The sequence below is a fragment of the Dendropsophus ebraccatus genome, chromosome 7, assembly GCF_027789765.1.
Source record: "Dendropsophus ebraccatus isolate aDenEbr1 chromosome 7, aDenEbr1.pat, whole genome shotgun sequence".
In the NCBI taxonomy this organism is placed as follows: Eukaryota; Metazoa; Chordata; class Amphibia; order Anura; family Hylidae; genus Dendropsophus; species Dendropsophus ebraccatus.
In genome coordinates, this window is record NC_091460.1 from 36,266,499 (window position 1) to 36,338,587 (window position 72,089).

Consider the following 72,089-nt stretch of genomic DNA (forward strand, 5'->3'; position numbering starts at 1 on the left):
AGAGCGGACTGACTACTATATGGGAGTGCACAGGGAGGGTCTATCTTCTATATGGAGGAACAAGGGGGGATAATCTACTATGTTAGGGTATAGATGGTGGCTTTTTTACTATATGAGAGCATAGAGGGACCCTTAGAAGATAGAAGAATGGATGGATGCCTAATTAGAAAACACAAACAGCGCCACGGCTTCCTCTATGTTGTTTGTGGTATTACAACTTGGTTCCATTCTCTTTTAGTCTTTTCCACTGTTCTCAGTCCCTGTTCACTGTGAATAATGTAGTAGAAAATACCCTTTAGGGGTACGTTCACACTGCGGATCTGCAGCAAATTTCATTTAAATAACTGAACACAGCATCATATCTGCTGCGGATCTGCTGCAGATCCTGTAGGTGTGAACGTACCCTTAGGCTGGGTTCACACTACGTATATTTCAGTCAGTTTTGCAACCAAAACCAGGAGTGGATTAAAAACACAGAAAGGATCTGTTCACACAATGTTGAAATTGAGTGGATGGCCGCCATTTAATGGCAAATATTTGCTGTTATTTTAAAACAACGGCTGTTGTTATTGAAATAATGGCCGTTATTTACCGTTATATGGCGGCCATCCACTCAATTTCAACATTGTGTGAACAGATCCTTTCTGTGTTTTTAATCCACTCCTGGTTTTGGTTGCAATATGAGGACCACAATACTGACTGAAATATACGTAATGTGAACCCAGCCTTAGGGTACAAACACACACACACACCGTATATGCAGAAAATCTGCAGCAGATTTGATGCTGTGTTCAGTTATTTAGATCTAATCTGCTGCGTATCACAGCAGAAAATACACTGCGATACAGTGTGTGAAGCTACACTTAATTTTCGGAAAGCATGGTCATCTACTGAGGTTCCCTATGGGTAACATAATCGGTTGGGAGCCCACTGAGACTCACTCGCCCCCCCAGACTGAACCCCTATCTTCGCCACTGGTATCACCACTTAGGGGCCATTCACACGTCCGCAGAATACTGTCCGTGCACGGGCAGTATCCAGCGGACCGGACCTTGAAGCTCCTGGCATCAGCATTCATCATGAGGTCCAGTCAGCGGAATACTGTCCGATAGTTACCCGGCTTTTCCTAGAAAGTTATAATGATACAGTGTGCGATAGCGTTGTAAATGCAGGTCATGAATATTGAAATGAAGAGGTAGTTGTGGGCACACAATGGTTTGGGGAGGGGTCCAGTCCTGGTGCTGGAGCTTGTTAGGAGCTGTGGGCAGAGCACATGATCTCAGTCAGGTGATGACTCACATCCAGAACAGGAGAAGTTGCAGGGAGAGAAGGAGGAAGTTTTACTAGTTTCTGGTAGCTGAGAAACTCCTGGAGATCCACAACGTCTGGTGTCCTGAGGACATGAGGACTACACCGCTCTGCTGGAGGCTCCCTGCTCTCTGCCTGCTACTGGGTGAGTGCTGCTCCTTCCAGGGGTATATATATATATCTATCTATCTATCTATCTCAGGATAAGTCTTTATAGAACACACTGTGATATCACTGTAGCAAGGAACAATCTCCGCTCTGCTACACTGGACTGCCTTGTGGTGCTGTGTGTTGGGGTACACAGTAAATTTTGTGCTTTATTATGGCGACACGCTGGTTGAGGTCAATGCTTGTAAAGTCCAGTGCGACTTGTGACCTAAAATCTGTCAAAGTTTGGTATTGTGCGACTTACATCATGTTACAGCATGACCACCATTACATGCAGCCTGGTAATGTGCCATTAAATTGTTCATGTCTGGCAACCAAAGATGCCGTGATGTAAGTGCTGATCAGCCATAGCATTGCAACCACCTGACAATGGATCCTTCTTTTTTAACATACAAGTCAATGGAAAGATGGATGAAAAAAACGGATTGCAAAAACAGTGTGAACCTAGCCTAACCTTTTTAGGCTATGTTCACACCGAAAAGTAAAACAAAAATACGGCTGTAATTTTAGGTAAGAGAAAAAAACTGTATGTAAACAAATGGGGGGGGGGGGAGACTTCAATAGAGCGCATTATATATATATATATATATATATATATATATATATATATATATATATATATATATAGGCTGTGTTTTTACTTTCAATTTACTGCTGCATTTTACCTTTTTTATGGTGTGTAAACATAACCTCAGTGTTCCGGCTGATCAGTATAGACCACTATGGCCATGCCTTTGAATGTAAGTCACTTGATTCAGATTAACAACCAAGGGCAGCATCATCTTCCTGCACTGACTGCCATGTCCTCATGATGTCCCACAGCTGCTGCGGTTGTCTGTCAGCTCTCTACAACCATCAACCCTTTAACGTCTACGCCTGACGCCAACTGCACGTCCGTAAACACCAGTGACTGTGGAGCCTGCGCCCCCGGCACACACTCCAACAATGGTGAGTAAGGACATAACATTATATAATACACACATTATAAACACATGGCGATATTAATAGGTTTATCCAGGATTTAAAAAAGCACATCTACTTGCAAAAGCAGTGCCACCCCAGAATAGAAGGTATCTGCTTAATATTAGACCTGGTTGTCAGACTGAAAACTGCCAGAACCTTCGGCCCTCCAGCAGTTGCGCAGCTACAGTTCTCATCATGACTGGACAGCTAAAGCTTTGTCTGTCATGGCATGATGGGGACTGTAGTCTTGCAATAGCTGAAGACAGGAGCGCAACTGGAGCATGCTTGAGTCCAATCGTGCAGCATTTGATAACTGGTGGCTGGAAAGTTGAATGCGGCCCTAGGGAGTCTGGGAAAACATGGATGCCGTCATAGGCCACAGGTAGTCCTCGGGCTGCATCCACCTTCAGGCGTGCAGGATTCAAATACCGATTGTTCGGGTTCTGCGAACTGAAAATTTTGGCAAGTTTGCTTATTTCTAATAGCGATGTTTCAGAAATGGGTAAACGTGTGGATTTTCATTCCGGTGGTTCTCTGTGTGTGTAGGAGAGGTTGTTTGGTTTTAAGGTATTTCCCTTTTTAATCACCTGACTCTGGATTATGAAAGGGATTCGATCAGATGCAGAAACCTCCCCCACAGTGACATTACAGAGAATAACCAGGGGAATTCTACTAATAACAACACATGAAGTGCCTCTGACCCTTTTCCCATGACTGCTCTTCCTGGCCTTTTCCATACTTGTCAGACAAGGTAAATTTCCAAACCTAGGGGAAGAGCTGCCTTTAGTCACCGTTCACATTGCTTCTTTGTAACCTTATTGCATATCACTAGCATCCGCCATAACGCTATGATGGGTAAGGTTTCATTTTTGGAATGAGAGCTGTGGCCCCTTCTTGCTAAGGACTCCTGAGATCTAGGACGCACTAACTGCAACAGTCACCACAAAGGGTTAACCATTGAAACTGCAGGGGCTCACACCTATATATGGGACTTATGCTAAGTTTACACGGAGCGATAATTGGCCCGATCGCACGACTAACGACTTCGAAGTAACGATTTTTTTTTTTTAATAACTATCATCATTTAGACGGTACAATATATCGTACGGAAAAATCCCCCGCTCATCCGCAGCCCGGCCCCACGGTCAACCGCAGCCCCCGCCGCCGCTCCGATCGCCCCTGCCCCGGCCACAAGCATACGTTACCTGCTCCGCGTCACAGGTCTTCGACATCCCCGTCCTGCAACGGGCCGGGCTGCGGGCGCACGATCGCAAAACGATTTTTCTGTATGATATATCGTACCGCTGATCGTTATAAAAAAAAACAATTGTTACTTCGAAATCGTTGATCGGGCCAATTATCGCTCCGTGTAAACTAAGCATAAGGGTCCATTTACACAGAAAGATTATCTGCCAAAGATTTGAAGCCAAAGCCAGGAACGGACTATAAACAGAGATCAGGTTATAAAGGAAAGCCTGAGATTCCTCCTCTTTTCAAATCCATTCCTGGCTTTGGCTTCAAATCTTTGGCAGATAATCTTTTTGTGTAAATGGACCCTTAGAGGAAAACATTAAACTTAAAGACCATATGGAAGATGTTGAAAACTGTTCCCACGGGAGAAGGTTGAGCATTGTAGGTCTGGGAACCATTAGACAGCTGCAATTGCAAGAGATACATGGAGTGGAAGCCTATAGAAATCCTGAAGAGGAGAATGGGTACCCCATACCATCTATAAGTTGAGGAAAAGGAAGGGATGCCAAAAAGTCCAGAACAAGACATCATGTATTACCTGCACATCAATGATAAAGAGGAGATGCCGTGCACCTTTTAAATAACCATTTGTCATTTCAACAAACTTTGCATCGAGCAATAGTACAAGTCAATATAAGAAACTTTGTTATATATCTTACCAGACAAAAATGCTTCCTGCTCCTGTTATCAAGCCTATTCCTTCCTGCTAACAGGTCATTCAGTCAAAATCTTAGCAACGAATTAGCTTTCCTGGTAACAACTTGTCAAGTCAGGGATCAAATTATAAGCAATACAAGTCTATGGAGGAGGGAGGTGTGTCTGGGAATACACACACACTGCAGAGAGTGACAACATATAGTGCTGCTCCTCATGTACACACAGGACAAGTCACCTAAAATCACAGCAACACTTAAAAGCCTGTAATATTCCATTGCAAATTCTGTGTTTTATGTAGTTTTGTTTAATCCAACAGTATATGCAATTTCCCGTACCTGAGGTAAGTTATGTTCCAGTTGCAATATCCTGCCGAGTTACAGATAACATAACAATCAAAAGAGGCAACATCATTCCTGGTCACCACAATAAAAAGGATGAGTCTATGGAAACACCAGTAAGAAGGCGACTACTCCAGTCACCACCACAGAAAAAGGAAAGGATGAACAGGAGCAACTCCCAACACCATGCTTGTCTGTCTCCGATGCCTTACTGCCTCTCACATGAGGGGTTATAGAAACTTTAAAGGACTTATCCAACAATTTACATATTTTTCTTGTTCCTCAACATTTTTAATTCTGGTTTTGGTCAGGGTCACATTTGCCATGAAGCAAGCTGAGCATCTTGCCTCAAGCGGCAGGTTGTGGATTCCCTAAGGTAGTGCTTCCACAACGCTCCAGAAGTAGGAGCTGCTGCCTCCTGAATCCCATTCTCTGCTTTTCCTGAATTACTCTGTGCAATTCAGAAATAGAGGACAGGACTTTAAGGGGTTATCCAGCGTTAGAACAACATGGCCACCACTCTTTAAGGTCCATTCGCTTCAATGAAACGAAGTTGCGAAACCTACCCCCAAACTGGAGACCAGAGCTGTGCTGTCTCTGGAAGAAAGTGCTTATGATTTTCTAACGCTGGATAATCCCTTTAAGAGACGGACACTAGTGCTAATTCTGCTTATACAAATTGTGAACATGGCCTTACTAATATAACATCGGCCGTTCTGTCACCCAGCCGGGTCACAGAAAGGTCGATGTTTCCGAGGATCATCCCAGCCAGTACTGCAGACTTCACTTCTGGTGAATTCAGATGTGGGAGCATGTCAGTTTTCCGTGTGGCTGGATGCAATCACGGCCGGAGCCCATACTATGTGTATACGCTCCAGCTGGGATTCTGTTCGTTCACAATACAACGTATGTTTTAGGTAAATCACGGCCGTTGTTGCAAATTGCAACAACGTCCGAGATTTAAACAAAAAAACATTGTGTGAACATGGCCCAACTATGTATTGGTCTGCAGTGGTTGTGTTGCCACCTTCATTGCAGTCACTTGTGGGTGGACTACACAGTCCAGATATAAAGCTGTGATTAGGTGACCAGTGAACCTGAGACATGGTGGTACACGTGACTGATGTCTTACAACAGCAGATGAAATCTTTGCCCAGGATATGTGTAGGGAAGTGTGATGAGCGGGAAGGGAACTGTTATGGCGTTCATGCCGGCCTATAGCTCTTCTGGACATTGGGGCACCACTATCTGTACTGTTCCCTGTAAGATTTTTGCATTTCTTTTGTAGCTGAGGATGTCGCTGGATTCTTGTACGGCTTTCTCTTTCTACAGTAATCTGACTCTGATGTGTGGGATTTCCCCCTCCCTCTGCACAGTTTACATGAGTGCCCCCTTTACTCTGTATACAGACTGTGTGATCTGCTCTCTGTAAAGACACAGAAGTTATTCCATCTAAAACATGTGTACAGCCTCCTCCTCCCTTCTGTTGTGTCTGTGGTAGAGTCTGTGTAACTCCTTTATGTTGCTGACTGTCCTGCTGCTTGTGACATATATCCACCTGGCTGTGTTTTAAAAACCTTTGACATGGGTCTGGGTCTGAGTGTCTAGACCCGCACTGAGTTGGGCTCTATAGATACTATATGGATATATACTTATAGAAGAGCCTATTGTGTGTATTTATATAACAGTTACTCCTTTTTCCCCAGATACCGAGTCATGTTTCTGCTGTTCCAATGGCTTCTGTGTGAATTCATCAGATTGCGTGCCTTGTATGCCTGGTTTTTACCAGTCACAGGACGGACAGGTCACGTGTCTGCCATGTCCTCATGGACTTTATAGCAAGTAAGAAACTTTTTATATTTATGCAACTGTCCAAAACTTTTAAGAAATATTTCCTAATATGCTCATTTAGCAGGATTACTTTGCCTTTTTATAAAGTACAGCTGTGTGAAGCCGGCCTAATACTTTAACCTCTTTCTTAAAGGCGTTATCGAGGACTAGATAAGGCACAGCTACTTTCTTGGAAAACAGCACCACAGGGGTGTGTGTGGTATTTCAATTCAGCTCTATTCATTTTAATGAAACTGAGCTGCATAACCACAACCAAACTGGGGACAGAGAAGATGCTGCTTTTGGAACAAAGCGGCCATGTTTATAAAGAGGACCCATTAGCCTTCCTGAAATGCACCACTTTTTTTTTTTTAACTTAAAAATTAGCATTGTGAAGTTCCTCTTATTCCTCCTGGAAACTCATCGCCCTTCCTCCTGTAAATATGGTTTATCCTTATACAGTCTCACTCTATCAGCACTGGGTCACTTGAGACACTGTCAGGATACATCCTATTATCAATGGTAATGCCCAGTTGTCAATGTATTTATACATTTCCAGGAGGAATAACCAGGGAATGATACAGTGCAGAGTTCTAAGAATATACTGCTAAACAGGTGATAGGTTCTCTTTCTAGAGGCTCTATCACAAAGATGGCGGTAAGCTGACTGGTGCAGCCCCAACGATCAGCTATGATCACCAGAGGAAGTTATGCTACCCATATATTGTCCCTACAGTGACCTCTACAGGACAGATGTAGTATTACATGGCAGCCCCTCTGAATAAGGCAGTATACCACTACAGATGCATTACAATTTTTGCAATAAAAATTGGTGCAGCATTTTTTTTTTTTTTTTTTTTTCTGGATGTGCCATGACTTCTATCTTCTAGGTGTCTCTTATTCAGCAGAGGATATCTTTGAGCAGTATTCTTCTATTTTTCATCATACAGTGCATCAGGAAGTATACTATGCCAGTCATGCCAGCCTGGGTATTTTACAAATGAGACTGCATCTGTGACTTGTATGCCATGTGAGAAAGGTAAGATCATCCATGAACATTTACTATAGTGATGCCCAGCACCAATTTATATACATTCATTTCCATGTTCACCACTGGATACACAGAGGTGATGCGGCAACATGCCCACCAGTCCCCCAACACAAGAACAAGACACTCTATGTACTAAAGAGATAATCACCAGTTCTATTATGGATCCTATTATGGATCCTTGTTTGGGCCTTGGCTCTATAATGTGCCCTGAGATCTAGTAGGAGACAAACCTACTAGACTCTGGAGATCGTCACTTTCTATTCACTTACGGCCAATTGATGTTATCAAAGATTTTCTAGGAATTAAAGTGACTCTGTACCCACAATCTGACCCCCCCCCCCCCCCCCCCCCCCGAAACCACTTGTACCTTCGGATAGCTGCTTTTAATCCAACATCTGTCCTGGGGTCCGTATGGCAGGTGATGCAGTTATTGTCCTAAAAAACAACTTTTAAACTGGCAGCCTCGTGCCAAATGGCCATGGCCTAGAGAAGGGGTACTCAACAACTTTTAGTGAAGGTCCATTTACCGGGGTCTTTTGTCAGGTGAAGGTCCGAGCAGAACATCAATAGGAAACGTGTTTTGTTACTTTTCACAAATGTTGTTGAACTATTTACATACAGAATTGCTGCTTATTAGTGGGAAAAATGTCATTTTCTCTTCCACCAGCCCTTTAAAATTAGGTACACAGGGGGTGACTGCCTTAGTAGTATATAGCTCTCCCTGTAGTATATAGCCCCCCTGTGCGCTCGCCCCCTGTGCGCTCTCCCCCAGTAGTATAAAGCCCCCCTGTGCACTCTCCTCCTGTATTATATAGCCCCTCCTGTGCACTCTCCTCCTGTAATATATAGCTCCCCTGTGATCTCCCAGTATATAGCCCCCCTGTGCTCTCCCAGTATATAGCCCCCCCTGTGCTCTCCCAGTATATAGCCCCCTGTGCTCTCTCTCCCAGTATATAGCCCCCCTGTGCTCTCTCCGCCTGTATATAGCCCCACCTGTGCTTTCTCCCCCTGTGCTCTCTCCCCCTGTAGTATATAGCCCCCTGTGCTCTCTCCCCCTGTAGTATATAGCCCCCCTGTGCTCTCTCCCCCTGTATATAGCCCCACCTGTGCTCTCTCCTCCTGTAGTATATAGCCCCACCTGTGCTCTCTCCTCCTGTAGTATATAGCCCCACCTGTGCTCTCTCCTCCTGTAGTATATAGCCCCACCTGTGCTCTCTCCTCCTGTAGTATATAGCCCCACCTGTGCTCTCTCCTCCTGTAGTATATAGCCCCACCTGTGCTCTCTCCTCCTGTAGTATATAGCCCCACCTGTGCTCTCTCCTCCTGTAGTATATAGCCCCACCTGTGCTCTCTCCCCTGTAGTATATAGCTCCCCTGTGCTCACTCCTCCTGTAGTATATACTCCCCCTGTGCTCTCTCCCTCTGTAGTATATAGCTCCCCTGTGCTCTCTCCCCCTGTATATAGCTCCCCTGTGCTCTCTCCCAGTAGTTAGCCCCCCTGTGCTCTCTCCCAGTAGTTAGCCCCCCGTGCTCTCTACCCCTTTATATAGCCCCCCACCTGTGCTTTCTCCCCCTGTGCTCTCTCCCCCTGTAGTGTATATAGCCCTCCTGTGCTCTCTCCCGCTGTATATAGCCCCCCTGTGCGCTCCCCCCCCCCCATATATAGCATAAAAGAAAAGAAACCACTTAGGTGAATATAAGTCCTGCGCGTCCTCTTCTCTTCCTCCTGTGGCCGCACTGCAGCGGTCACTAGAGGCCGCACGCCCTGCTGGTGCAGGAACGTCACTCGGCGCCGACACCAGAGGGGGAGTGCGGCCTCTTGTGACCGCTGCGGCCAGTGAGAGGTGACTGACAGGGAGGGAGCCAATGGCTTCCCCTCTCAGTGCTGCTGCCGCTCGGTATCTACTTGCTGTGCAGGGAGCAGCGCTGCCGCGGTCCTCCAGTTGAGGACCCCTGGCCTAGATTGTGTATGCATTAGGCTGACACAACCTCTCTGTCCCTCCTCCCCGCCCTCCTCATCATTCGGAAGGCTCCAGGCAGATTGCCTCCTATTCATCACCTGTGTAAGCATGGCACATGGGCTGGATTGTTAAGGCACCTGTGCAGTGTTCAGACAGGGATGTTCCAGTGGCATTCCTAACGATGAAGAGGGTGGGGAGGAGGGACGGAGGGGTGGTGAAAAGTTAGGGCACAGATTTTCTAAGCCCCGGCTGTTGGGCACAGGGCTGCAAGTTTAAAAGTTGCTTTTTAGGACAATAACTGCATCACCTGCCGAATGGACTCCAGGACAGATCTTGGATTAAAAGCAGCTATCCGAAGGTACAAGTGGTTTGGGGGGTCAGATTGTGGGTACAGAGTCACTTTAAACCTGAATGTGTAGAGGTTCTTTATGGAGAATAGGATTCAGAACATGCTATACAGACACATTTGAAGTACATAAAGCTCACTGTCAATGAGCAGTGCAGAAAGTCACAGGATAATACATTAACCTTACTCTTAAATATGGGGCCAGACATGGAGATGAATAGATCCTATGACTCATGTTTGTCTTCTAGGAGTCAGATGTCTTGGTGGTAGTATGAATTTATATCAGTCTTGGGGCAATTTTCAAGTCAAAAAGAGGAATGTGTTACCGAGGGAGACTCACTAAGGGCACCATACAGGACAGATGCTTGTTTATATGTAGCTATCAATGGGGCGATTTATTTTTTTATTTTTTTTAAACATAGAAACTTTCCTATGGCTAAAAGTCAAGCTATTTCTAATGTAGCTAAGCTGAAAAGGGCGCTGTCACAAAACGTATGATATGTCAAAAGTTTTCATCGGTCTGGGTGTGAGTGTTCAGACCGTGACTGATCATGAGAACGACCTGAGAGCAGCCTGGCTCAATGCACTCCTCCCCCGACTCTGTGTCACGTGAGAAGACAGGCTCATAATGAAAGTGTATGGGGCAAGTCTCTTCTCACTTAGTGTATGTTCACACTAGGGATTGAAGATGAAAGTCTTTTGCTTTTGAAATTTCAGCTCTGGTGGAATTAGTGTGGAATTTAAGCTGAAATTAAAAGCCCCAACGACTTCCATGGGATTTCTCTAGCGGAATCCGCCCAAAGAATTGACATGTTAATTCTTTGGGCGGAAAGCAGATCCGCGGCAGAACATTCCGTGCATAAATTCCACCGCGTGAACAAGAGTGGAAATCCCATTGAACACAATGGGACATTGCTCTATACATATTTTATGGGCGGAACTTCAAGAGGAATAAGCATAAAATTAACCACGGATTCAGCTTGAAATTCCTTGCCTATTCCTCATTGTGGACATGCCTTTACACAGAGCGGGGAGCATGTTGTCTCCCCACTCATTCTATTGATCCATTATCTATAGATACAAACTTTTGACTACTTCTTCTGACTTGTCAAGTTTTTTTTTTTTTTTTGTGACAGCTTTTTTTTTTCCCCCACAATTGCAGACTGCCTGTTGTCTAGGTTACGACCGCCTCTGTGCTCTAAAAGCAGTTTCTCTCCAAGTATGGGTCAGCTGGGGGCAGGTCCAATGGAAATAAGGATATTTACCGTAAGGTAAAAATAAATAACCACATTTATTATTATTCAGACACAACGCGTTTCGAGACCGGTCTGGTCTCTTTATCAAGTGACACTTGATAAAAGACCAGACCGGTCTTGAAATGCGTTGTCTGAATAATAATGTGGTTATTTATTTTTACCTTATGGTAAATATCCTTATTTCCATTGGACCTGCCCCCAGCTGACCCATACTTGGAGAGGAGGTGTATGGTCGTATGCTTATTCCTATGAGGATCATATGGGAGTGGCAGCGGTTCTGTTTGCATGCTTACTCAAGAGTTGTGCCTTGCAGTTAGCACAGCTCCACTAGGTGAGAACCTCCATTACTGACTCACCATTGTTACCTGTCAGAATTATGCTATGGAGCGCTGTCTTTTATTCTGTTTGTAGTATCCTAAAAGCAGTTTGTCTGATTTATATATTTTTTATATATGTGTATATATTTATATGCTATACAATAGATATAAAGTATATCTCTATCCTATGCAGTAGATATTTAATATATCTCTATCAGGGGCGGATTAACTTTACCATAGGCGCCGGGCTGTTCACCAAGCCTGCGCCCCCCCCACCTCACTGTAACTATGGCAGCACTAGCCTGGCGTTCATAGTACAGGACAGATAACGTCATGATGTCCTGATTTGTGCAAAATTGCCATAAAAAAACTGTTTTTTTGGCAAATCATGGCGGAAGTGTAGCCAGGAGACAGTACACCACTGAAAGTATAAGTCTTTTTGGGTGGTCACACCCCTATTGTAATCCACTACTGATCTCTCTAGCTTTATATGTGTATGTCTATGTGCAGCAGTCTGACCACTGCTTTTAGAGCGGAGTGGTGGATTATTTGATGAATGGGAAAACTGCTCTGATGGTCTCTGTCTTTCCTTTTTAGGTCACTTTGCATCTGAACAGAGTGCATCGCAGTGTGAGCCTTGTCCGAGGGGAACATATTGCAAGTAATTTCTTTTTCTGTCCTTTGTAACAGTAATATGACACAAAGCATTCCATACTATAGCTAAGGCTATGGTTAGGGTTAATAAATATAATTGCATTATACTATATTAGGATATCCTACAGCTCCTACTTTGGCGCTATTTTAGAGGTAATCTGTCATCTGTATATCATGCTCAGAGCTGCAGACATGGGCAGATAACTGAGGGGGGATAAAATAAATGATACCTGTCGTTTGCAAAGTTATAAAATGTATATTTTCCTTCTAAGCTCGAGTCGTGGAGGTGAGCTGCAGCATGCACGCCTGCTCCCTCCCTCCCCCACCCACCCCTCTTTATTGACTTTCATCACTGAGTCATGCATATCATTTGTGTAGAGGAGGAAGGAAAACTTGATTTTATAATTTTTTTTACTTGTTTTTCCCTATTAGCTATCTGCCGATGAGTGCAACATATTTATTTTATATCTATTCTGCAGCACAACCTCCTGTCCGCTCTGCACAGTGTGTCCTGACGGTCAGGAATCTCTGGAGGTTGGCTCTGTAGAGTGCTCCATCTGTCACCCAGGTAAATATATAATTTATTTTATATTTATCAATAATAATTTTTAATAATTCATGATTTGCTTTATAGCCAGCCATATACAATACAAGCCTGCATTATAAATTTATCTGGCTCCAGATGACTTTTCAGACAGATAGCGTTTGCATAGTTGCCAACATTTGAATTTTTTTTTTTCATGGACACTTTAGCGTTAAAAGGGGTGTGACTTACTGTGGGTGTGGTCTCAGTGGGGTGTGGCCTATCATGGGTGTGGGTTCAAAATTTTCCAGTTAGAATTTACAGTCAGAACAATACAAAAGGAGCATTATGCACCCCAGTATTAGGTCCCCAGTATATTACACACCCCATTTTCAGGTTCCCAGTATATTACACCCCCCACTTTCAGGTCCCCATTCATCATCGTACTACTACCCTCTTCATCCTCCTGCCCCTCCATCATCAAATTACTACCGCTTTATCATTATCCTGCCCTTCCATAATCTTACTACTTCCCCCTTCATCCTTTTGCCTCTCCATCATCATAGTACTACCCCTCTAATCCTCCTTCCCCCTCAATCATCATACTCCTACCTCCTTCATCCTTCTGCCCTTCCATCATCATACTACTTCCCCCATCATCCCCCTCCTGTCCCTTCATCATCATACCAGTACCCCCTTCAGCATTCTCTTTTCCCTTCATCTGTATTTAAAACAAAAAAAAAGCTATACTTACCTCACCAGTGTGGTCCCCCAGGAACTCCTCTTCCTGCTCTGCTTGAAGGGCGGGGCTTCCCACAGCAAGGGTGAAGCTTTCCGAGACCTATCCGGGACATAGTTTTGCCAGGGCTGTCTCCTCAGAATCGGGACAGTCCCGGCAAAACTGGGACTGTTGGCAACTATGCATTTGGGTAGAGAAGGATCAGCAACTGATCTTCAAAATGTCCCCTAGACATTAGCACCACCATAGTTGTCTGGCTGCAGACACCTTCTTAAAGATACATGCACACTTATCTTAGCCCCTATGTGAATGAGGATGGGAGGAATAGGTGTTGGACCGATGGGTTGCTATCTCTGTGATAGCGTCTCTGTGGAGTCTGTTGTTCTTGCTGTACTATAAATCTGTATTACTCCCCTACGTAGGCATGTATAAAGGACATGGAGATGACCGGTGCAAGTATTGCCGTGATGGTGAATACCAGATCAACTGGGGAGGGGAACGCTGTGAAGTGTGTCCTATAGGTCACTACTGTCCTGTAAGTATCCGAGGGCAATGGTTGTATATAGAAGGAATAGTAAATCCATGTATGTGGCCTACATCAACTTTCCTGAACTTCTAAAAATGTTTTCTCTCCTTCTCAGAGCCCGGACATTAATCCCATCAGTTGTCCTGAAGATGCCTTCTGCCCTGCTGGGAGCACGGAGCCAAGTTATTGTATGGAGACCTTCTTGCGTAAGGAAGGAGACTCCTGCACGCTGGCACCATTTACTATCATCATGCTTATAGTTTGTGCAGTGGGTAAGTTGAGAAGTTTGTGTTCACGATGTTCTTAAGGAGGACTAACCTTCTTTTGTCTGACAGATATCAGTCTCGATCTCTTTATACATGTGAATGTCCAGCTCTGCCCAATGTTCATGGAAAGAGAAGGGGTAAGCTGCAGGCAGACGGCTCTGGTGACAGCATAGGGTCACAGCCCACCCTTCTCTCACTATCATCTGTCAGGAGAGTCGAGAGGCTCCCTACACATTAGTCAGTCGGTTGCACCAAAGCGGTTTTGTCTGACTTTTCACGAACGTATATGGACAGCCTAAAGACAAATGATGGTGAACTCCTCAATCACCATTCCAGACATCTGCTTCTTATCTAGACTTGAATCTGTCACTAGGTTTGTGTTGCCTTACATGAGGGCAGCATAAACTAGTGACAGAAATGCTGAACAGATTAGTATATTAATTACATCATCTTGTTCAGCCGTTCTTCTAATATGCAGGAGAATAGGATTCTTGCCACACCCCTCCCCCCGCCCTCCAGCTGCTGATTGACAGTTGACTGCTTATACACAGCAAGGATAGATAACTGCCAATCAGCAGCTGGTGGGCGGAGTTTTCTACTTCTCATGAATGAGGACTACTGAGCTGATGCACATAATAAAGAGTTCTAAATATTGTCCATGTTATTCAGGAGGATATCTCAGAATCAGCTGCACAGAACAATGTAAGTGATACATCATTCTGTTCAGCTTCTCTGTCACTAGTTTGTTACCCTGAGATAGGACACCATAAACCTAGTGACAGAGTCTCTTTAAGATGCCCATACATATCCAAAAGATGTTGGCCTGGACAACCCCTTTAAATAAAAAAATACTTGAAATACTTGCTAATCTGTATATTGGCCACATAACCCAAGATATTATTTGATCTAGGTACAGTATAAGGCCATGAAAGAGGCACTGTCACAAATCAACAGGGGTTGAGATCAAAAGCAGTTTTGCAATATACACACTTTGTTTAAATCAATGTTATACATATGGCCACTAGGTGTCTCTCTTCACTGTGCAGCTACTGCATGCCCACATTTAGTAGCCGAGAATACTGGGGGTGCTTGCATTGTATGGTCAGCTCTCCTGTCACACAGCACCAAAATCTATGTAACCACACAGTAAAATTATACAGATTGAATTGTTACATAAACAGCATTGTCTCCTGGTAAGCATGCAGAGTTGTTAATATTACTAATAAGTTAAATGCCCTTAGATGATATACCACCTGCATGATGTACAGGTTTCTTTCCTTGCATGAGTTCACAAAGGACTTGGACGTCCTGTGTTGTCTTTTTTTTTTTTTTTTAACAGAGAAAAGACCAAATATTGTCATGGAGGGAGCATGGTTCAGTTTGGTAAAACATTGGTTTAAACACAAAAAGCCTAATAAATAAAGCGAATATATTTCAAAACTGCTTGTGATCACAACCCCTGTTGAATTCTTTAAAAAAAACTAAAAAAAAGCTAGGGGTACACTTTAAATATGTAATGTGTTCTATTTGGGTTTTTCTCTCCAGTAATAATTCTTGGTGTGATCTACATTATTCGAAAGCAGAAACAGATGTCGGAGAGAAGGGTCATAGGTTTCAGTTCCAAGTCTCCTCTTCTAACCTCGAGCAGACCTTCCAGTACCATCTATGGAATTACTTACGATGCAGAACCTGTGTATGCTGGATGGTAACACATGCTGGTCCTCCCTACAGGATGGACTCTGTACTCTGGATGGTGGCACGTGACTGAGTTATATACACTGGATGGTGAGCGGTGGGTAGTTCTACGGAAACCACACTTCTCCTATGTTCATTTATGTTGTACAGCCTGTGAATAGTCTTTATTTAAGGGTTTCTCTCGTTCTGTAGACCTGGGGTATTATTTATAGTTGTCTGTAAAGACATTTTCTACTTTATACGTTTGACAGAGGGCATGTTTTATGGACACATTTTTCATCTTTTTTGGTTAAGTACCTATAGGAACCTGTGTTATAGATATGGCCCTATAAACAAGCCTTGGTATTGAGATGTTTTTGTAGTTGGTCTTTCTTGAAATGCATTACATTTACACCGGAGAATGTATTTTTGAGTGAAATGTAAAAAAAAGAAGAAAAAACAACCTTGAAATGAATAAGCTCTTTATTTGTATTTTATCATAAAAGAGCAAAGAGATATATTGGCAACTAATACACAAAAGGTGAAGAAACTAGAAGAAGAGGAGGCACCAACTCCATTAAATATGTGGAGTGCAGCTCGGTACATACAAATCTACAATATTACAATATATACAATATTAACCAGAAGGAAAAAAATCTGTATGCTATAAGAACACAACTCCAAATAATATTAACCATGAAGATCGATTGGAAAACAGAAAATCACGAAATCTCCAGACAGGACTCCATGGTCTCAAAAATACCAACTAACCATATGGCCTAATCCTGCGTCCAGGAATAGAGCCGGAGTGACCTGATAACCTCTATGTACCTGTAAGATCTAAGGAACTGTAAGAGTTCCCACCCACAGAGACCTTTGTACCTGGACTTTGCATTTAAATCTTTTTGTACTTACCGTTCTTAAGGTCTTACAGGTACAGAGAAGGTATCAGGTCAGTGGCGTCTTTATTTTGTCTGTCTCACAGCGATTGTTTTTTGAGACTATGGTGTCCTGTTTGGATATCTTCTGTTATCCAATAAAGTTGTCTATCCTCACGATTAATATAGTTTGGAGGTGCGTTCATACAGGCATACAGCTCTCTTCTGGTTAATAAAATATGCAAAAAATGGTCACGTCATGTTACGGGGTTGTTAACTTAGGCTGCATTCCCATGTTGCATAGGCAGACTGGCATGGACAGAACTGTCGGAATTCCCTGCATCATAATTCAATATGATGTAATAAGCGCCAACACAGTTAGGTTAGCTTCACATGTACTGGATCCGCAGCGGATTTCATGCTGCAGGTTTGCAGTGGAATCCGCTGCGGAGCCATGTAGGGTGAAGGTCTATGGGTTACATATCCGAAGCTGAATTTTCATTCCACTGCGGATATGTAAGCCAGCCCCTTTAACCACCCCCAGCATACATTACCTGCTCAGCGCTGCGGCTGTGTGTGAGGCTTACGGCTCCCCTTGCTCCCTATCAGCCAATCAGTGCTGCGGCGCCGAGAAGGTAAAGTATGCTCCTGGGGCTGCGGGCAACGGGGGGATAAAGGGGCCGGCTTACATATACACAGTGGAATGAAAATTCTGCTGCACATATGTAACCCATAGACCTTCACACCAGGGGCGTTGCTAGTGTCCAAAAACATCCGGGGCACGGTCCCTTGAGTGCCGTCGTAAATGGTTAGCGAAGGAGCCCAGTGCAGAACCTAGTGACCGCTCTATTAGCCCAGATCTATTGTCGCCACTCATAATAACTGCAGCTAAGCAGACACAGGCAGCCACCGCCTCTGGGCTCCTGTCAGGGTCACTGTCATTAGTAGTGCTGCACACCACTGCCCAGTCAGCTCCTTCACAGCTCCCCCTGTGCACACAGTCTCTGGGGCAGACATACTGCCCCATATAGAGATAATGCCCCCTCTGCTGTGCCCCTATATAGTAATAATGCCCCTGCTGTACCCACCATAGTAATTAAGTTCCCCTCCAGCCTGAAATCAACCTGACACCCACACACACTACCCCACCTGACCCCCCCCCCCACATACACACACACACACACACACACACACACACACACACACACACACACACACACACACACACACACACACACCCTCACCAGACCCCCTCCATACAAGCATACTACACCACCTGACCCCCCCCCCCTCCCACACACACACCATACCTACCCCACCTGGGCCCCATCAGGCCCAGGCTGAAGCAATGGAGGCAGGCCGACCCACCCCCAGTGGGAAGAAACCCCAGCCCCTCAATGACGTGACTCCATTAGAATCAATGGAACCCTATCATAGAGGGGCGGGGGTTTCCTCCCACTAAGGGTGGGTCGGCCTGCCTCCAGTGCTTCAGCCTGGGCCTGGTGGTACAGTCACTATAACTCCCCCAACACACACACACACACACACACACACACACACACACACTACTTCACCTGATCCCCTCCATACAGACATACTACCCCACCTGGGCCGCATCTTGGCTTCTCTCCCCCCCCCCCCCCCCCCCCCCAACACTCACACACTCACACACTCACACACTCACACACTCACACACTCACACACTCACACACACACACACACACACACACACACACACACACTCTACCTCTTCTGACCCCCTCCATACACGCATACTACACCACTTGACCCCCCCCCCCCCCCCACATACATATTACCCCACCTGGGCCCCATCTTAGCTTCCCCCAACACACATGTGTTACCTTACTTGGGCAGTGATTGCACTGAGGTAAAGAAGCTCTTGCCAGGTGATGGAGTTGAAGAAGGAGCTGGCCGGGTCATTGCCTGGAGAGAGGCTGGGCAGGAGCGTGCCCTCACGCATTCAAAGCACGAGTGACGTCACTGAAGCTGCGCCCTCTTCAGGTACCGCTCGCTGAGGGCAGCCAATCTGACGTGTGGGTCAGGCCAGAGGCCGCTGCTAATCCTGGCAACACCAAATAACTTTCGGGGCTAGGCAGAATTAATTCGGTGCCTATGCCTAGTGATGCCACTGCTTCACACAACATGGCTCCGCAGGGAATTTTGCTGCAAACCCACAGCGTGAAATCCGCTGTGGATCCGCTATGTGTGAAGCTACCCTAAAGTTCTCTGACTGATACGGGACTGATATGGCTATTACATAGCTTTTACAGAGCTTTAACTGTTTTGGAGCTCACTGCATCATTTATGATGAGATTTGACAGTTTAGTCTGTTCTGTTCATTCCGTGGGAATGTGGTTGACGGAGAGGTTCAAGAACATGGACCTCAGCCCATGGCAATGTACAGTACCAGCAAACATACAAACAACCCAGAACTGAACTAGGAAATGTTTTCTTACTCTTTCTTTCCCTGAAGACTATACCAAGCAATGCTTTAGAAACCTGATCTAGGTGAAAGGGTTAAATTTACGTTCTGATCCCTATAAAGCGGTCTTATGGAAAGAAAGAGGCTTGCTTGTTCGCCACCGTATATCGAGGGAAGGTGTTTACTTCAGGAGGCGGCTTTGCAGATCTGCCTGTATTACTTGTCAACCAGGGCTAAGTCGGAGCTAGTTTTGGCTGGAGTCGGAAAAAATTTACCGACTCCAGCAACATCCTAATAGGACACTGGCCCTATTAGGTAAGGGTGGTCGGGGAATATATCAGTAATAGGACACTGGCCCTATTACATAAGGGTGGTCGGGGAATATATGAGTAATAGGACACTGGCCCTATTAGATAAGGATGGTCGGGAAATATATGAGTAATAGGACACTGGCCCTATTAGATAAGGGTGGTCGGGGAATATATGAGTAATAGGACACTGGCCCTATTAGATAAGGGTGGTCGGGGAATATATGAGTAATAGGACACTGGCCCTATTAGATAAGGGTGGTCAGGGAATATATCAGTAATAGGACACTGGCCCTATTACATAAGGGTGGTCGGGGAATATATGAGTAATAGGACACTGGCCCTATTAGATAAGGGTGGTCGGGGAATATATGAGTAATAGGACACTGGCCCTATTAGATAAGGGTGGTCAGGGAATATATCAGTAATAGGACACTGGCCCTATTACATAAGGGTGGTCGGGGAATATATGAGTAATAGGACACTGGCCCTATTACATAAGGGTAGTCGGGGAATATATGAGTAATAGGACACTGGCCCTATTAGATAAGGGTGGTCAGGGAATATATCAGTAATAGGACACTGGCCCTATTACATAAGGGTGGTCGGGGAATATATGAGTAATAGGACACTGGCCCTATTACATAAGGGTGGTCAGGGAATATATCAGTAATAGGACACTGGCCCTATTACATAAGGGTAGTCGGGGAAAAGTTGTCAGTCACTATTTGGCAGCTTGTTTCTGAGCTGGAAGAGTCCATTGTGTGGGGGGAGATCTGTGCTGGTCTCTTCCTGGATGATTGTATATTAACAGCAGTGTAATATGGAGGAGAAGAAGCCATTAGTAATGTAGCAGTAACCTCTGTCCTCAGTGTAGTGTTTTCTCTTTGGGAGAAGATTACGTGTTTTTCTTCAGTGTTCTATGGCTGCAGCAGGCGGTGTGTGCTATGGCGTGACCCCCTGTATATCACTATGGCTGACCGCTATATCACAGGGATCTGGCATTGTTAGCAGTGTTTCTGTGTGTATAGTGAATATTTAGTTAGAAACATAGAAGATTTTCAGCAGGAAAAGACCACCTGCACCATCTAGTCTAGTTGTGAGTAGTTCAGGATATGGAGGCTGGAGACTGGCTGCATCCACTGCACACACAGGAGAAGCTGCTTTATATCTTTCCTTATTCCCTCAGAAGTTGCCCCAGGATCATGTAGGACATTAGGGAGAAGCTGCTGAGCCAGTGTGATAAATAACTCCCCTGGTATATGACCGGCCATTTATGAAGGAGCAGGAGTCGGTCCTGAAAAATTTCAGGAGTTTGAGCCGAAGCTGCAGCTTACCGACTCCACAGACCTGTTGTCAACACATACAAGTCCGGTAATAAGTACACAGGTTTGTCGGTGCACTATTGGATTTTGAGGGATTCCTTCACAGGCTCATGTTTAGTTACCAAAAATAGAAGCAGTATCCTGGACAGGGAAAATGCATAGTGGGGGAAGAAGGGAACTCCTGCTCATCAGTGCTGGGATGCAGGGTGCTTCCCAAAAACACAGTACATGGCCCATAGTAGACATAATTTCATTTAACAACCATTGCGTCTTAATAAGAAGCTGATGCTCCAGGTGCTGCTTTACAACAAATATAACACCTATTCATTTTTTTTTTAACAAATGGATTATCATTCAAGACCATTATTCCTCCTCTTAAAAGTGAGAGGGACACATTATTTTTTTAAAGACAAAACATTTTGACATGAAATTTTGATCTGTTGGGGGTCTGAGTGCTCATACCCCCAACCACTTAAGATAACTTGTGTCCATATGTTCAGGGTCCAATGCTGCTGTGCTTTACCCTCCTTCCAGCTGCTGTCTGACATTGTGCAGGATAGTTAAGTGTGTATAGGCAATGGAACAAACCTAAGAAATGGGAAGCAAACATTTCTACTTACTCCATAGGGATTTTGTAGTTTATAACAAACCAGGCTAGATGATTTTTATAGAGTCTGGCTCAAGATAAAGCAACAGAAATCTTGAGTCAGCGTTGTATCTCACTCCTGAGCTGGATTCCCAGCTTATGCTGCTCCATACTATCCTCCATGCTGCTTCTCAGGACATATACAGAGACATGGAAGAGCAGGATTCCCCTCTTTGTACAGTGTATGGAAGACCTTTATAGCAGATAGTTTCCACCCAATACCTAATGAACAACTGAAGGCAGCCAGCAGCGGAGAAAACTTATGAAAAACACCATTTATACCAGATATTCAAGTATCCATGATTATGTAAAGCATTAGTCTCAAATAAATGAACTTTTGCCATGTCTTAAGTTAAAGATAACGACAGTTCTCACTCCTGAGATATAGGCAGGCAAAGCACACAGCAGCATGGTTCACTCCCCGGCTGTCAATCAGATCTGACTTTTACTCTATTGTAGTTGATGGAGTGATTACGTTAGATCTCTTAATTTTGATGTTTATATGTCTAACAACAGTTTAAGGAAAATGTATAAGGCTAGCTTTAAAGGGGTTATCCAGGCTGTAAAAACTGATGGACTACTCAGAGGATATTGGATTGGTAAGGATCTCGTGTCTGGCACTCCCCACTGATCAGTGATGTACTAGAGATGAGAACAACTTGCATGCCGGAGTCTGATCATTCAGCATTCGAATACCAGTGGCTGAAGAAGTTGGATGCAGCCATAGACTATCAGACTACAGTTAAAGAAGTCATCTGGCTATATCAAAAGTCTCGGCAGGGGAGAAAACAACAAGCATTGCTTACCCCCTACCCGTAATGCACTGTATGACCGGCCCAAGGACCCCCACTGGAGGGCATTTTACCAGAGTGGTGATGACGTTGTGACTGGCCAATCAGTGACTACAGTGGCGTCCTGCCCCAGTCACTGACTGGCTGAGTTGGCTCTGCAAGATATCCTGGAGCCCAGCAGGGATCCCGAAGTGGCACAAAAAGAGAAGAGTTGGTATAGTTTACGTTTCCCTCTGCTGTTTGCAAAAAATTTCCCGTGGCTGGACATCTCCTTTAAGTTGCGCTGTTCTTTAGTAAATACTTATATTTAGTGTTGAGTAAAACTGTAAAAATGTTGGGGGTTCAGTAACATTATCCAAACCCCAGAGCTCAGTGTTTGATTTCCCGCAGCTGCAGAAGTTGGATGCAACCCTAGTGATTCCTGGAAAACATGGACACAGCCTATGGCTGTATCTATGTGTTACCGGCAGCCCTAGAGGAACACCCAACATCTTCAGCCATGGGGAATCAAACGCTGAGCCCTTGGATTCGGAATACCATTTCTACACACTCAACTCTACTTCTATTCTCTATAAGGGTATAAACCCACACACCGTATACGCAGCAGATATGCAACAAATACGCAGCAGATTTGTTGGTACAGATTTGATGCTGTGTTCAGTTATTTAGATCTAATCTGCTGCGAGTTTGCTGCGTATCGCAGCAGTAAATACGCTGCATATACGGTGTGTGGGTTTATACCCTAAAATAAATCTAGTGTGGCATGTAAATATTATATATATATATATATATATATGACCTGATGTACAGTTGATGCTGCTGCTCCTAACTAGGCATGAGCACATTTACAGTATTAGGGAAAGTGCTTTGCTAGGCTCGGCTGTTGGCTTGTCAGCCCGCTGCCTTTGAACTCTGTGCCACTCTGCTCCAGGTGCCTGAAAAGGCTGGATCCGGTCCTGAGAAACTTCTCCCAGCTTTTCAGGATTGGACCCAGCTTTTCCAGGCACCTGGAGATGAGCAGTACCAAAAGTTCTAAGTCAGCGGGCTGATAAGCCAATGGCCGAGCCTAGCAAAGCACTTTGCTAGTACTGTAAATGTGCTCATGCCTAGTTAGAAGTAACAGGATCAATTGCTGGGAAACTTCTCTGTTTCCCAGGACTGGATCCAGCTTTTCCCAACACCTGGGGTGGAGCAGCACTGAGTTAGACGGCAGCCAGCTGATGAGTGGAAGCACTTCACTTTGTTATTAGTGTAAATTCACTCATCTCTAGTCACTGCCATAACACAGAGATCACCACAGAACCCTATGATTGTCTAAGTTTGGATCCATTAGCACTGCTGGAGGTCCCGATGATAAAACAAGCCCTTACCGCAGCTGTGAGAAAGCATTCTTATAAATATTTTTATACCAATGTTGAGAAAATAAAACACGCCAGATACAGAAGTAATGAAAACTCTTCTATTCTTACAGCTCGTGGGGGAAAAAATAGATACATTTCGTAAGGATGGGTTCAAGTTGAAGTAATGATAAAATAAAAGCATTACAAGTAATAAAGTGCGTCTTTCATTTCTGATGAACTTTTTTTTATGCAACTTGAATGGGAATCGAAGTCCAGATTCTTCAGTATACGAGTTGTGACACTAACCTAATCATCCACTAACCTGCTGCCTAGTTCTGATCCGGATGGCTTCTCCTTACAGAATCAGGCTCGCATCTACTTATCTACCTGTCCAAACGGGAAACACAAGATCTTAAGATTTACATTTTTTTTAAACACACTAAATAGATGTAACATTAAACAGACTTAAAGGGGCCAATCCATGGTGATTCTCTCCCCCCCCCCCCCCAAACACCTTATGGATCTAAAATGTTGTTCAGAAAACATGCAAGGACTTCATATGTATGAGCTCTCCTTGCATGACAATACCCACTGCTCAGAAGTGCTTCACAGTTAACCCTTCTTTGCATTGGGCCAAAATAAAGCAGTGTGTATGGTCAAGGTTTAAGCGAACGTCCATTGAGATCAATCCAACATTCTGTACCCACTGATATCTGTATAAGAGTCCAAATATTCTTATAGAAGAGATTGCATACAACTTATACCAATGTTCTCTAACTTTTGGCTCGCCAGCTGTTAAACTACAATCTCTGATGTGTCACAGATGAGCACACAGGAAGTAAGTTGTAGTGTTGCAACAGCTGGAAAGCAAAAGGCTGGAAAATACTGATCCATATATGAACTATTATATATACCTGGAGTCCTATTTCTCTAATAAGGATATAATATAATATTTTCGGGACAGTAAGTTACAAGGTGAGGATTTCCTTTAAGAATACTTGGGATCCAGGCTTAGTAGTGACTTATATTCTTAGTCCCAAATTTTCCTGGAAAACCCTAGCGGGGGGGTATAATGCCCATGTTGGTTTGCCCCTTTTTGGAGGTGGCTTAACAGTCTCATGCAATGGCTGTAATTCTACTTTTCCTTCCAGGGTTCGGGGGGTGGGGGTGGGGGGGGGGGGGGGGGGGGGTGGAACATAGCGCAATATATTTTCTGATTTTTTTTTTTCTAAACATCTACATTCTAAGAACAAGTCTGCTATATATGTGCACATTGGATATCCTCCCTGACCCTGCACACATACATTGATTATCCAGATAAAGAGAGACGATATTGCCTGGCGCTAAATGCAACTGTGTGGAATCCCAGCCTGAACATACAGAGGTATACAACACCATGTTATATATCTTTAAAAAAAAAATCATAGGCAAACCTACCTCTCAATAATATATTAGGGAAAAAAAATAAAGCTTGAGATGACATAGCCATGAAGCTGCCAGTGGACTTTCCTTGTAAAAGCCGATAGGTAAACTCCGCTGCAGTAGAGCATTTTGCAGAACCATCTCAATAATAAGAAAATAAAGATGCCAAGGTGGGAGCCACGCTTGTAACCAGGTGAGGTAGCAACTGTACATTTGTAAAACGAGTACACTACTTGGACTGAAGGTAAGGAAAAAAAAACAATAAAAGCACAGCAATTCGTTCCCGCAGTCATCAAAATGCAGTCCCACTTAAAATGGTAAAAACGTGTTAAGAGTGAGAGGAAAAATAAAACGTTGGCCACAATACTGTTTATATAGCGGGTCAATTGGCTGTGTGAACATGATGCATGCAGTGTCCGCATTACCGAGAATGGTGCATGTCACACCAGTATTATAAGCCACTGGGTGCACGCTGTGCCTGCATTACTGAACCCAGGTGCCAGCACCAGCAAGATGGGCCCTGGTTGCATGTGGTGCTAGTATTACTAAGCCCAAAGTGCTAGCATTGCTTAGCCCAGTGCACACAGCAATGTTAGCCCTGGGTGCACATGGTGCCAGCATTACTGAGCCCTGGGGGTGCATGTATCTGCATTGCTGATCCCAATGCACACAGCATTATAAGACCCTGGGTGCACATGGTGCCAGCATTACTGAGCCCTATGCATGCAGCAAAAGCCCCAATTTAAAAGAAAAAAAAAAAAAAAGCTATTAAAATATTGTGTTAAATGTACCTAGAGCTTTGTTAGAGGGTTACACAAAGAATCTTCTGGACTAGTAAAATAGAGTAAGAAAAAATATATAAGATTTCCACGGTGGAGCCAATAGTGTCTTGTTTTACAGAAAAGGTAAAAACTGCTGATACGATGCACCTAAAACAATTCTGCATGCGGCTCTAATACACAAGCCCTTCCATTTGTGAGCCGCCAATGAGGATATAACGGTAATGCTGTGTAAGTGTGGGTTTCGTAAAATGGGGAGTGAGCTATGGCAGGCAAAGCTCTGGATCAGTGCAGACGCAGCCTGGGCTGCGGAGGATGGCTCAGTGTGTATGTTCTGTCCTGAATTTAGATCACATAGCTGTACAGCATTGGATGGAGAAGGCTTTTGTTTTTCTCCTTTAGCCTTACATACATACACATACAGTCATATTTACACTAGTGTTGCAGTCCACTGGTTATCTGGTCTTCTTTCTATACTTGGCTTTTGAGTGCTCTTTCGGTATACGTTCAGCAGCTTGTACTTCATTGAACTCGGCCAGGTCGTGGTCCAGGCAGCAAAGCTTGCCCCCTGCTGTCCGTCTGAACAGTTTATCATCGTGGTGACTTTTGCAAGAGGAGTTTGGACACAGGCAGCAGAAGGTCACGGACGCCTTCCCACAGACATCACAGTGATGCCACGGACATTCCCACTTTCCTGCAGGCAAGGGTTAAGCAGGTTAAAAATTTTACAGTATGTAAAAACTTACGTCACACACAGCAAGACCAGACCAGCGCCAGGAGCACTCTCCCACATACTCACTATTGCGACGTCAAAGACCCCAGGCGGATGGAAACGTCTAAGTGTCGCAACCAATATTCAGATAATTGCACAATTTGTGCACCAGATAGGAGATTTTGTGTCCAATATTTATCTGGTTTGGCCCTTTTTCAAGTAGTGAATAAATCCAATTCACTTTGCGTTATACAAGAATGCTGCAGACTTTCTGTTCTCTATGAGCATTAGTCCGACGCTCTTCTGAACAGCAACTCCATTACACCTGCTGTGCATCTCTGCTGAACTCTACTTGTATGTAAAACCAAGATACACATCACAATCGCAGGGTTGTTCACGGTGTAGTGCTTGCACCATCACTATGCTGTGAACTGCACACTGCTTCTGGTCCAGTTTGCTGTGTAGTGAAGGGTGCCGATCAATGATTGATTGAGGCCTTCAATTACTTCAGACCCCTGAACGTCTTTAAGCAGGGAAATAGGAACCCTCTATTTGATATACAGTAACCTAATGATACATTAAAGGGGTTTCCCACCAACAAAAGGGGGCAATCCCTCCAATCAAACCTGTGGATAAGTGTTGTTTGTGGGACAATCCCTTTAAGTGTGGTTATCCAGGATTGGAATAAGCACAGCTACTTTATTTCAAAAACAGCACCACCCCTGCTTGTGCTATTACAATTAATTTCCATTAACGTCAACAGAACAGAGCTGCAAAACCCAAACCGAGGACAGAAGTGACGTTGTTTCTAGAAAAAAAAAAGCCATGTTTTCTAAGGGGGAGACTTATCAAAGGGTGTAAAATTTAGACTGGTGCAAACTGCCCACAGCAACCAATCACAGCTCAGCTTTCCTTTCAGCACTGCCTAAAGCTGAGCTGTGATTGGTTGCTGTGGGCAGTTTGCACCAGTCTAAATTTTACACCCTTTGATAAATCTCCCCCTTAAGTGTTTAAAAGTTCTTAGATGTTTAAAATGTCACCAAAAAAAAATAAACTTCTGACATGTGATAGAGACATTTAAAGTTTTGAATGGTCAAACCCGTACTGATCAGGAGAACGAGCAGGGAGAAGATGCGCTCCAGTGCATCCTCTCCCCGAGTTAGAAAAAAAAAAAACAGGGCTCCATTATAAGTCTGACTTTTTTTTTTTCTAACTCAGAGCTGGGAAAAGGATGCACTGCAGCACGTCTCCTCCCCACTTGTTCTCCCAATTGGTACAGGATCATGTCCGCTTTTATCCATACTCTGTTGTATTGAAGTGAAAGGTGGTGAATTTTAATACCGCACACAGCCTGAGAACAGGGGTGGCGCTGTTTTTCCAAAATAGCAGCTGTGCTTCATCTAATCCTGGACAAACCCTTGTCGTTATTAGTATTCCAAGAATTCTTATACTGAATATTAAGTGTGGAAAGAAGTCACAGAGGGCTGGGGAACAACTCACCAAACGGCCTTTTGTTCAGATCGAGGCAGGAGAGGTGATAGGTCTTTGTACATAACTTCCTGTCGCAGAGAATTAGCTCGCCGCCATCATTACAGCGGAAGCAGTAATCTTCAGACTCTTTCTTCCCTTCACCTCTGGTCCTGCGTTTTTTCGGTTTCTTCTTGGCCTTTTTGGCTTTTTCTTCATGTGATGATGCTGCAGAGTTCTACAATAATCAGGGAAACAATGCAATACTGAAAATTAGAATGAATCCCCGCAACACAATGTTCCCCAATACTCTGGTATATGTGTATGATTACACCCGAGTACAGACTTGCACACATGATCTCTCACAAAGGCTCAAGGCTTCAGTCTAGATAAACCTGATGTGCCGCTGTAGGTCAAGAATATTTAGCTGATCTGACAGCAGAATATAGTCTACTACTTCTGGCAAACTATAGGCTATGGATGGCTACGACTGTCCACACCAGATATTAGGAGTCCGCCAGGCTGACAATTAAATGGTCACTGTCATTGCTACCAAAAATGACTCCTTTGCCCAGGTAAACAAAAGTTAATCCCACTTCTCTGCAATCTGCTGTTCACTGACTGTTGTCAGGGAGAATCTGTCTCTAGTAACATATAAACCAGGGCAAAACACAGGAAGTGGTGGGGTTTACTGTGCAGGAGAGAAAGAACCTGGGCTGTGTACCTGCAAGCTTAGCCAGTCTGCCTGCTGAAGATGATCTACAAAGGTAAATCAAGAATTCTCACATAAAGCTCAGGCCAGTTGTCCTTTGTGTACCTACTGCTATATGTGTCTACAGTGCTACCCCCTCCCTTTAGCTCCCGGGCAGCATGGTGACTCAGTAGTTAGCACTGTAGCCTTGCAGTGCTGGAGTCCTGAAGTTTGGGTGGGTTTCCTTTCGGTACTCCAGTTTCCTCCCACACCCAAAAAAACATACAGATAGGTGAAGCGCTGCATAATCTGTGTGCGCTATACAAATAAACAATTATTATTATTAGCTTCTGTCCACATTGCTGCAGTACAATCTCCTCCTTCAGCAGCAGCCTCCACTTTCACTCCTTTATTCCTGCCCCAGCTTCTTGCTTCTACAAACCTTTGGTCTATCACCAAGGAATCCGCTACAGTTAGGAGCTTCACATCTGCAGACTGTCTTCTCATTCCCAAGGCAATCCAAATTATAGTTGAATGTTAGCTCTTAGAAAATGGTTACATGACCGTAATACGTCTTTAACAACAAAACACATTTCTTGATTATATATTTGTCGTTTATAGTAAAGCCTATATTACCTTTAAGGGGGCTTTCCAGGTTAAGAAAAAAACAGCTACTTTCTTACAAAAAGAGCACCACCTTGTCCTCAGGTTGTGTATGGTATTACACTGCAGCCTTATTCACTACAATAGAACCCCACAAAAAATCCACATCAAAACTGAGGACAGGAGAGGTGCTGTTTCTGGAAGAAAGTGGCCATGTTTTACTTATCTTTTCTGAAACATCTTTTCATAGGACTCTGCATTGCATTATACTTCTTGGAAATGTATTAAATTTATTCCCATTTTCAACTGCTTGGCGACATGTGACGCACCTGAGCCACTTTATAGACAGTGAGCACCAGCTGTTAATGACAGTGGGCACTTAGTCAATGGCTGACATCAGCAATCTTGTTGATGCCGGTCATCTAACCCCCTAAGTGACATGAACAATTGTGATTGCGGCACTTAAAGGGGTACTCCAATGAACAAAATAGTTTTTAGATCAACTGATATAACAGTATAAATTTCTGATATCAGTTACATAGTTAAAAGTCCATCAAGCTCAACCTATACCCTATTGGATTGATCTAAAACATTTTTAGTTTTCAGAGTACCCCTTTAAGAGGGGTGTCTGTCAGAGGCGGTGTCTGTCAGTTCTTCAATTGGCACCTCTGCCGCTTATGAAAAGGTGTCATTATAAAGTACAATTGGTACTACAAAAAGCAAGCCCGCATCTAGTTTGTAAATAGAAGATGAGGAGGCAAAAATGAGAATTCGCTGTGTCGTTGAGAGGTTCTAAACAGAGTTGTTCTTCATGGAAATGACTTATATCCAGTAAAACTGGCAAATCAGGAGAGCTGCCAAATGTCACACAGTGTATCGTGATGTCGGAAAACATACTTGTTTTACAGGCAGAATGAACCTCACAAATTGTAAGTGTTTTTGTTACTTTTTAGAACATTTAAAGCATGTTTTGTCTTTTTTGACCTTTCTCCCCCCAGGAGGTTTATGTAAATCAGGAAGTTTTTTCCCATTGTCAAGTGTTTTGAACAGTTTATCAAAAAACACAGTGTCCCAAAAACAAGTATTATACACATACTTTTGGCTGGTATAATAGGAGCCATAAAATCAAATTACAATGTGACCTTTCAAAGTACTTCCCAGTTCAGTGTGTGGTGTGTGGTGTGTGTGTGTGTTTGGGGGGTGGGTGATAAGAAGGTGGCAGGGTGTGTGTGGTGTGTGTGGTGTGTGTGTGTGGTGTGTGTGGTGTGTGTGGTGTGTGTGTGTGGTGTGTGTGTGTGGTGTGTGTGGTGTGGTGTGTGTGTGTGTGTGTGTGTGTGTGTGTGTGTGGTGTGTGTGTGTGTGTGTGTGGGGGGTGTGTGTGTGTGTGTGTGTGTGTGTGGGGGGGGGGGGGGGGGGGATAAATATGAAACAACAAATATTTTGCACCTAAAAGTACATTTCTTGCTAAATAAAGTGACTGTCTCAATCCTATTAACCCGCTGCAGATGCAATAAGGGGCAGGGTACTTACATCCACATATGGTGGGAATGCGGGGTCAGACACCCTTATTCAGGTATGATAGCAGATATCCATAAAATATTTATCCCAATTCCCCAAACCTTTCGCCCCGGTCATCCTCCACAACTTAATGCCGACTTTCAACTTTGCCTTAATAAAACCTTATGTCTACAGCTCCTTCTGGCAGCAAAATTACTCATCCCGCTGTACTGGAGGCAAACAGAGACCCCCCCCCCCCACCACCACTTTCCCTCTGGCACCAAAAGCTCTCCCAATTGTGAAGCATAGAAGAGCTGGGCCACTATGGCTCCTTACACAAATTTTACATAACGTGGACACCCTGGGCGGATTACCTAGCATCCCACCCAGCTCCTCAACGGATATATAATACTCCTTCTCTAGCAGCATCAGAGTCCACCCCCCTTCATCCCTGAAACCAGCGTATAATCCGCAGCCATCACCCTCCTCACACACTGGCCCATAGCATTTTTCCCGGCACTGAACCCATTTGTTACTTTGTATTGTCCAGGAATCTGTTTACCATTTCCGATCCCTGCCGGGACATCTAAGAGCACTATTAGGCTGGGTTCACGGATGAAAATAGCGGATTGCAAAAATGAAGTGTGAACCCAGTCTTAAAGGTTTTTGAGAAGTGTTTTCTTTAAACACTAATTGCCGTTTATTTATTAAAAAATATAGATATATTTGGTCAGGGAAGTGTCATGTGTAGACCACCTGAACTGTTGTATGTTGATTTTCCTTTTTATGCTTAAAAACAGTAAAAAGAAATTTGAAAGAAAGTACATTTCAACTTACATGTGAACATAACCTAAAAAGACAATACATCTTACCTGCAGGTATGTCCCGCACAGCGAAGAGGCCTACACGCGTGTCTCCATTTACAGTCCATTTTTGAGTCTCACAGTTTGGCTAAACATAGCCATACACTGACTGTAATGTATAAAGAATTACTGATACACTGAATAATCTTCAGTCTATATATTAGTACTGACATATTCATTATTTTCTGCTCTCTCTGTGTATGTAAATATATATAATATTCTATAGTCTCTTTTCCCCCCATATATATTATTGCTGATACACTGATTAATCTGCACTCTATATATAGTTATTGATATATTCATTATTCTGCAGTTCATTGAAGTCATTGGAAAGACGGACGTCCAATGCACACAGTGTATTGAATAACGAACATTTTTACTGCGGCCGTCAAAATAATGATCGTGATCATTATTTTCGGACGTCTTTTGCAAACAGCGGACGTTTTTTATTATCTGGTCACACGCAGTTTTTCTTTTATCACCGTTCATTCTCCGTTTTTACTATTAAATTCAATGGACTTTTCAATTAAGCCGCACCCAAAAGGCCAAATAGTAACTAAAACTAGAATAATGTACAAACAGTCGTCAGGGGAGGCCAGGCTGCTAAATGACGTCCGTGATTTTAGACTCAAAATGACGGACGTCATTTTAAACAGAGCTCAAAAAACGCTGTGTGAACATAGCCTCATACTGATTAATATACAATCTCTCTGTTCACAGATATAGTATCTATTTTGCAGTGTCTCTCTATTGCTCTATAGATATATATATATACGATTAATGATAGGCTATGTTCACACAGCGGTTTTTCAGCTCCGTTTAAAATGACGTCCGTCATTTTGTGTCTAAAATAATGGACATCATTTAGCTGTTTGGCTTCCCTGGCCGTTGGTACATTATTCAAGTTTGGGGTTACTAATTGGACTTTGGATGTTGCTTAATTGAAAAGTCCATTGAATTTAATAGTAAAATTTGCAAAAGACGTCAGAAAATAATGATCACGTTCATTATTCTGATGTCCGTGGTAAAAGCGGCCATTATTCAATTCATTGTGTGCATCGGACGTCCGTTTTTCCATTGACTTCAATGCATTGCCATAAACTGATTAATCTATAGTCTTTATATGATTACTGATATATATTGATTATTTTGCCGTCTCTCTCTCTCTCTCTCTCTCTATGTATATGATTACTGATCTACTGATTAATCTGTAATCTCTGTATAATTGCTGATATATTGATTGTTCTGCATTGTCTCTCTGTATATATAATTACTTATATACTGATTAATCTGTAGCATCTCGACGATTACTGATATAGCAATTCGTCTGCAGTCTCTCTATTTATATATACAAAAGATTACTGATATATTAATTCATCAGTAGTATCTCTATGATTACTTATATATTGATTAGTCTGCCGTTTGCCTATGATTTCTGCCCCCTCTCTCTCTCTAGGATTACTGATTTATTGATTAATCCGTAGTATCTCTATGATTACTTATATATTGATTAGTCTGCCGTCTGCCTATGATTTCTGCCCCCTCTCTCTCTCTAGGATTACTGATTTATTGATTAATCTGTAGTATCTCTATGATTACTTATATATTGATCAGTCTGCCGTCTGCCTATGATTTCTGCCCTCTCTCTCTCTAATGGTGGTTTTACACGGAACTATTTATCGTTCGAATTTGCACGATAACGATCAAAATCGAGCGATAATCGTACGTGTAAACGCAGCGAACGATCAAGCGACGAGCGACAAATTGTTCATTTTGATCTTTCAACATGTTCTCAAATCGTCGTTGATCGTTCGCAAAAAATTGCAGATCGTTCTGTGTAAACATTCTTTCAATGATTTCACCTATGTGTGAGATAGGCTTAAGCGATCGCATAACGATTTTTCCGTACGATGTATCATTCCGTCTAAATGCTGATTGTTATAAAAAAAACATTGTTCATTCAAAATCGTTAATCGTGCGATCGGGCGAATTGTCGCTCAGTGTAAAACCACCATTAGATTACTGATATATTGATTAATCTGTAGTATCTCTATGATTACTGATATATTGATTAATCTGTAGTATCTCTATGATTACTGATATATCGATTAGTCTGCAGTCTGCCTATGATGTCTGGCCCCTCTCCCTCTCTAAGATTACTGATATATTGATTAATCTGTAGTATCTCTATGATTACTGATATATCAATTTGTCTGCAGTTTGCCTATGATGTCTGCCCCCTCTCTCTCTCTCTCTCTAAGATTACTGATATATTGATTAATCTGTAGTATCTCTATGATTACTGATATATTGATTAATCTGTAGTATCTCTATGATTACTGATACATTGATTAGTCTGTCGTCTGCCTATAGTTTCTGCCCTTCTCTTTGCTGTGACAATGTAGCAGCTGCGGGGCATGTAGCGGAGGTTGTTTCTCATGTCTATATGTTGGTTAGTAATTAATAGGCACAATGAGAGCAGTGGCTTGAAATGACTAATCTACAGCTCCTCGGTGCTCAGTAAATCAGTATACAAGATATCCGGTGCCGCTTTGTGCTTGGTTAATCCTCTGATTTTAAATTTAGAATCAAGCGCAAAGGTTATAGGCCTGAGAAAATATCACCTTTTCCTGAATTCTAATTTGCTTGAATTTAGGCTGGGACTACATGGTCACACCACCAATGGTCGCAGTGTTGCCTGCCACTACTAAAGGCAGTCAACGGGGTTACAAGTTGGTGCAACCAAAGCCCCACAGTTGCCAGAAATCCAGGCGGGGACGATTTTTGGTTGTCGATCACAATGCAACCACCACGATCTAACCCTAGCCCACCGACATGCACACAGGGACACTATGAATCAGATTCTCCTGCTGTGGATATAAGATTGTAGCTTCTCCGCTATAACAAGCTTGTTTGTCTCAGTTGAATAGGTACATAATTTCTATACAGAAAAACAAGTGGTGGCGAGGCACACCTGGCAACACTTATCTCATAAAAAGAACGGATCGTATAGGATAAATCCAATTACATCTGAATCCTGAGAAAATGACACAGAAGCGGATTCCACCTGTCCCCATTCAAAGCAAGATGTAGAAAGAGTGGATCAATGTGGCCCTCTTTGCTGTGGCCGAGGAGAGTCCTGGAGAGTCCAGCTGAGCCAGTGACCTCCCTGGAAACCCACATCCATGGCTACATAACCACTTCTTTTCGACATATCAGTATGAGTAGGTGGTAGTGGCGCCAAAGGTAGTGGAAGTCATGAGCATGTGCACAATGATTCTTGCCTTCCAAGACCGCCTAATAGTTAAAAGGGTTGTCCAGGTAAAATGTTTTTCTTTCAAATCAACTGGTGTCCGAAAGTTATATAGATTTGTAATTTACTTCTTTTAATAAATCTCAAGTCTTCCCATACTTATAAACGGTTGTATGTTCTGCAGGAAGTGTTGATTAATTTACATTCAGAAACAGTGCTCTCTGCTGACATCTCTGGCCGAGACAGGAACTGTCCAAAGCAGTAACAAATCCCCATAGAAAACCTCTCCTGCTCAGGACAGTTCCGGACTCTGCCAGAGATGTCAGCAGAGAGCACTGTGTCAGACTGAAAATAAAACAACATTTCCTGCAGGATATAAAGCAGCTTATAAGTATGGGAAGGCTTGAAATTTTTTAAGAGAAGCAAATTAAAAATCTATATAAGTTTCCGACACTAGTTGATTTGAAAGAAGAACTCTTTTACCGGACAACCCCTTTAAGTTGTGACTACTAGTTTACTGCAAAGTCAAGTCTTCACAGCCTTACCCACTGTCCTATTAATGCGTATATGTCATAGTGAAGGTACCTCTCTTGGACCTCCCTCTTCTAGACTGGATTGGGGGCCAAAGAGTAGTTCAACCATACAGCATGGCCATGATCTAGGTAAAGTGCCCATGATCTAGGGGAATTGGTAGTGGATAAATATGTGATGATTGCTTCAAAGGGTGTGGAGGTCAAAAGCATGTGCACTATAAACCTTGCCTTCTATAAAGTGTGGTTCTCAACCATGCAGCATGACCATATATTACATGGTCTACCATAAGAAAACCAGTCGTGAATAAATGTGGCCCCTCTCACTTAAGTCTTAAAGTCATGGAGAGATTTGTAGCCACCTCTTTTCTCCTGCCATAAGGACGGGTGGGTTGTTGATCACTCCAAAGGTAGTGGAGGTCACGAGCATGTGCACATGAACCTGCCCTTCCATAAAGAGTGGTTGACACCATGGAACAAGGTCATACAGCATGCCCATAAATTACATGGTCTACTATTGACCTTGTGGTCACCAACCAGACAAAACCTTCAACATGATGGTTACCAATGGGTCTATATTCTGGATGAACAAACTGCCCTTCAGACAGGTGGTTTGTGGTGATGGCTCCAAAGGTAGTGGAGGTCATCAGCATCAGAGTGGTTCTCACCCATGGAGCATGAGTATACAACATCCCATATATTACACGGCCTACCATTGACCTTGCTGTCACTAACAGACAAAACAACTGCCTAAGAGAAACCCTTTGGGTTTACCCATCAATGGTTCTATATCTTGATCAAGCCTAATATTAGATATCCATGACCATCTGTGAGGCTGACTGAAGAAGTAGGCGAGGTGCACTCATTCCTTCATAGCCAAGAAATATCTTTATGACTGAAGAGTTTGCAACTAAACATGTCAGAAATATAATTTGTGACAGTGACGGAAATTAGAGATGAGACGGAAACAGATGTGGAACGTTTGAGGTGATTATTAGAATCCTGACACTTCTAGAATATTTCTCTGTCTCTGTTTTGTATGTATTAAAATAAGTTCATTAAAACTTAGCACTCAGTATTAAAGTGGCACTCCTATTATATCCCATTTACAACTCAATCTACTCTCTTACTGCAGTAACAGATGGATGTCTTCGGGGGATCGCTTTGATGAGGATGCGTGCAATGGAAGATGTTAATGGGCTGCTGAATCAGTATATGCTACGTATTCTCCCTGCTGTGTCTATTGGCCGTTAAAGTGAATAATCCATATAGACAATCCCTTCTAGGATCTGGCTACATAGCAGGGTGGTGCAGTATGGATTGCCTCCAGATACAATGCTTAGCAACATGTTGATCTGTGGATACTACAAATATCCATTAAAGCGTCCCTGTACCCACAATCTGACCCCCCAATCCACTTGTACCTTCGGATAGCTGTTTTAATCCAAGTTCTGTCCTGGGGTCCGTTCGGCAGGTGATGCAGTTATTGTCGTAAAAAAACAACTTTTAAACTTGCATCACTGTGTCAAATTGGCGTGGCCTAGAGTACCTGTGCCCTAGGCCTGCACCGCCTTTCTCCTATTTATCGCCTGTCTGCACATGTGCTGGATCATTAAGGCCCATCTGCAGTGTTCAGACAAAGTGATGATTAGGAGAAATCCTTGTAGGGACACTCCTAATGATGAAGAGGGCGGGGAGGAGGGGCGAGGAGGTGGTGCAGGCCAAGGGCACAGACACTCTAGGCCACACCAATTTAACACAGCACTGCAAGTTCAAAAGTTGTTTTTAAGAACAATAACTGCATCACCCACCTGCCGAACGGACCCCAGGACAGATCTTGGATTAAAAGCAGCTATCCAAAGGTACAAGTGTTTTTTGTTTTTTTTTTGGGGGGGGGGAGCAGATTGTGGGTACCAAGTCGCTTTAAGTACAGTAAGTGTTGTCTTGTGAGAGACCTCCAGCAACAAGAATGCCCTCCCCACCACCACTCCCTTACATACTCCGAGCCTGTTTGATTCTATAGTGAGGGCAGAATAAATGGCTTCCAGAAGATGACTCTGAGTTGATAGGACTTGTTATTAGTTAGTTATCCAACCTTTGGCAGCCAACACAATGTTTCATGGTAGCTTTCCCTTAATGTCCGGTTTTCACTCTAACTTAAAATCTTAAAACATGACTGTATGCCAAGCCAGAGATCTCTATAAACAGCTGTATTGTCCCTCAGTACAGAGCAGGGTGCTGGATCACAAGTGTCATGGGACCAAAAGGGTTTAAATTTCTCCCTGAATAAAGGAGACTTACAGGTCTCTCACTGACCCGCCAGCAAGCTGCACTGTATTGATAAGAGCAATAACCTGGAAACCTAAACTTCTGATCCACTAAGATGAGCCAACTTTCCGAAAGTCTGGCTTTGCACCAACCAGAATCCCGGCATTCAGATTGGTGCAATCCCGCTGCCTGGAGAAGGTGGATGCAGCCCGAGGACTCTTTAGAAAACATGGATCCAGGCTGTATTCACAATTCTTTCTTTATTCTCTACTTTGGATGATCTATACATGTAAGAAGGTTATCCCAACAATAGTCTGATCACATTGTCCTGCTGCTGGATCATCAGCGATAAGAAACAATCTGCGGAATCTGGTACCAAGTGTTGGATTTCCTTGCAGCACCACCACAGGGGAAAGCAAGCATTACACAGTACCCTTTGAAATGAATGAGCTGACCATGTAATGCCTGGCTGTGCTGGGTCCTCCAGAGCAAGACACACTCTTTGTAATGGCTTTCCACTTATCATGGAAACATTTTCCTTACTATTAATTTTTCTAGTTTTTCTAAAAGAGGGAAACCCTTCAACATGCATTGTAATACTATGGATCAATGGCTCCAGCAAGAATAGTATAATATTCCAGCAGCCATTGGTACTTGACATAACTTTATCTAGAGGAATCTGGCATCTGACAGGGACCCAGGCATCTTATCTGTGTGAATTCTCCGTATTTTTCCTTGTCCCGAGCCGCCCCATGCCACGCTCTCTGCTGGTTTGTTTGCTAGTACAGGAGCGAGATGAGAAAAGTGACACTGATCTATTTACACAGAAAGACTGGATTTCTCCTTATTCATCATACTCCGGCCTAGCAGACGGCTGTCATCCAACTAACCTGTTCTCTAGCACAATAGACAGTAAACTAGAAGAAGTGGCTAAAGAGCATTGGCTGAGGTCATTTATCATCTGGAAAATATTCCAGATTTCAGGATTTCCAATTCTAAATGTGATTAGAATCAAAGAAAATTAAAAAAAAGTTACTGTAAAGCGTACCTGTCACGCAAATGAATTAAAATTAATTTCATGTCACTGTGTGGTTACAGAGGTTTTGGTTCTATGTGAGTGACAGGAGAACTGACCATACAATGCGAGCACCCCAAGTATTCTCTGCTACTGAATTAGACTTCGCTCCTGTAAAGTCCTATTATTAGCACCACGTCTTTATATTATTGTATTTATAAAGCATGCCCACCTCTATGCCACAAGCTGGAACCAAAATCAGGAAATTTCCGTGCATTAGAATGATTATATGGGAATCAGCAAATCTAATTTATTCCCCGGCAATCATACATACTGTCAATTCATAGTGAAGTGCTCTGCTAAATGTGTCTCTGGCTAAGTTGCTGTAAATTAAGTTAGCTTCATAAATGAGAAGCCGCTGTGAAATCAAATGTAGAAGCAAATGGAAATATTCATTATAATGCTGGTGTGTGCCCAGAGGGGAGGGCTGGTCAGCAGGTCCTGCCATCATCTGCTTTACTATACGGGTAGTATGGGCAGTGGTATTCCCTGTGTAAGGGTGTCCTTCTTAGGTTTCTAACCATCTATATTGTCACTTACTATTGCCTTTAGACTGCTACGCATGTTTGGCTTAAGGGGTGCTCCATTTTGTTAAAAAAAAAAAAAAATTCTGACGTCAGTAAAGGTTGGAGTTCTTTGATCCACAGAAGTTTTCAATGAAGAGAGAACAGCATTAGAGAGCTTATAAAACCCTCTTACTGATATTAGGGTTGAGCACAGTGCTGAACGTCTATTGGTCATAGTACTCAGTACACTTTGGCTGTGCCAGGTCAAGACAACCATCAATAGTAAAATCTTATTCAGCTAAAAACCCCATCAAAGGGGTCCTACCTTGTCACACTTATACAACTTCAAAATGGTGACTGTCCTTTCAAACAACTTCCCTCCATGTTACAGCCTATGTGATTTCTAACATATCTGTCGACCACTTCATTTATAAACAATAGCTTTATACACAAAAAAACTGCTGCAAAGTCTTGGACACTAGGTGCTTCACTCCTGTGTACAATCTGCTGTCCACTGCCTTTTGTTAGGGTATGTCTGTCTCTAGTAACAGATAAATTAAGACAGAACAAAGAAACAGGGGGCAGGACTTAGCATGTGCTATGTGCAGGATAGAATCTGACACTGCCTGGGCTCTGGGCTCTGTAAGCTGTGCAGGTTTGCCTGCTAAAGATGATTCACACCGTTCTTAAAAGGTAAATCAAGGCTTTCTACTTATCTCTGATCCCTTATAAAGCTTAGGGCAGCTGTGGCTTGTGCTCCTATTGCTTTATGTTCACAATTCTACAGTGTAATCTTTCTCTCCATCCTCCCTTTCCAGTATGGCCATTCTATTCTAGTTAATATTTGGGCAAATGGTGACTCTGGGCAAACACATAAAGGAAATCATATTTGGGGTAAGCTAACTGGAGTTGCCTTTCTTCCCTCCCACCACTTCCATTGTGCCCCTAATTGGAGAAATACACAGGAACCAATCAAATCAATGGATATAGATTACGTGAATTAACACTTGCAAATATGATGCCCTCTTGGCCCATGAAGTTAAGTTGACATATTACCTATATTATCCACCTAGAGAGGATTGTCTGTCAATGATATATGTACCTTTATTTCCAATGACTGTGAACACTCAGTTACACCCTCACTATTTCAATGTTCACAATGTTCAGAGAAACCGGAAATGGTCTGTTCACATATTAAACAGGTTCTAGTAAAATCTCACATTGTGTGGCCCTATCATAAAGCGAGGCCTTCTATGGTATAGATTGGTGCTAGACATCACTGTAGAGTTTATGATCATACGGTTAGGTTGGTGATCAAGCAATGAGACCATGTCTATGTTTCTATAGATTCCATTGACTTCTATGGAGAACATGGATTACAATGAATATGATCAATTTCCCTCATTGGGACAAAACTCTGATCTAATTTCTTTGTCAAATAGACTGCAAAACTGGCAGCGTCACCAGTCACACGTTCTATGTAGATCAGCTGTACATTAAACAAACATATTATCAGATTAAAGCAGGAGCTACTTATCTGTGGAAACAAAGGGTTAAACGGGAAACAATCCAACCTGTCTGATCATTGTTTCCCCAGCTGTGAGCTATCCAGAGGCCACACACAATAGATTGTGCGCTGACCCCATGTGAAGGCCCAGCACTGCGAGGGGAACAATGCTCAGCAATAAAGTGCAACTTTACATTAACAATGGATAATAACAATGTCACATGTAAAAGCAGAACATTTCCCCCGACCTTAACAAGCCATGAAATGATTCACTCTCCTTTGTCAGTGTGCAATGCTATAGACCAGCGTTTCCCAACCGGGGTGCCGCGGCACACTGGTGTGCCGGGAGAACCCGCCAGGGGTGCCGCGGGATCCCGGTGGGAAATAAGCGCTGTCTCTTTAACATCCCGAGAAGCTGCGGCCGCGCAGCTTCTCGGGATGCACGGATCACTTTCATGTTCCGCACGCACTATGAGCGGGCGGAACATTAAAGTAAGCAGAATATAGGAGCAGGAAGTGTCGGCATCCTGCTCCTATATTCACTCGGTAGTGACTAAATCCCATACCGCAAAGGGACCTCACTGGGTGCGCGCACACAGCTCCCAGGCAAGCCCCGCCCCATACGGATTTCATTGGCTGTTCCACACCGGGCTTCCTATCAGTTAAAATCAGACCCTGCCGGACCCCCGACCCTAATTCGAGCGTTTAGTATTAAGGTTGGGGTCGGATTAGGGTTACTAAAATCATCTAACTATCCCCTTCCCACACAACAACCCTAACCCTAACGCTCGGGGTTGGTGCTAATCAGGAGGGTTAGGATTAGGGTTGGGGCTGTGGGGAGGGTTAGAAATGAGAAATCAGTGGGACGCAACCCTAATCCGACCCCAACCCTAACCCTAATACTAAACGCTCGGATTAGGGTCGGGGGTCTGATTTTAACTGATAGGAAGCCAAGGAGTGGAGCAGCCAATGAAATCCGGCCGGGGCGGGGCTTGCCTGGGAGCTGCGTGCGCGCACCCAGTGAGGTCCCTTTGCGGTATGGGATTTAGACACTACCAAGCACTCACCTCGTCCATGGTGCAGCGTGGGAGGTGCAGCATCCCAAGCAGCAGCTTCAGCTTGACGGCGGACGAAAGGTTGTGGAAGCACAGGCGGACATTGTCAATGACGGTGGCCGTGAGCAGAGAGGCGATGCTGGGGGCGCCCACAATTCGTCCGCCGAGCCCAGCTTATTGTGAAGCCACAGGCCGATGTCACTCTCCCTCATTGACGTCATCTTGAGAAAAGAAAACGGTAGATGCTAGAGTGTATCCTCTTCTTTGAGGTGTGATGTCACCAGGAGGGGCGGGGCCTCAACCGAAAATAGGAAGCAGTGATCTGCTGCACCATTCACTGTGCAGAAACAGAGAGGAAGCTGCAATATATACAGTAGCATGGAGGGGATACAGGGGAGAGGACTGGTGTGTGGGGTCTGTATACAGGGGAGAGGACTGGTGTGTGGGGAGAGGACTGGTGTGGAGGGAGAGGACTGGTGTGTGGTCTGTATACAGGGGGAGAGGACTGGTGTGTGTGGTCTGCATAGAGGGGAGAGGACTGGTGTGTGTGGTCTGTATACAGGGGAGAGGACTGGTGTGTGGGGTCTGTATACAGGGGGAGAGGACTGGTGTGTGGGGTCTGTATACAGGGGAGAGGACTGGTGTGTGGGGTCTGTATACAGGGGAGAGGACTGGTGTGTGGGGTCTGTATACAGGGGGAGAGGACTGGTGTGTGGGGTCTGTATACAGGGGGAGAGGACTGGTGTGTGGGGTCTGTATACAGGGGGAGAGGACTGGTGTGTGGGGTCTGTATACAGGGGAGAGGACTGGTGTGTGGGGTCTGTATACAGGGGAGAGGACTGGTATGTGGGGTCTGTATACAGGGGGAGAGAACCCCTGTACACAGACACCCCACACTGGTCCCCTCTCCCCCTGTATACAGACCCCCCCACACACACCAGTCTTCTTCTCCCCCTGTATACAGATGCACACCAGTCCTCTCCCCCTGTATACTGACCCCCCTCCCATACCAGTCCTCTCCCCCTGTATACAGACCCACACCAGTCCTCTCCCCCTGTATACAGACCCCACCCACACCAGTCCTCTCCAGTCCTCTCCCCTGTATACAGACCCCCACACACACCAGTCCTCTCCCCCTGTATACAGACCCCCACACACACCAGTCCTCTCCCCCTGTATACAGACACCCCCCCACACCAGTCCTCTCCCCCTGTATACAGACACCCCCCCACACACACCAGTCCTCTCCCCCTGTATACACCCCCCACACCAGTCCTCTCCCCCTGTATAAACCCCCCACACACAAGTCCTCTCCCCCTGTATACAGACCCACACCAGTCCTCTCCCCCTGTATACAGACCCCACCCACACCAGTCCTCTCCCCTGTATACAGACCCCCACACACACCAGTCCTCTCCCCCTGTATACAGACCCCCCCACACACCAGTCCTCTCCCCCTGTATACAGACACCCCCCCACACCAGTCCTCTCCCCCTGTATACAGACACCCCCCCACACACACCAGTCCTCTCCCCCTGTATACACCCCCCACACCAGTCCTCTCCCCCTGTATAAACCCCCCACACACAAGTCCTCTCCTCCTGTATATAGACCCCCCCACACCAGTCCTCTCCCCCTGTAAATAGACCCCCCCACACACCAGTTCTCTCCCCCTGTATATAGACCCCACACACACCAGTCCTCTCCCCCTGTATACAGACCGACACACACACCAGTCCTCTCCCCCTGTATACAGACCCCCTCACACCAGTCCTCTCCGCTGTATACAGACCCCACACACCAGTCCTCTCCCCCTGTATACAGACCCCACACACCAGTCCTCTCCTCCCACACACCAGTCCTCTCCTCCTGTATATAGACCCCCCACACACACCAGTCCTCTCCCCCTGTATACAGACCCCACACACCAGTCCTCCCCCCTGTATACAGACCCCCCTCACACCAGTCCTCTCCCCTGTATACAGACCCCACACACCAGTCCTCTCCCCCTGTATACAGACCGACACACACACCAGTCCTCTCCCCCTGTACACAGACCCCTACACACCAGTCCTCTCCCCCTGTATACAGACCCCACACACCAGTCCTCTCCCCTGTATACAGACCCCTCACACACCAGTCCTCTCCCCCTGTATACAGACCGACACACACACCAGTCCTCTCCCCTGTATACAGACCCCACACACCAGTCCTCTTCCCCTGTACACAGACCCACACACACACCAGTCCTCTCCCCCTGTATACAGAACCCCCACACACCAGTCCTCTCCCCCTGTATACAGACCGACACACACACCAGTCCTCTCCCCTGTATATAGACCCCACAACCTGTCCTCTCCCCCTGTATACAGACCCCACACACACCAGTCCTCTCCCCTGTATACAGACCCCACACACCACTCCTCTCCCCCTGTATACAGACCCCACACACCAGTCCTCTCCCCTGTATACAGACCTTACACACCAGTCCTCTCCGCTGTATACAGACCCCACACACCAGTCCTCTCCCCTGTATACAGACCCCACACACCAGTGCTCTCCCCCTGTATACAGACCACACACCGCAGTCCTCTCCCCCTGTATACAGACCCCACACACCAGTCCTCTCCTCCTGTATACAGACCCCACCCACACCAGTCCTCTCCTCCTGTATACAGACCCCACACACACCAGTCCTCTCCCCCTGTATACAGACCCCACACACACCAGTCCTCTCCCCCTGTATACGGACCCCACACACCAGTCCTCTCCCCCTGTATACAGACCCCCCACACACCAGTCCTCTCCCCCTGTATACAGACCCCGCACACCAGTCCTGTTCCTTGTACAGACAATGGTGTATTACACCAAAGGATTCCTGGCCGTTCCGTCTGATAATCATTTGGTGTAATAGTCCATGTTATCAGCTGATTATGGTCTTCAAACTGGTTGAGTAATCCAGATCACGATAGTGCTGCTGTCTACAATGGGCAGCTTGAACAATCTAAGGATTTTTTGGGCTGCCCCTCCCGCAGCTGCCTGCAGTTCCCCCAGTCACAGTCTGTGCGTGTAATAACAGAGACAACGAGCGGGGAGCAAGAGGAAGCGAGCACTAACCTAAGGATCAATTAACACAGAAAGATTATCTGACAGATTATCTGCCAAAGATTTGAAGCCAAAGCCAGGAACAGACTATAAACAGGGATCGGGTCATAAGGGAAAGCCAGAGATTTCTCCTCTTTTTAAATCCAGTCCTGGCTTTGGCTTCAAATCTTTGGCACATAATCTGTCAGATAATCTTTCTGTGTAAATGGACCCAAACACATCGCTGCTCGTTTTCACCTCTTAATCATGCTGTGTAATATGACCCGCCCAGGGAGAAGCTCAGAAGAGAGGATACGTTCAGAGGAGAGGATACATACTAGACTGTATACCCTGCAGTAAGAAAAGAGAACATTCTAGACCAGAGATGTCAGACTCAGGCCCTCCAGCAGTTGCAGAACTACAATTCCCACCATATCTGGACAGGTAAGGCATGAAGGGAAATGTAGTTTGTAACAGCCGAGGGATGAAGTCTGACACCTGTGGTCTAGACTTTTCAAAACTGCACTTGCTAGAATGTATGCCCTCTCAGAGGAGAGGATACACCTGTTGGAGATGCCCTCTCAGAGGAGAGGATACACCTGTTGGAGATACCCTCTCAGAGAAGAGGATACACTCTAGACATTTCAGTACTAAACATTCTAGAATGTAAGCCCTCTCAGAGGAGAGGATACTCAATGAACTTTACATTACTAGGCTATGTTCACACATAAAACACAGCACTTGCTGAGCTCAGGGAGACCAGCGACAAAAAAATAAAATGGAGTACTCACTGAAGAGTCTCCATTTATACATTATACCCTATAAATTTAAATATGCAAAAGAGGGGTCCGTGTAGCCTCACAACACGGGAATAGCCAGATATACCTCCAGGAGTGGAAGGAAGGGTGTTCACACATAGTATTTCTGTCAGTCTTTTTTTTTTAACAAAAAACAGGAGTGGAACTAACAGGGCAAAATTATAATGGAAAGATTTGCACAGCTGCTGTGTTATTAACCCACTCCTAGTTTTGGTTGAAGAGAGAATGACCGAAATACTATGTGTGAACATAGCCCTAAACATGCTAGGATGTATACCCTGCAGTAAGAAACTCAGAGGAGTGGATACATTCTAGACACTTCAGTACTGAACATGCTAGAATGTATCCTCTCCTCTGAGTATATCCTCTCCTCTGAGTCTCTCACTGCAGGGGATACATTTAGCATGTTTAGTACTGAAAGTCCTAGAATGTATCCTCTCCTCTGAGTATATCCTCTCCTTTGAGTTTCTCACTGTAGGGGATACATTCTAGCATCTTCAGTACTGAAATTGCTAGAATGTATCCTCTCCTCTGAGTGTATCCTCTTTTCTGAGTTTCTCATTGCAGGGGATACATTCTAGCATGTTCAGTAGTGAGAATGCTAGAATGTATCCTCTCCTCTGAGTCTCTCACTGCAGAGGATACATTTAGCATGTTCAGTACTGAAATACCTAGAATGTATTCTCTCCTCTGAGTATATCCTCTCCTTTGAGTTTCTCACTGCAGGGGATATATTCTAGCATGTTCAGTACTGAAATGGCTATAATGTATCCTCTCCTCTGAGTGTATCCTCTCTTCTGAGTCTCTCACTATAGGGTATACATTATAGCATGTTCAGTACTGAAATGGCTAGAAGGTATCCTCTCCTCTGAGTCTCACTATAGGGGATACATTCTAGCATGTTGAGTACTGAAATGCCTAGAATGTATCCTCTCCTCTGAGTATATTCTCTCCTCTGAGAGGGTATATATTCTAGACATTTCAATACTAAACATGCTAGAATGTATACCCTCAGAGGAGAGTATACATTCTAAATATTTCAGTACTGAACATGCTAGAATGTATCCCCTACAGTGAGAGCCTCAAAGGAGAGGATACATTCTAGCGTTTTCACTACTGAAGATGCTAGAATGTATCCCCTACAGTGAGAAACTCAAAGGAGAGGATACATTCTAGGAAAACCATCCCGAGCAGGCATTTTATGAAGACACCTAAAAAAGGCCCCCTCTGGCGCTAAGAAACAAGATCCGAGGGAACGCCAGATCTCGCGATAACTAGCGCTGGAGCTCTAATGCTTCCCTGGTGCGTCCAAGAAGCCCGACCTGAAGCGAAGAGGCCTTACAATAACCTGGAATTGTAGAAGCTCCATAGTTAGCTGCCCTCATTAAAGATGGCCGACATAAGCTTCAAGCGCCTCCCTATCAACAAGGTGATGCTGCTGTAGGTTTTTGACGGGTCCTGCTTGGGACCAAATTGCTTAAATTAGCGAAGTATAGACAGTATGTCTTTCTCCCATAGTTTCACATACAGACACATAGTAGGAAATAAAGTTGTACAAAAGCTAGCTAGAACTCGGAGCACATTAATTATAAAAACTATTCATCAATAGGGGATATCTCCAAATAATGTCCAATTCTCACACTGTAATATCTTAGACTAGACAGCATGCACCCTAACTGTGATGTATCTTTAGACTGTTCAGTGTAACTTTGTACCATACCTTTAATTATGCACTAAATATGTGGTCTAATAATTTGGGGCATTTTACACCGCCTCCTTTCCTTGAAGACCCGCCCGCTTTATGGTAAGTGTGCAGAAGTGTTTAAAGGGGTTATGCAGTGCTACAAAAACATGGCTACTTTATTTCAGAGACAACACAACCCTTGTCTCCAGTTCAGGTGCAGTTTGCAATTAAAGGGGTTATCCAGCACTAAAAAAACATGGCCACTTTTTCCCCTACTGTTGTCTCCAGTTCAGGTGCGGTTTGCAATTAAGCTCCATTTACTTCAATGGAACTGAGCTGCAAAACCCCGCCCAAGCTGGAGACAAGAGCAGGGCTGTCTCTGGAAGAAAGTGGCCATGTTTTCGTAGCACTGGCTAATCCCTTTAAGGGTGCCCTCACACCTACCGGATGCACAGCGGAGCCGCAGAGTCGGGAGCCTCACTCCAGCCACAAGAGGCCACTCTTACACTCCTTCCCTATTGCTGTGGTGTACAATTGACGTCACAGAGCGGGAAGGGAGTGGAAGAAGCTGTAGGAGAGAAGAAGAAGCTGGAAAAGAGCACTGCTCCTCTTCTTTTTTTTTTTTTTTGAGTGTCACTGTCATTTAAATTTTTTTTGCAGAAATTAATAGTGCAGGCGATTTTAAGAAATTTGTAATTGGGTTTATTAGCCGAAAAATGCATTTTTATCATGGGGTGGAGGGAGATGAGGCACCAAAATGGGACAAAAAGAGAGTTAATTTACAGCTACATCACCAGGCTATCTCCTCTAAAGTCAGCACTGACCTCTCTGACTTCTGAATACCGGCTTTTACACAGCTCCCACTGTGTAATCCTTTGTTCTCTGCTCTCTGCTGGCGACTAATTTCCCTCCTTCCCCCTCCATAGATTACACAGGGCTCGACTGATGTAAACTAGTCGAGATTTCCTGATAATAAGCAGAGAATGAGAGAGAGGAGGGAGGGGACGGGACCTGGGGAAAGTCTTTTTGAATGCAGATAATGGCATATTTGCCTATAAAACCCCAATTACAAAGTTTATTAAAATTGCCTGGACTATTGATTTCTGCAAAGAAAAAAAACCCAAAAACGACAGTGACACTTTAACTTCAGTTTTTATGGTGAGGAAATACTGATGGTTTCCTAAAGGCTCCTGAAAAGACTTCCTGATCAGTATTTGCTGGCCTTAAAAAACACACAGACATGTGCACCAAGCCTGAATTACATTTATACTTTTTGGTGACACTTTTCAAGTTGAAAACTGTTACTAGCAACACATGTCTGGGTACTAATAGGAGTACAGGGTTTTATCTTTTACCAAGTTTGTTCTTCCTCCTTTCACTAGTTTCGATTGCACAAAATCAAATTGTCTTGCAACATATGATGAATTTGTGCACATTTGTGACCTGTGGTTTGTACGCCACCTACTGAGCGAAGTGGAAATGCACAAAAATTTAGCGACTTAAATAAAAAAAAAAAGATGATATATAATAAGTGCGACAGAGAAGGGGTAAAAGTGACTAAAACAGAATGGTAAACCAGCCTAAGGGTGGGCAGCATGGGGGCTTAGTTTGGTGTTTCATTACTGCAATTTATTTTGACCAAAACAATTACATAAAAATCTCTAGTGAAACATGTATTGTGTTACTCATTGGGTCAGCGATCAGCGGGTGAATGAGAAATCTCTCATTCATTGGCTGATCTTTTGTGCAGGCAATAAAATTATCAGTAGTCTCCCACACAAAGGAATGGTTTTCCAAGAAAATAAACCCAGTTCAAAAGACATCCAGATGTATAGTAGAAGCCTGGACAGATCTCTCTATAGATCTGTTTGTCCTCTTTTCCGCTTTCAGCTCTGTTTTCATCTGAGCTGTATGTTTACATACTGACGTCCGCGTGCTAGCTCTGATTTTTGCTGATTGACTATTATGGAGCCAGAACGTCAATCAGGCTGTAGCAGAAGATAAGCCAATGAGTGGTAGAGCTGACACAATGCAGGAGACAAGCGGCTCATGCGCAGTTATTGTAGATTTACCTACCACATCTGCTGGAAGTTTGTTCTAGACATCTTCTACTCTTTCAGTAAAGTAATATTTTCTCACATTGCTTCAGATTTTTTCCCCAACTAAACTCACAGGACTTTTTTTCACTGATTTTGCATCACATAAACCCAATATGTATTCCATACTAGCTGATGATGTTGCAGAGCTGATGCACGCATGGGGCACATATGTGCTGCATAATGGCATCTGAGCTATACAGCCCAACATACTGTTAGCTTTCCCTACCACTTGGTTGTACTGGTGACTCATTTTGAGGAAATTTTGTCAGAAATCACTCCCCCTAAATCCTTTTCTTCTAAAGTCTTTGCCAACAATTGCCCAGGGAGAGTTCAGGGACAGCAGATTTCCGGGACAACTTGTCCAGCACAGATCATGCCTAAAGGTGCAGGGTATTGATGCCCAATACTGCTGGTACCAATAGTGGAATGATGTCCTCAAGAGGGTCAGCAGGCAGCCCTAGATAGATCAAAATTGCTGTGTACCAAGAGACAGATCCATCCAAAGCGAAAGAGCATGCTAAACATTAGACCAGATACAAGATAGGGGGTATTCAGCCTGTGCCACTAAGTAGTTAGGCATACAACTTAGGTGGCATCATCTGGCCGTAAAAAAAAGGCCAGCTACACCTAGTTATCCAATTGTTTCTGTCCATAAGATTGCACCTCTGTGTTGTAATCGCCAAACTAGTAAAGCTGTCAAGACTTTATTTATAACCTTAGCCACCCACCTACGCCACCTGGCAGGAATTGTACAGCGGAGTTAGTCACATTTTACATGATGTGACACATGGTTTAGGAGTGGGAATTGCAGCCATCACGAATGGCAGTAACACCAATGGAGACAAGGCTGGCTGCACCACCTACCCAGTCCCACACCTGTCATAGTAGAATAAGGACTCTCAGGACAGCTGATCTCGCTGTAGCATATTGCATAAAGCGGCTCTTGTGAATAGTCTCGCTGTGTAATTACATCCAGCATGTTCCCTAGTTTTCTAATGACTCATACTTCAGAACTGGTAATGATGATACAAGTCATTTGTGCAGCACTCCACAATGAGGGCTGGTGCAGTACTCCACAATCAGCGCCCTTGTCATCCCACAGAGTGAGAGGAGCTCTGATTAAATCTCTCAATTATGAGGCACTCTGAGCAGGGTGACGCGTCTCCGTAATGTCATCATATCAGTCATGTTAATATTCATCGTAATGCAAATGATATAATGGATCACATACTCATTAGACTGCATTATGAAGATATTACAAGTGGGCATGAAATATGATAGATCCTACTGCTCTAATTGTTGGTGCACCAAGGAGAGCACAGGGTTGTGGTGGAACTTTACTTTACTTTTCATGTCCTCCCTCATCGTTGGTCCCAAGTGGAAAACATTTTTACACAAATTCTGTTTTGCACTTGTCTGCAGCCCCTTTAAAAAGTTTTTCCTTCATTAAAAGTAAAATATAAGCATACTCACCTGCCCCAATCCCCTGCTCCTGCTGTTCTGAGCATACCTAATCTCCACTGCTTTCTCTGACATGTTGACCCTGCAGGAAATGCTCCTCAGCCAGCCACTGCAGAAATTACTTAAAGGTGAAGTCCGGCTTTAGCCAACTGCTAACAGACAGCAAGTAAAGGGGAGAAAACAACAAACAGCTAATGCTTACCTCTCCCCGTGCTCACGATGCACCACCCGACCAGCTCCAGGCCCCAACTGGAAGGCATTTTCCCGAGTTGTGATGATATCTCGACTCGGTGGAAAAAATGGCCGTTCCAGCTGATGGACAGCCCGCTCAGCCAATCAGTGAGTGAAGCAGCTGTCCATCAACTGTGTCATGATGTCGGTAGCTCAGAATATCCCGGAGCCCAGTGGGGGTCCCTGAGCTGCCATCCATAGCTAGGCACGGGGAAAGGTGAGTTAACATTGTTATGTTCCCCTAGTGTCCTGCCATTTTTGAAAAAGATGTCGCCAGACTTCTCCTTTAATTTCCTGCAGGGTCAACACTGAGCACAGTGAGGACCAGGTACAGTCAGAACAGCAGCAGGGTATCAGGGCAGGTGAGTATGCTTTTTTTTCCCAAAGTCCCAATTTCACATTTTCCTTCACACTGGAATACCCTTTTAATACTTTATACAGAGCTTCTGTGTAACTATGGTACGGTACAAATAGGCGGTACATTTTATTTTGTTAAACTTTTTCATCAGTTTTTTTAGGGTATAAACCCACACACCGTATAAGCAGCGTATTTACTGCTGCGATACGCAGCAAATACGCAGCAAACACGCAGCAAATACGCAGCAAATACGCAGCAAAAACGCAGCAGATTATATCTAAATAACTGAACACAGCATCAAATCTGTACCAACAAATCTGCTGCGTATTTGCTGCGTATTTGTTGCGTATCTGCTGTGTATACGGTGTGTGGGTTTGTACCCTTAAAGTCACCGATCTCACCACCTAAACCATCAGATCTCATCATCAACCCTGTCTACCTTATATATATGTGACAGTACAGTGGTCATATAACCCCACTCCTGGAGCCAGATATATGGTCTATTATTGCATTACGATGTACTATACTAGAGGATGGGATGGACAGTTGTCTGAACGATAAGGCAGGCGGCAGAAGAAACTCATTCATTAAAATGTGATCCAGTAAATTGCTGAGTATCAATCACTATGAGATCTTATTATATATTCACGAGCATATGAACAAGTATTCCAGCCAAATCTGCCTAGCTACGTGCATACACAAGAGCAATGGATACAGCACTGTATAAATAAATTACTTGATATTAGCCAAAACTAAATGTAAATGTAACTAAATAACTGAACACAGCATCAAATTTGCTGCGGACCTGTACGTGTAAATGCACCCTCAGGCTATGTTCACGCAACGAATTAGATTGGTCGTTCCGTGACCCATCCGGGTCACGGAACGGCCGGTCTCTGCCCGGATCATCCTGGCCGGTACTTAAGTACCGGCCGGGTGATCTTTCCAGCCACAGTGTTCTGATGCGGGGAACATGAGCGCGCGCCCGCATCAGAACCTCCCGCAGCTAACAATGAAGCAAGCGGCACAAGCCACTTGCTTCATTGTGTGAACTGACAGGGTCTCCTACGGCCGCAATTCATTGAATTGCGCCCACAGAAAACTTACATGTCAGTTGTTTACGGCGCCGCACTGGATCCCGGCCGGAGCGTATACGATGTGTGTACGCTCTGGCCAGGATCCCATAGAAGCAGAGGCAGTGTTCCACAACGTGAAAAGTATGGCCGATGGCAACAACGGTGGTACTTTTACGTAGTGTTAACATAGCCTCATACTGCACTTTCCCGCTCCGCTTTTGGTTATATACCAGCACCGGGAAACCAGGGTAATTATCAAAATCCCAAGACAAGCAAATAGCGGTTTGAACTGTAAACGACATATGTGGTTAAAAACTGTGATGAAGCAGAGAGTCGCTGGCTCTTTACCCATCACTTACTCATGTGGGATGCTGGCTGTTTTTGGTGCAGGCAATCCATGAAGCCCTCAATTCATTGCACCGTCTGCGCTAGAGCAAATGAGAAAGAAGACCGACACCTGGAAGTGAGAAGGTGAGATTCTTCTGCTTTTTTAATGGTTTCAGAAGGGTACTGTTGTAAACTAACAACCTCCTGGGAGATCCTGTATACCTACTAGGGGCACCTACCCATAGGAAAGACTTTATATCTGCTTGGGGCACTTACCGACCAACTGGAGGTTCCTAAAAATCGACTGGGGGAAAACTACCTACTAGAGAGACCCAACTGTCTATGCAATGAAAAAAAGCTTGAGGAGTGCTGGAAAAATGAATGACCATATCGGCTATCTTTGGCTGTCCCATAGACCAAGAATGGAGTGGCATTGCACATAGTTACCTAACACTCTATTTAGACAGATGTTTCAGGAATCCTGTTCTCAAGATCCTAGTGGATGGATCTCCCACTTATGGATTCCCATGGATAGGTGTTTTTGGTGGCACAAACCTCCTAGTAGTCCATCTATTTACCAGTATACTACGTCTTATCCTGGCAGTGTAGGTTGTTGGTGGCCAGTGCCTATAATATAATATTATTATTTCCTCCGTTGGTGTCTCAGTTGCGGTTCTGCCCTTGCTGCTGACCACCATTAGCCTGCAATTGATAAAGTATTAAATTATTCATACTTACAGAATCCAGAGCCTGCGGTAATTCAATGTTCTGTGCACCGGGTAGAGATAATGTAATGTGGTAGGCGATGAAACCATCAGTACAAAGATGGAGGCAGCACCGCTGTCAGCGAGTCCCATCACGGAGACAATTATTAAATGGCCTCTTCTGTTATTATTTGCTCTCATAAATTACCCCGGCAAATAAGACTTTTAACTACGGCTCTTGTTTAATACTAGAAGCTGCACCAAGGAGATCAATATCCAGTTACTTAGCAGCTTTACATTTGCTGACCTTACATTTTGCTCTTAATGGTGCGTCCATCATAAGATCTCCAGGCCTGTATCTCAAGGAGGATTTGAGAGACATTGTGGACATATTACACACATATTAAGATTATACCTACCACAATGAAAATGATGGAGCTATCAGTAATGTTAGTATTAATTTATATGGTGCCGCCACCTTTGTGTAATGGGGGCCAAGTGGGATGTGATGCTTAATCCCTTGCTGGTGTAGATGTAATGGGGTCTAGTGGTGAACGTCTCACTGAGCAGATGGAGAAGTTAGTCATTTGACAGATAAAGGCTTTGCAATTGAATTCAAGAAGACTTTACTCTGATCAGGCAATACTTGCTTGGTGGTTACAGTAGTCCACAATGCTTGGCAGTTCTCAAGTAAGAACATGGTTGCAAGTTGGGGGTTCTGTTGTAGAAAATAAACTATTGACTTAATCTCTATCCTCTGAACCAGGGCACAATGCACATAGCCTCTATACCTGCAGTCCTCTTCAGGGCTCCGCACTCTTCAGTGAAGCCCGATAACAGTACCATATGGATGTCACTGATGGTTCACTATTGCACCAGGTGTATAGGGCCTATCTGTCTCTTCAGCTGCACCCCATTGTAGCTGTCAGTCACTGCTACTTCCCTTATGGTCTCTGTACTCCGTCTTTATGGTAGAGCTAGAGTCTCGGCTTTCCATAGCAAATATCACTATTGGTGGCTTATCATCCTTACCAGAAATACCCACTTGTTACTTGACACTTCATACACTCTAGGGGGAATTTATCAAGACCTGGTCTTAAATAAAGCCTCGCCCCCATGCACCCCACTGGGTTTACTAATAGGTGCACCCCTTTAACTAATGCGCTGAACCTGTGCCTGCTGCATAGCAGGAGCAGAAATCTACAGCTTCAGTTGGGAAACCATTACAAGCATAAGAAATATGTCGGAGTCTATCAGTATTATGGAGAATATGGGGGACTCCACCAGTATTATGGGAAATATGGGGGATTCCATCAGTATTATGGAGAGTATGCGGGACTCCACCAGTATTATGGAGAATATAGGGGATTCCACCAGTATAATGGAAAATATGGGGGACTCCATTAGTATTATGGAGAATATGGGGGATTCCACCAGTATTATGGAGAATATGGGGGATTCCATCAGTATTATGAAAAATATGGACGACTCCACCAGTATTATGGAGAAGATGGGGGATTCCACCAGTATAATGGAAAATATGGGGGACTCCATTAGTATTATGGAGAATATGGGGGATTCCACCAGTATTATGGAGAATATAGGGGATTCCACCAGTATTATGGAGAATATGGGGGACTCCATCAGTATTATGAAAAATATGGAGGACTCCACCAGTATTATGGAGAATATGGGGGATTCCACCATTATTATGGAGAATATGGAAAATTCCACCAGTATTACGGAGAATATAGGTGACACCAATAGTATGATGGAGAATATATATGGGGGACTAGTATTAGGGCGGGTTCACACTACGGAATCCGCGCAGAAAAGTTCCAGCGGATTCCGTCGCTGTTTCTGCATTTTACGTAACATGGTAGCAGGTAGGTTCACCATTCCCTAGCACATCATGTTGCTATAGGTAGTAGTTGCAAGGGGTAGCATGGGAAGACTGCCGTGTGACTAAGGTGAGAGTCCCCCATATTTTCCATAATACTGGTGGAATCCCCCATATTCCCCATAAGGGTGGGTTCACACTACGGTATCTGCGTAGAGAAGTTCCAGCGGATTCCGTCGCTCATACCTGCTCGCAGCGGCGCACATCTCTGCACATCCCAAAGACTCAATTCTATGGGCGGGCGAATTCCGCCGTCCGTCTAAAGAATTGACGTATATGGTATACTATTACAGCACACATAGTTATTAAGAACCCAGCAATTTACACACTCTATTTCATCCTCCCTACAAAAGTACTGTAAAAAGCATGGGGTACCAGATCAGGGCCTTATTTTCCTCTAGGTACCTAAGAGCTGTATTGAGGTTTATTCAGTCCGAGTGCCTAGGGCAGCACCACCTGACAGTGCTAACTAGTGCTAATCAACAAATACCCATATGGTTCCAAAGAAATCTACAGTACAAGTCTGAAGTACAATGGTGTCACATTTCCACAGGGCATGCATGTAAGAAAAATCTGGAAAAACATATCAATTGCAGTATGTTCTATTGAATTCCATATGTTAGGCCCAGTTTTCTATTAAAAGCATATTCTCTGTGCTTTAAAGGGAAGACTGCAGCCCACGCAGATCTATGTCTCCTGAAATATGGTGCACAATATGGTGCTATATTACATGCCCTATTACATGAAGCTTAATATAGGATACCCATAGAGTCTTATTAATATGGCAACAAGAGCAATGAATGATATTCCATGACATATGCATGGTGCAAACAGGGAGAGCATTTCATATACATAATACCCGGTTGCTCATAGCATTTTTTCTTGTAATACTGCATGCAGAATGTCCTTATAGATATATGTTATCCTGCTTCATCTTGGGGTGTGGAGAGTGCACCAAGAGTTCTACTTGCTAGTGTCAAGTCTTGTACATAGTTATTATGTGTGGAATCTGAGACCTTGATTTACAATCACTCAACTGATGACACATCAGCATTTCGGATATAACAACATATATACATGCGACACTATTCTTGCCATCAAAATGACAGACACCTTTATGAGAACCCAATAAATCCTACTGTAAGACAATAGGGTCTATGGGCTGTTAGCATCTATCATACAAGAGAGTAGACACTGAATGTGAACAAAACCTAAAAGCACCCATCTGTGTCTGTGTGACAACCCCTTCAAAGAGTTGTAATTTATTTCTCTTAAAAAAATCTTCAATATTCCAGTACTTATCAGCTGCTGTATGTCCTGCAGGAAGTGGTGTTGTACTCGCCAGTAGTGTTGATGTTATTTGTTGTGATGTTGGTACCTGTTTTGGCCGGTTTATGTCCCCAAATGGTTGGTAACCTCTGGGCTTGTTGCGGGTCCCTTGGGAACTTGTCATGGCAACCTGGAGTGGTAATATACCCACCAGGGATGTTGGTACTGGAACGTAAAAAATAACCCAAGGTGGATGGTGGTGTGTGTATAGGTGCAGGTGCAGAGAGAGGAAGCAGAGTCCTGTGTGTTTCGTATAAAAAAAAGAACAGTTTACTGAACGTAATTGCCAGGGAACAGTACACTCAAGGTTACCCGGTTGTCCTGCACTGCGCAGTAGAATACATAGACCTTTACTCTGTCTTGCACTTTTTCGAGAGGTTCCTGCTGTGGGCTAGGGTGAACCTAGGTGGCTTCTATCCCCTACGTTGGACTTAGCACTGCACAACTGTAGTGGTAGCTTATATAAAGGAAATCTCTTTCAGAGCTTGTTTGTCCCACATCTCTCTCCTTAGACCTCCAACAACTAACTCCCTGTACTTCCTCCCGCATGGAGCTAACTCCTCCTACAGGGCTGGGCAGTGTGTAGGAGAAAAAGAAAAGGATAGGATACAGAGAAAGAGCACCTGTAACCGGTAAGCATACATCATATGACATAAACAGTTAACCCATTTTGCTACAGCTTTGTATAGAAGACAAAACAGTGGAGACATAAAAGCAGTAGTGACACCTAGTGGGGAAACAAGGTATTTCATCTCCCACTTTAACCTGAGTGAACGACTTACTGGGGTGCATATACAACACCCATGGTGGGACACCTCAGTGTATTCTGTCCAGTCTGACACAGTGCTCTCTGCTGCCACCCCTGTCCATGTCGGGAACTATCCAGAACAGTAGCAAATCCCCATAGAAAACCTCTCCTGCTCTCCAGACTGGAAAAAATACAACTTCATGTAGGACATACAGCAGCTGATAAGTACTGGAAGACTTGAGATTTTTTAATAGAAATAAATTACAAATCTCTGGCACTTTCTGGCATCAGCTGATCTAAAAGAAGTTTTGGGGGTGAACTACCCCTTTAATGTGCTCCAGGGTCACCTATCACTTCATTTTTGTCAGTCCTCATTTCTCCATCCTATATGATCACCAATCCAAAACTCTGAGGACCAGTCTTGCAATGACTTTATTCCATCTGAAACCACATTAGCCATTACTAGACTCATTATCAGCTGCAATGGGTCGAAACCTAAGATATTATGTGATGATCTGTGGGGAAATGGTTCTTTTATAGGGTCGGTTGAGGAAATTCACATAATAGTTCTCAATACCTCCCGACAATGAGATGCAATGCAGCGATGTGTCTCCCGAGAATGTGCAGTTTATCCGTAAAGAGTCATGAATCCTCCCATGTGATGGTCTATGGACTCTTTTTTTTTTTTGGTGAAATGCTTCAAGACCAGATCCTTCCAATTACCCAGTGAGTGAGCTTATAGGACAGGTACCTAGAGACTTGTAACCCAGATTTCTCAGCCTCTTGTAAAATGAATCTCACTATTTGCAAAGCCTGTTAGTACGTGAAGCCAATTTATCAGTGCACCCTATAACTGGCACATACAGGTCACTAGTATCATACTCATCACCTCCTGATGATATGGCTTCTTCTTACATTGTATTGTTATAGGAACAAACACATAATACGTCTTATGGAATAATGCACTAACACAGTCCTGTCTTATCTCCGGAACAATGAGAGAATGTTGTCCTTGTTTCATAGTGAGTTATATTCTAGGGATGGTTATTCACAGCATCATAGTGCTTGAAAAAGCCCTATGCTGTAATCCCTTTTCTTTCTTCATCTTCTTCTTCTCTCGATTTTCTGCAATTAATGCAGCCCGAACCACTTAGCATACAGATTTCGCTCAAACTGTGTTTCGAAGCCCTCTGCGATGACAGGTGTGCTATGTATTTTTGGTTGCCATTGGATTTGTCTTTTTTTAAGAAATTAGTGTTAAAAAAAAAAAAAAATCCCCCATAGAAAAGACTGGCGGAAAGTTCAGAAATTCAAATAACACTCAGCACAGCACTAACCAGCCAATCACAGCACATATGCAAATAGATTAAATGTAGCAGCCAATAGAAACCCACAGGTGCTTCACACAATATCTGAAAACGTCCACACAGTCTCATGTCCCCTGATGGACAATAGAAGATGGAAGGTCCTTATGATTTTGCCTCACTGACACGAATACAGATTTCCAAACTATTGTCATGGTAACTGAGCAAATTTCTTTACTATTATGAGGCCCCTGTGCATATTACTGTTAAGGGGCAGATATCAAAGTTGCTCTTAAAGGGCCAGTACCACATTAGTTCCTAAAGGGCTGTTACTGAATTTGCTCTTAAAGGGTCGGTACCGAATTTGCGCTCAAATAGGCCAGCATCAGGGTCACTCTTAAAGGACCGTTACCGAATTAACTCTTAAAGGGCCAATACCAAATTTGCTCTTAAAAGGCCAGTACTGAATTTGCACTTAAAGGGCCAGTACTGTGTTAAAGTTTCTCTTACAGGGGTACTCTAGAGGTCACTGTTAAAGGGGCACTCTTTTTAGGCACTATGTATTTCCTCCTGAAAATGCACAACTAGTTGTTTTTATTGTTTTTTTGGACATTATTATGAGGGCAACCATTGTGCCTTAGCTTTTTTTTTTATTTTAAAAGAATTTAGAGCTATGCTTTACAGCACACCCCATAAACATAGACACCATAATTTGGAGCAGACCCTATTTACTTGTATGGGGGAGTTTTCTAGGCATGCTTTGTGACCTGTACAGAGGTCATTGTGTAAGGAGCGGGAAGCCAAGCCCCAATCATCAGTTATTGTGAATGGTTTCTTATCTATGCTTGTGTTACCTTTCACTGTAATCCTGCAGCACTACTGGCAGATTAGTTACACATCAGTAACTGTGACAGGACAAGGGCTTGAGGAGTCCTGCAGTTTCCAATGCTGCCATTGGTGGCAACAGAGGGGTCATGTTGTCCCTTACTGCTCATATTCAATGTAAAAATGTAGAAATAAAAATGGAGGACTCTCTTTGTACTCTTTGAACTCTTAAAGGGGTTTTCCAGCGCTACAAAAACATGGCCACTTTTCCCCCTCTCTTGTCTCCAGTTCAGGTGTGGTTTGGAATTAAGCTCCATTTACTTCAATGGAACTGAGTTCCAAACCCTACCCAATCTAAAGACAAGTGAGGGGAAAAAGTGGCAATGTTTTTGTAGTGCTGGATAACCCTTTTAACATGAAGCCATGGCCCTCTGCACTATATCTCATCTATTGAGCAATCGCGGTACAGACCGGCAAAAAGTGACTCTAGGGGGTGCTTGCTGCAGGTCGAATGATAGTATATTATACAATATGCTTTGAAGTTCTTTCTAGTGGTACATACAGAATGGAGCTACAACCTTTTCTCAGCAATGTCCTGACCGGTGTCCGTTATAATGTTACTCTCACCGCCCCTGGTGCTAGGTCTGCCATTAGTAAGTTCATCTATAAGTCTATTTGCAGGAAATGTATTATTGATGGATGGCGCTAAGCGGGATAATATCTCCTCTCTCTCTCAGCAGGTTCTGTGCCGCTCTCCTACTGAACAAGCGTTCTCAATTAGCAGCTGAAACACAATGAAATATCCATCAAATATATTTTCCAGCACGATTTCTGGGAATTAGCATATTACACTAAAGAGGGGACGGCTGGCTGCATACTATATGAGCATTTCCTATGCTTGTCATTAGGCACACCATCGCTTATGTTTCATCAATGCTTTTAACCTGGTAATATTATGTCAGCACAATGCAATGTATAGAATGTGAGGTGGGTGGGGGGTTCACCTATAGCAAAAAAAAAATAAATAAAAATAGGTCCTTATGTTGTGGTTTATGTCCTTGCACTGTATTGGTCTCACTGCTCTTACAGTGCAAAATCCCCATCTATGATGATTAAAAAAACCTTCTTTCCTCTAGATGTAAAGAATGCCCCCTTGTCATGTTTAGACGCCCAGATATAAAAACATCATTTATATAAATATATGTTGTAATATTTTTTTTTATTGAGTAACAGCAGTAATATGCCTCATGGCCCCTCTGCTGCCCCCAGTGGTTGTATCTGGAACTGCAGGGTTGCTCAAGCCCTAGTCCATACTGAGCCTCCCCTAATGTCTATGCTAATGTATGTCAGCATTAGAGTAGACAATAGACTTGGTAAGCTGTTTGTGTCAGTAGCACTGCAGCCGTGGTACCTTGTACAGATTTCCCCACTAGCTCTGCTCCAGGCCGCAATATTCTAGGCACGCATAGCTTCCCCAAAGTCTGATGTATTAGATGAGACATCAGGAGAGGCTCAGTATTAACAATGCAGCATTCAGCAGCACTAGCGATAAGCAACTTTGTTGGCACCGGGGCTTGAGCAGCCCTGCAGTTCATGACACAGCCACTGGTGGAAGCAGAGGGGGCCATCACTCCCCTTAAAGCTGCTACTCAATGTAAAAAAAAAAGTATACTTTTTCTTTAACAAAGTTATATTACAAAGTGATTAAACTTTAATAAAGAAACTTTAAAAAATTGAAAATAAATAAATAATTAAATCCCAGAATACCCAGAATGTATATGTCTTCCAATGCCTTTCATGATTTTACTTGCCTTGGCGGCAGCTCCCTGGCGCTAGTTGCTAAAGCTTAGTTTGGCCATTCAGCCGCATTGCTTTCCGTCAGCATCATACAGGCAAATTAGTGTCTAGTTATGGATTCCCCAAAGACTCTGAGGAAGAGATGAAGAGTTATTTGCATGAAGGCAATCTAATCCTTAGTACAATTGTATCCAGTGAGACGTGCCACACTCTGATTATACTACCCGCCACTTTCTGGCATTTTAAGCAGGGAGCTCTTCCATATTTAATGAATGTTGAGGATGTGTTTAACGGCAGTAATTTTACTAAATGTTGCACAATCACATCCTGCTAAATATTACATCTTTTAATCCATCACAATTAGACTTCTGTTCTTTAGGTTGAAAGATTCATGAGACTTGGATTAAATTCACATTATTATCATGTCTTTGCATTGAGCCTTTGTCACTTGATTTCTCTTCCCTATGATGTAGAGACCATTTGTGTCATCCAAGTCATCGGTTTAGGTTAGGGCTACATGATGACCATTAGGATCATAATGTTGCCCTGTTAAATTACTGTGACCCCCATGATCCTAAAAACTGGATCCCAAAGCTCCTACCTGAATAGAGTGAAAAAGTACATACTCCATCTCTGTTCTATTCATTGTCTAAGGGCCGTATTACACGGGACGATTATCGTGCGGACAATTGTTATATTGGTAATGATCCTTGTCTTTTAACATGGTGAAAAAAACTAAAACGATGCCAACGGTCTTGCAGCAGACCACCAATATCTCCTATGGGCTCCCCAGATGATCTAAAAGTTATCTGGGGAGCCCCTCCTGCAGCTGTCCGCACCCTCCGCCGGTCCCCTGCTCTTACCTGCTCGCTGACGGCACGTGTAATAGCGCCTTTAGATCTGACCCTAAAATCATTGTTAGGCGTTTACTAATCATTTGCAAATTTTTCTCTGTAATTCGCATTCATTCACTTATTGTTCAATGTAATTCCAAATCGTTCCTTTTTTTGTTGGGATCAGATCGTTTGTGATTGTTTATCGTTAAAAAAATCGCTTTGTAAAGCCCCTATTACACAGAGCGATCAGAGGGAGCAAGCGAGCGCTATTACACGCCTTGACAGCGAGCGGGAAAGTGCAGGAGAGGGGTGCGGGGAGTTGCAGGGGGGAGGGGGGGGGGGTTCCCGGACGATCTTTAGCCACAGCAGCAGGTCATGTTGAAAGACGTTAAAAGACAACGATCAGCTGACATGTACAATGCTGCCTTTTATTACACAAAGCGATTATTGCCCGTAATCGCCGATAATAGGCCATATTTGGCCAATAATCGCTTTGTCTAATAGGGCCTTAAGGGAGTGATAAAGTACAATGCTGAGCAGTAGACAATTAATGGAGTGGTGGTCAGGTATGCGCACTGGTGCTCCATTAACACCAAAGTCCCATCTTCAAGATTGTGGAGTGTCTTAATGGTCCCATCATCACGACAGAACACTCATGGTGTCCATGGTGGCACAAACCCTTTAATGTTGCATTGTCAAAGTTACCATGTAACCCAGGCCTTATTATGATCTGTGCAATCACATCACCCACTTCTAATGCCTACCCAGAATTGACAGAAGTAAAAATGGCAGCTGAGATGCCATTTGCACTGCTGTGAGGCTCGACCAGTCACTTGCTAGATGGTGAAGTATGACTCCACTGCGGTAGTAGTTGGTCAAGGTATAGCTCAGCCAGATGTTAGGCTGTCATGACGCCAGTGCCGGTTGGGCACACAGGTATGGTGGCACACCTGCTTTTATTTTAGAGAGGCTATACCCTTTCCCTTGTGGTCGGAGACCTGCCGGGTTGTAAGGGGGTCCCGTAGGTACTTATCACGGTAGTCCGGAGTGAAGTTGTAACCCACCCGGACTATCAGTACAATCACCCACAGAAAGGGGAGATGACCTAAGGAGGATTCAAATACTGTGTAGGTGCTTGGATACGAGTCCTGTTACAATAAGTAAACTCTTCTTTACTGCAGGAATACTTGATACAGTAGTATACAATGGTTGCCTGTAGAGTAGAGAAAGTTCAGAGAAGTAGAGAGGAGGATGTCGAGAAATTCCCAACCCAAGTAGTACTGTGCTCTGCTGGAACTTCAGAAGTAGAATAATTAGAATACTTGAGAGTAGAGAGAATACTTGTGGCCATGTTTTGACTCCTTGGTCTTTGCACCACCTATTGCCCACCAGTGTCGGGTGACCCATCCTAGAGGGTGACGCAAGCCCCAGACCATTTTACCTGGGTTGAGCAGAGTGGTCAGAGTTTTCTGGTTACACCTGCGCTGCGAGAGTATGTAGGCTTCTAGCAACTTTGCTCTATCCAGATCAGTTCCTCTGTTATAGGATACCGTCCTGCACCTTTAGACTTGTTCACGACGTGGGCTGGGATGATCCCTGACTTGTCCTCTCTGAGAGTGTCTAACACTGCATAGTGTGTAGAAGAGTGGCTTTCAAGAAACGAATATCTGTGCTTCCCATGTGTGTCTGTTCACTAGACTACACTGGACTCGTCCTCTCACAGGGGACCTTGCATAAGCCAGGGCCCAGCTTGGCTGCTGTAGGGACCGTGCTGGCTTGTGTCCGCTCTGTTCAACAGTGTGACTAAGACTCACTAACACTTCCTCTCCCTATGTGACTACCTCCCACAGGGTATGTAATACCTGCTGTTAGTGGGTGAGAAGAGAGTGTAAGAGAAGAAAGAAGAAAAGAGATAGGTAAAGAAGAAGAAAGAGCTCTCATTGGTCCACAAGTCACAAACAACAATAACCCCTTGAGTACTTCAGCTGTGCAACACCTAGGTACAAGATAGACCTACTAGTGACATCAAGTGGCAAAACTTAAGTACGACTACATCACCACTTACACTTGGAGTACAGGCTTTTGCGAAGGCTGCACCTACTAGCGACACCCGTGGTGGGACACCACACCATCACTTTCTGAATCAGAGGTATCAAACTCACAGACCTCCAGCTGTTGCAAAACCACAATTCCCATCATGCCTGGACAGCCAAAGCTTTAGCTATCCAGTCATGATGGGAATTTTAGTTTTTAATCAGCTTGAGGGCTGCGGGTTTGACACCTGTGTTTTATATCATTGGGGATCCCATCCAGGTGCATAGGACACGTTGACCAATCAATGCCTATAGATCCTGTCACTAGAACTAATTGTAGAATATCATGAAATAGATATTCTTCCTCCTCAATCCTCACTTTGCCTCATCACGAGAGCTGATGCAACTTGTCTTGGAAGACTTTGTACAGTATTAATGTGACTCAACAGACCTAGTCAGTGTTCTGGCTGCAATGGGTAGACAGCTGACATTTGCCTGATGACGAGCATCGAGGTATCAACAGATAATAAGAATTTTTAAGGAGAAATTCTCAGAATGTATAGAGTGATGTGACTATACATTAGAGCTATAGCTTTATTCAGTAGAAGTTAAAATGGTGCCCCCTACTGGTGAACGTTTATGCCATCTTAGAAGAAGAGGACTTACCCCTTCCTTCTTGTAGGAGACATTGGTATTCCCTTATGGCTAATTTGTCCTACCGTTTACTGACATTGCTACAGTATTCTTCTCCATCTTCATATGTAGCCTACAACTTATTGATATGCTAGGATATTTCATCACTACTGACCCCCTGATCTCCAAAAGGGACTTTGAGAAGGAAAAATTAAAATATTCCAAAAGTGCCCTAAAAGTTCCAGGATATGATGACAACCTAGCTCTTAGGGTACCAGCACACTGCGGAATGGCCACGGATAACTTGTCGCGCATTCCACAGCTCGCACCCGCTGGCGGGCTGATGCGGGCGCGTGCAAGTCCGCCCGTGTCATGGACTTCATTCTATGCATGGGCGGATTACTTCATCCTTCCAAAGAATGAACATGTTTATTCTTTGTCTTTGTCCCCTTAAAGGGGCTGTTTAGGTTTGAAAATGTATACCTTTTAGACTATTAAGAGTTAATAGAAGGGGGTCCCCCGTGCAAGATCCTCAACTCCAGGACAGACTGGAGAGGTTACAAAGATCTTCTCTCACTTTGGAGGACCTGTCCACAATAGTCATGTGGAATGATATATTTTGGTATCTGAACTTCATCACTTCTGTGGAAGGAACCAATGGGAGTTTTACATCAAATGTTACAGAGATTTAGTACCTGATAAAGAAGTCAGGGTGATCTAGAAATGCGTTGTACATAATAAAGTTTAAATATGTTTTATCTAGTGTGTTGAACACAACAGGAACAAGTGCAGGAGTGAATGTGGCTCTATGTATCCCCATTGCAGGAATGGGCTCAAGACCTGCAGCCAGACACTTGATGAGTGTTGTGCCTTAATTACACAACAGAATTTGATGAGCGGCCACCATCTTAGTGTTTTGAGCATACACTATACATGGATCACTTCCACTTATTTCTCTGTTATAATCCACACTGACATAAATAGACAAGGTGTAATACGTCATTTCACCTGTGGTGGTGCTGCAGAAAAACAAAATACTTATTGCCAGATTTTTTAATAGATCATCTGATCGCTTAAGGAAAAGTGGGATTAAGTTTGGATTGTAGATAGCACCCAAGTAGTCTATTGTCTATTAATGGATTTTCTTATTGTCTAAAAGCTGAGGACCCCTTTAAGGCCTTACTGGTTGAGATTCTTTTATTACTTTGCACTATATGGGGCTAAAAATAGGTGTCATATGCAGGTGCACACAGGTTGCCCCCTAGTGGTGGCAGGAGGCATGGGGGGGCAACTAAATAAACTGGATACTGCACCCCAAATTATTTTTTCCATTGTAAATACAAGTAAAATTTAATATAAAAAGGGGGGAACCAACAACCTGTGTGGTGCATGTTGTGGCGCCAGGCAGCGCTGCACATCCCGTATTCATCTCTTCTCTTCTGTCCCTTTTACAAGAAACATATTTAATGTCTGAAAATAAATTTGCAGCTCCCACCACCCTTTACCCTTCATCATGTCAGTCGTCTTAGGAGTACTATTGCGGAGACTGCTCCTCGGTTGCTATGACGGCTCGCCATGGCAACAAGCATCACCTAATTCGCTGCGCACACAGCACTTGCCCACAAATGCTGAGCTGCTAGCAGATCGGAGCAGCCATTTCTGATACCCAGAAGACAAAAGAAAATCAGGGGAAAGGTACAATGCATGCCGACATCCTCCATTCATGTATGTTCATGCATCTCACACGTCATTGTGCTGTGCATGCCCACACTACCACCGTATAGATGTAGGCATAGATGTAGATTATGCTAATGTATATGGTACTTATAGGGGATTACAATGTCACTGCTATCGGCACATAGCACACAATTACCAATACATAGCTGTGTATATAGCCAGATGTAGCAGAGCTGGATTTGTCATATAATTGCGGTAATTAAAAAGAGTTAGGATAAACCGTTGGCGTATTGCCAATCCTATGGGAGATTACGGATAACACATTGTGGTGTAGTGTCACGACAGATGGCAAACTCAGCACTGCTTCACCGAACAGACGCGACTCTGCTACATCTGTTATTAAATTTCATTGCTTACTATCTCGGATTATTGTTGACTTAAAGGCGAGATATGTGGGTCATTGTTAGGCCCTGGTGGTTACTATGGGGTTAATGAGTGACGCTCTGCGCTGACTGGCGGAGCAGCGTTCACACTGCAGCCGACTTAGTGTTATCCTGCAGTGGGTACGGGGCACTTCAGGAGCTCTGCTGTTCCTGGCTGCCCGGTATATGGCTAACATTACACGCCATTAATAAGTCATCACCACAATGACTGCATGATATTTATTTTTGGATCCAGGGTAAAGATTTAAAGATTTCCATGTTTGTTTGATGATTGGATCTGTAGGATTAGTGTGAGGACTGTGAGGGAAGAGGCGCTGCTTATTCATCTAAGAATATCTATCTATTATCTATCTATTATCTATCTCCTATCTATCTCTCTATCTATCTCCTATCTATCTCCTATCTATCTATCTCCTATCTATCTATCTATCTATCTATCTATCTATCTATCTATCTATCTATCTATTATCTATCTATTATCTATCTCCTATCTATCTATCTATCTATCTATCTATCTATCTATCTATCTATCTATCTATCTCCTATCTATCTATCTATCTATCTATCTATCTATCTCCTATCTATCTCTCTATCTATCTCCTATCTATCTCCTATCTATCTATCTCCTATCTATCTATCTATCTATCTATCTATCTATCTATCTATTATCTATCTATCTATCTATCTATCTCCTATCTATCTATCTATCTATCTATCTATCTATCTATCTATCTCCTATCTATCTATCTCCTATCTATCTATCTATCTATCTATCTCCTATCTATCTATCTATCTATCTATCTATCTATCTATCTATCTCCTATCTATCTATCTATCTATCTATCTATCTATCTATCTATCTCTCTATCTCCTATCTATCTATCTATCTATCTATCTATCTATCTATCTCTTATCTATCTATCTATTTATCTATCTATCTCCTATCTATCTCTCTATCTCCTATCTATCTATCTATCTATCTATCTATCTATCTATCTATCTATCTCCTATCTATCTATCTATCTATCTATCTATCTATCTATCTATCTATCTCCTATCTCCTATCTATCTATCTATCTATCTCCTATCTATCTATCTCCTATCTATCTATCTATCTATCTATCTATCTATCTATCTCCTATCTATCTATCTATCTATCTATCTATCTATCTATCTATCTATTTTTCTCTCCCTGTTCATGTCTATCTATCTAAAGACATACTCACACATTTTACTGCTAAAAATGGGCAAAGATCCTATTTTTTTTTTCTAATTTTACTATTTAGTTCTATTGAACTCAATAGTACAATGTCTGTTAGTGCACACAGATTAATTTTATGATTGTAATTCTTACAGCCATATAAGTAATTGACATTCTTTTCTCCCTGTCTGCCTGCAGCTGGAAAAAAAGGCAATTGGTATTCCCAGGCATTAAACTATGGATGTTTTTTTTTTAATTCAAAATCTGCTATCTATCTATCTATCTATCTATCTATCTATCTATCTACTATCTATCTATCTATCTATCTATCTATCTATCTATCTATCTATCATCTATCTCCTATCTATCTATCTCCTATCTATCTATCTCCTATCTATCTATCTATCTATCTATCTTTCTATCTATCTATCTATCTATCTATCTCCTATCTATTATCTATCTATCTATCTATCTATCTATCTATCTATCTCCTATCTATCTATCTATCTATCTCCTATCTATCTATCTATCTATCTATCTATCTATCTATCTATCTATCTCCTATCTATCTATCTATCTATCTATCTATCTATCTATCTATCTATCTATCTATCTCCTATCTATCTATCTATCTATCTATCTATCTATTATCTATCTCCTATCTATCTATCTATCTATCTCCTATCTATCTATCTATCTATCTATCTCCTATCTATCTATCTATCTATCTATCTATCTATCTATCTATCTATCTATCTTCTATCTATCTCCTATCTATCTATCTATCTATCTATCTATCTATCTATCTATCTATCTATCTATCTATCTATTATCTATCTCCTATCTATCTATCTATCTATCTATCTCCTATCTATCTATCTATCTATCTATCTATCTATCTCCTATCTATCTATCTATCTATCTATCTATCTATCTATCTATCTATCTATCTCCTATCTATCTATTATCTATCTATCTATCTATCTATCTATCTATCTCCTATCTATCTATCTATCTATCTATCTATCTATCTATCTATCTATCTATCTCCTATCTATCTATCTATCTATCTATCTCCTATCTATCTTCTATCTATCTCCTATCTATCTTCTATCTATCTATCTATCTCCTATCTATCTCTCTATCATCAATTTCTTATCTATCTTTTATAACCAATACTTTGGGGTAGATTTATCAAAGGGTGTAAAATATAGACTGGTGTAAGGTGACCACAGCAGCCAATCACAGCTCAGCTTTTAGCTTTGGTAAGATGAAAGAGAAGCTGTGATTGGCTGCTGTGGTCACCTTACACCAGTCTATATTTTAAACCCTTTGATAAATCTGGGCCTTGCACTTACATATCTTATGCAGAGCAGAGCATCTAGTGTGCACTATCCCCACTTTTCTTCATAAATTACTTTTCATTATTATATATAAGTGGAGTTTACTAAGCCTTATATGCCAGTTTCCTGGTGTAATTTTGCCCAAATCTTTGCAAGTTATAGTTGTTACTCAGTTTCATTACTTCCCCACACACAGCCACCTCCTTACTCCATGCTGGGAGCTATTTAAAAACTTTGCACAAAACAAGTGTTTTCACAAAACTTTTGGGGACTACTGGCAGTCTGGATCTGGAGCGTACATTGATAGTGTCTATAATTTGGTGCATAGGTTATATGTGTGTACTTAGGGTGAAGTTATCTAGAATCCAAAGATATATTCATTTGTAAAGAAAGATATTTATTGCAGCAACTTCTGAAAGTCCCTATATACCTTAAGGTGCCTTTACACAGAGAAATTTATATGACAGATTTTTGAAGCCAAAGCCAGGAACAGACTCTGTGTAAAGGCACCCTTAGACCTTAGTCAACCGTACCTTGTGCCATTGACCATCCACATGATGGTCAAAGTAAAAAGAGGTTACAATTAACATCCCTTAAAGGGCAACTCCAGAAAAAAAAAATCATATCAATTTACTTCTATTAAGAAATCTCAATTATTCCAGTACTTATCAGCTGTTACATGTCATAGACATACATATACAGAACATACAGCAGCTGATAAGTACTGGAAGACTTGAGATTTTCTAATAGAAGTAAATTATAAATCTCTGGCACTTTCTGACACCAGTTGCAATTTTTTTTCACTAGAGTTGCCCTTTAAGATCCCAATACGCCATATACATTTGTCGGCCATGCCCGCTGCTTGTAGTGTGTTTGGTGATCTGTTTAAGGTGTATTGGGCTCTCCCAAATGACATTGACAGATGTCAATAGAGATAGGGGTCGGGTGTGATGGAGAGATAATCCACCACCGAGGCTGTCTGGCTGCGGCTTACCCCTCCTCATAGAAAACTCACGAATACTTGACCATGCTGAATGTTCCTGTGTATGGGGAGAATGGGAGATTACTGTTTCTTTATATATCTTTATAGCAGCCATATCAGTTTTTACCAGCTGCAGACCTTTAAACCCCCTGCATAGCCATTGTGCAGTAAATTTTTTTGTCTGCCTGCAGCATCCACTAGGGGGAGCTCAGGAGCATATACTTCTTATATCCCATAATATTACTGACTGTATCTCTTTTTGAAAAGCTTTGGCTAATATGTCTATTTGTTCTCAGCCAGTAGTGTTTAAGTTGTTTATTGTGACGCCAGCACTGTAGTAGTACACAGGTGTGATGTTGATACCTGTTTTTGTAACCCCAAATGGTCGGTAACCTCAGGGCTTGTTGCGGGTCCCTTGGGCTTTTGTCATGGCAACCTTGAGTGGTTTTCGACCCTCCCGGGATGTCGGTACCGCCACCAACAGAGAGGGGAAAAATAACCTAAGGTAGACAGTGGTGTGTGTATAGGTGCAGACAGAGGAAGCAGAGCCCTGTGCGTTTAGTACAAAAATAAGACACTTGGAGACCTGGAGACCGTTGCAAAAGAACAGTACACTTAATACAGATAATGTTCATCTTGATAAGTGATGTAGATAAGTGATACTTGTACCCACATTTACACTAATGTCTGACCGCCTTCTGCCCCCTAGTATTGTAGAACCCGTCCTAGTTGGGTAGCACGAGCCCCAGTTGTTGGTTATCTGGGTGTAGCAGGTTCCCGAGACTTCCTAGTCGACCTGTGCTGCGCAGTAGGATACGTAGACCTTTTACTCTGGTAGCTTTGTGCTACTGGGGTCAGCTCCTATTGGTTCAGGAGTCTGCCCTGCACGTTTTCGAGAGGTTCCTGGCGTGGGCTAGGGTATACCTAAGTGGCTTTTCTCCCCTTAAAATAGCTTAGCACTGCATAGTGAAAGTAGTAGTTGCTTGTATAGAAGAAATATCTCTCAGCATCTGTCTTTTGTCCCGTGAGGGGTCCTGTCCGAAGCCAGGCCCTGGCTTAGCTTCTGTAGGAACTGTTTTCAGTATGTTCTCTCTCAGTGGAAACCTGACTAAGATTCAATTCACTTCCTCCACCAGTTTAACTTGTCCTGCAGGGGCATTTATGTACCCTCCTGTGAGTGGTGGGGCTGAGTGTGGGTAAGAGAGAGGAAGAAGAGGATAGGAGAGATATAAAGAGCACCTGCTAGTGGTCAGCACATTAACACATGACAAACAATTAACCCATTAGCTCCTTTAGCTGTGTATACAGGTAGTACATATAACTGTAGCTATACTTAGTGGGGAACACAAGACACTTCATCTCCCACTTTTACGCAAGTGCACATACAACAACACCTGTGGTGGGACACCA

General features: G+C 43.5%; 2 protein-coding genes and 1 long non-coding RNA gene across 6 annotated transcripts in view; 2 read left to right on the plus strand and 1 right to left on the minus strand.

Moving 5' to 3' along the window:
- Positions 1-1,283: 1,283 nt before the first annotated feature.
- On the plus strand, positions 1,284-16,197 carry LOC138796737 (signal peptide, CUB and EGF-like domain-containing protein 3). 2 transcript variants are annotated; one of them, XM_069976385.1, is made up of 9 exons: positions 1,284-1,453; positions 2,299-2,424; positions 6,392-6,527; positions 7,465-7,553; positions 12,043-12,106; positions 12,579-12,667; positions 13,784-13,896; positions 14,003-14,159; positions 15,885-16,197. In XM_069976385.1, the coding sequence occupies exons 1-9, from the start codon at positions 1,402-1,404 to the stop codon at positions 16,007-16,009; spliced, it is 951 nt and encodes a 316-aa protein (XP_069832486.1). In that variant the 5' UTR covers positions 1,284-1,401; the 3' UTR covers positions 16,010-16,197. The 2 variants fall into 2 exon arrangements, with proteins under 2 accessions (XP_069832486.1, XP_069832485.1); XM_069976384.1 differs by having other exon boundaries at positions 15,699-15,978.
- A 7,466-nt stretch (positions 16,198-23,663) lies between these two features.
- On the minus strand, positions 23,664-31,694 carry LOC138796738 (uncharacterized). Of its 2 annotated transcripts, none has more exons than XR_011363811.1 (3): positions 31,602-31,694; positions 27,972-28,176; positions 23,664-26,453 (listed from the first exon to the last, which is right to left on the minus strand). It is a non-coding gene; the product is annotated as an uncharacterized lncRNA (long non-coding RNA). The 2 variants fall into 2 exon arrangements; XR_011363810.1 differs by lacking the exon at positions 31,602-31,694 and adding an exon at positions 29,072-29,112.
- A 34,915-nt stretch (positions 31,695-66,609) lies between these two features.
- LOC138796739 (NELL2-interacting cell ontogeny regulator 1-like) overlaps positions 66,610-72,089 on the plus strand; it is a 16,643-nt gene continuing 11,163 nt past the window's right edge. The window contains exon 1 of one of the 2 annotated variants that reach the window (XM_069976388.1): positions 66,610-66,758. The gene's annotated coding sequence lies outside the window, so the exon portion shown is untranslated. The remainder of the gene's footprint in view (positions 66,759-72,089) is intronic. The other variant, XM_069976387.1, reaches the window with a different exon arrangement.

Excerpts from the sequence above, each read along its gene's own strand:
- LOC138796737 (XM_069976384.1), top strand. The coding sequence starts at position 1,402 with ATGAGGACTACACCGCTCTGCTGGAGGCTCCCTGCTCTCTGCCTGCTA. Across the intron at positions 1,454-2,298 it reads TGCTCTCTGCCTGCTACTGG|CTGCTGCGGTTGTCTGTCAG; the intron begins GTGAGTGCTGCT and ends GATGTCCCACAG. Across the intron at positions 6,528-7,464 it reads CCTCATGGACTTTATAGCAA|TGCATCAGGAAGTATACTAT; the intron begins GTAAGAAACTTT and ends TTCATCATACAG.